Genomic DNA, 72,089 nt, shown 5'->3' with positions numbered 1-72,089 from the left:
AGAGCGTCACAAGATTTTTCAAAGTGATCAAGGGCCATAACTTTGGCAGTAATTATTGGAAATCGTTGAAAATCAATAGGATTCTTCATCTCATGACCTCAAACACTGCCTATAAATTTAAAGTCTGGCAGTAATTATCCGAAATTGCTGAAAATCAATAGACTTCTTTGTCTCATGACCTTAAACACTGACACTGTGTATAAATTTAATGTCAATCAGCAGATATTAACTTTAGTATCTAGAGCGTCCCCAAGCAATTGTGGACGCCGGACCGATGGATGGGGGCGACGAAAATATACGACCACATTTCAATGTGGGCGTATAAAAACTACCCAAGATTCTTTAACATTTAGCTTACAATTTACACCTAATGTTTAAAGGAATTTAGTTTTCCTGATTTTCTATAAATATACACTATCCTGCACCACTGACAAGGGGGAACCAGACTGGAAAGTTCTGAGGATCTTTCTCTGCCAACACCAGGATTGAACCAGGACCTTGTGAAACATTAATTCTTTGAATGGCATTTAGTAATTGGAACAAAAACCATAGTAATTGTTATTCCATAAAAGTGTCTTTTTCATGAAACATTCATTCATTAAAATACATCCTACCTCGAGTGTTCAGATTTTAATTGTTGATAATTTGTTTTGTGTTGTTCGCTCCTCATTCTTTCATCTGAAAGCATTTTTTGTAATTCAGTTTCTTGAGTAAGTCGAGGTAGTTGACTAGATAGGGAGGTTCCCATTCCCCCTCCCCCTGATGCAGCCATGAAACTAGTACCAGCCATTCTTATTTCATTAACCTGTGAAACAAAAATTTTTTTTTTTTTTTTATTTCTATTCTATTCAGAATACTGCATAATTTGCTACATTTCAAAGGATTCTAACAATTATTAAGAAATAAGACAGCAAAACTATTATTATACTAATACTTTGTCATACAGTTAACTAGGAATTATTCCTGTTTACACCTATAAAACCATTTGACTATATGAACCATATTCTCCACTTATTTTATGGGTACGGTAGTTCATCATATTATGATGACAAAACCTGCTTGAAGAAAGTCCTTAGAATGATCACACTACTGACTGTGGCTGGATGGAGCAAGAAGGAAGACATTTCAGCACAACAGTAAACTAGTCACTGTAGACTGTAGAGGAACCATTTCTGAAGATAGTTGAGTAAGGTGTATTTCATATTTCAAATTTATACACACTGGGGGGAGGGGGGGGGATAGACAGTCCAGAAATATGTGTGATTATTCATTTTCTATACCTTTTCCCCATTAAACATAGATTATCATTATGCAAGAGCTAAATCTGCCTATTGCAGGTCTTTCTTTAGGCCTGAAATGTTATATACACTATCAGTTAGACATTTATTAACATGAAAAGACCTTAATCAACTCTTAATCAATTTAAATCCAATCTGCTGCTCAACAGTTACAGTGAACACTCGATGAAAAAGTTCATCTGTCAGTGTCAGACTGGAGCAATTTGACTGAAATTTTCAGCATATTCCCTTTACATTATCTAGTTTTTAACTATTATAGTGAGAAGTGCCAGCTCTTTATCTAATATTCCATAATGCCCCTTTAATCATACCAAGCGCCAAAATCATAACAGGTTCAAACTCATTTTTCTTGCTTAGCTAGAAGATGAATAAGAATCTTAGAAAAGGTCCAGACAGCTGAAAATTCAAATTTATTTCATCTAGTGCAAGTGTTTCGTTTGCCAAATGAAAGACAAGCTATCCTTTTAATTACCTGGTACATAGAGATGTTGATTATCACAATTTACTGGGTAAAATTCAATCTATATTTTCATTTATCTACCATTTTTATCAGCAAAATTCCTTTCAAACTTGACAACAGAACGCTAAGCATGCGCAATTAAACTTCCTGTAATAATTTATTAATGTGAGTTATCTCCCCGATACTTAGGTATCAATCGGTGTTCCTCGACAAAGTCCGGTAATGTCCGGCATCACACGGATCCGCAGTGAATATTCGCAAGGCCGCGACAATATTAGAAGACTTTCGTAATCCTCTGTGAAACAGATTGGTCCGGCGTATTGAAATTTATTCTCGGGCGCCAGCAATCCGAAGGATTCCCCGCATTCAGATTTTAAAAAAAATAATGACAAGTAACTTTAAGGATGACCCGAATTGGGCAGATGTCAGTTTTCCAAATGAAATTAATAATTCTAACCGTTTTCCCAAATATAAGAAAAGTCAACAACATTGTGGAGATTAATTATGTAGGTTATCGGCTTATGATTATCTATTTTTACGTGTTACATATCTGTTTAGTTTCATATTGATTATTTATGTAACATTTAATAATTAATGTGTTGAAATTGAAAATGCGATTCATTGTCGCCTGTCAGTGTACAAACATGTACCTAGAAAATTAAAACAAAAAATGATGAAAAATGCATCAACAACTATAAGAATTTTGGCGTTCCCACATGCGGGTAGTCATAGTTTTATTTAATTTTGTTAAATTTCATAATACGGGAGGAAAAGGGCAGTGAAACGAAATATATTTAAAAACTGTACCGTATGCTATATCATTAATGTTGTCTTTTTTATTTGCGCAGAAAAATAATTATTAATTAACCTGTTTTTTCCCGAGCGACAGGAAAATTTGCACCTCCTACCGGGTAGCACGATTACCCAAATCTACCTAGTTTGTTAGTCCTCTTCATTCTTTGTGGAACACTGCTACAATCTTCCTCCATCTCACGTGGACTGTTCTTTTAACCTCATTCCCGGTTTTGCCAATCTAGTTCTTTGAGTCTTGTTCTTTTCCAGTTATGTACTGGACGCCCTTGTCTTCTGTGTCCTTGTGGATTCCAGGCCAATGCCTCTCTCGTGTTACTGTTTGTAGATATTCTCCAAGTGTGACCAATCCAATGCCATATGCTCGTCTCTTAAGATGTTGTGCTGATGTTTCCTGATTTGTGCGTTCCATTAGATGATTGTTGACCACCAAACTTTGCAGATTTGTCTCAAGCATTTGTTGGTAAATACCTGAATTTTTTGTTGCAGTCCTGCTGTTAGTCTCCAAGTTTCACATCCGTAGATGAGTACTGCATGATTTCACATTGGTGTTAAATAATCTAATCTTGGTGTTTTCACTTAGTGCATTAGATTTTCACTCTGGCTTTAGAATTGCGAAGGCTTGACGGGCTTTGCTTATTCTGGCTTTCATGTCTTCGTCTGGACCACCAGTCTTACTCATTATGCTTCCTAAGTATGTAAACTATTACACTTCTTTCAGCTCTTTCCCTCCAATTGATACTGATCCACTTTTTTCTAGTTTTTACTTTCATGATTTTTTGGGGTTTTTTGTGGTTGATTTTTAGCCCTATGTTTTTTCCTATTTCAACTAATCTGTTGGTTTTCTCTCTGATGTCTTTTATCTGGTGAGACAACATTGCAAGGTCGTCCGCAAAATCTAGGTCTTCCAGCCTCTTTATCATATTCCATTGAATTCCTCTTGGTAACCCAGTCGATCACTATTAGAAATAGTGTAAGCATCCTTGTTTCACCCCGGTTTTTACTTGGAAGGGGTCGGTGCGAGTTTTTTCATGTATCACTTGTACTAAGAAATCTTCGTACAGAGCTTTTATGATGTTCACAATTTTAGATGGTACTCCATAGTGCCTCAGTAGTTACCACATTCCATCTCTGTTGATACTGTTAAAGGCTTTTTCAAAGTCTATAAAATTTATGTATAATGATGATTGCGATTCGACTGATTGTTCCACTATTATTCTGAGGGTAGCAATTTGGTCAGTGCAGCTTCTATTGGATCTGAAGCCTGCTTGTTCATCACAGAGAACTTTATCTACTGCATCTTTCATCCTGTTCAATATTACTCTACATAAGATCTTACTCGCAACAGGAAGACGGATTATGCCTCTCCAATTTTCTCAACAACCTAGGTCTCCCTTTTTTGGCAGTTTGACAAGTAGCCCTTTTTTTCATTCTGATGGTATTCTTTCAGCTTCCAAGATGTTATTCAGTAGTTTGAATAGATATTCACAAATATCTTCGCCGCCCTGTTTCAAAGCCCCAGGTGACATTCCATCGATTCCAGCTGACTTCCCATTCCTATGTGACTTTAAGGCTTTCTTGATCTCATGTTTCATTATATTGTCTGTCTTTAAAGCGGAAATTGCAAATTTTCTAAGAAAGTCAAAACGTAATTATTTCTATGTCTTTTGCTCAATAGGTTGTCAACTCACAATTATATGATCATAGGTGTCATTCTCACACTTACAACTCATTTACACAGGAAATAATAACACAATTACCTCCCAATTACCTCCCTTGTTTTCTATTCTCCACCATAGAGTAGCTTTTTCAAACGTTTAAAAATGAAGAGGAAAATGATATGTTTGCCAATTTCTCAGCTGGCAATAGTGAAATATAGGATTAATAGGATTATTCTTTAACAAGGTAGGACTGTTTATGGATACCATCTATTTTCAGGCTTTATTTTAATAAATTTTAAAAATATAACTTAAAAATTTGCAATTTCCATTTGCAATGGTCTGGCTCTAGTCTGTTTAGGACACTAATGAAGTGTTCATTCCACCTTTCCATCTGTTCATTTATCTTTGAAAAGACTTTTCCATCTTTGCTTTTGATTGGTTTAGACTTGCATGTTTTACGTCTAGTCAAGGTCTTTGTGATGCCATAGAGGGTCTTAATATCACCCATGCATGTAGCCCTTTCTGCTTCTGTAGCTAGTTGGTTCACATAATCTCTTTTGTCATTTCTGCAAGATTTTTTCACCTCTTTATCAATTTGGTGTTTAGTGTGTGTCTCCTTCTTTTGTGTTCTTGTTTTTGCATTGTTAACTTTTTCTTTCATATTCCTTTTTTCTTCAGCTTTCTGACATGTATTTTCAGACATCCAGCCTTTCTTCTTGTTGGTCTTTTTTCCTAGAAGTTCTTCACACCGCTTTTGAGAGCGCGTTCCGTACATCATCACTCCGTAACGTGCATGCACTAAAGCTAACGGGCGCTACCCACATAACGTGAATTTGTGGATCACATAATTATGAATACTGCCCAATAAACAAAAACAGAAAAAGCAAACAGTAAGCGATCAAAGTGCCAAGACCATTTTCTATATATAAAAAAAACAAACAATAATTTATTTACCTCTATTTTGTTCTTTGATTCCATAACTAATAGCTTATTAGAAAACCGGCTATAATCAGTGTTCCTATATAACAATATTTAGAGATAAAGATCCCCAAATAACCAGTTTTCACAGGTATAAAAATTATTGTAGGAACTTCACAGAATGGACTGCTCAGTCTAGAAAGTGTCAATACTGACCGCTACACTGTCAATATTTCTTCTGATAACAGATTAGTTCCAGAGATATAGTCGATATCTGCAGTGACAACGAGGGATTACAAATTAATTGATATGTGATAATAACCCTTGCCTGATGTCGCAGTTTATCCAATAACATATTGAACTGGTCTATATAATTATGGTATACGATGTTCCGTTATCGTCATCTACAGAATCATGTGACAAAAATTAGTGGCTAATGCACAGCCATGGCAACACCACAAGCGGCTCGTGCGACCAGTCCAAAAAATAGATTAATCGATGCAAAATAGGCAGATAGGACTTTTTTCCCCTGATTTCTATCTCTTTTTTTTTCAAATAAAAAAAGCTTTAATAATAATATGGTCTTTAACAATAGACACAAATACTTTTTTTTTATAGAATTAAAAAAAATACATGTAGTCTCATGTCTATAACTAATGGTTTCATATAGCACCAATGTAATTTCACCCGATCCGCCTATTATTAGCCTGCTAGTAGTAGAAAGTTGTTAGTCATTTTTAGATGCTCGTAGCAGCGCTAAGGGTGCCTCTGCGCCTCTGGGGGTAAATTGTTAGCCGCTACAGTAACAACTAACAAGGGCAGCCTTTGTTATCTACTATTAGCAACCAACAAAGGCTGTAATAGTTAGTAGACCTATCCGCTATTAGCTTATTTATAAATCATTATTTTCTCGATCTCCGATAAATGGGAATAAAAGATAGAATTTGTATAGACTGCCTTCTTATGACGACCCGAACAATCTTCCAAGTTAGAACAAATCTTTCAAAAAACTTTGGCCTAAAATATATAGCCTACCGCCCGTCGATCCTCGCCACTGTATGTTACCGGGGGATCGAACCCGTAGCGTTGAACCTGGGTGTAGATTGGTCTATAGCGTAAAAGACTATGGAGTGCAGTAATTAATAAATTGTTTTAATAGCATTCGGTAATTGAACTGGAATATACAGGTCACACTAAAAGATTATATGCAACACAAATACCGTACTGCTTATTATTAGGCTGGAGGGGGGTCTGGAGTTTGCTCCCGGTGTGAATCCGTCGTGATTTTTAGGCAAAGTTTACCCTTGTCAGTAGGAAAGGGCGGAGTGCCTCAAGGAAAAGCTATATAGTCGTTCAGATGGGACAGAAAGGAGGTCACGCGTACACGTAGAGGAATCCTTCAGTTTTGAATCGAAATAAGAGTACGCCGTACCCAGTACCGCCGAAGACCGGGCCCCCCCCCCCCCCCCCTCACCCCAATAGCATACTGCATGCTGCATTGGGTCTGTATGATGTTATTGTTAAATCCCATTTCATTTCTCCATGAACGGGAATCTTCGTTCCCTGCATTGGCCAAGAAATTCATCGGGTTTATTCGACATGGTTTCCCCTTAATTGTCAGTGGTGCAAGACGGAAGTCCTGACAAGAACAGTTGTCTAGTCGTTCGGATGCGACGAAAAAAAGAGGTCCCGTGTATACATTGGCATGCACGTTAAAGATCCCTTGGCAGTTGGAATTCGATATAAGAGTAGGCCTAGGCCATATTTCCACTGCCCGGGCAATATTTTCCTTCATAGCACACTGTATGGCGTATGCCCGTCTTCATTAGCCCAGTCGGGGCCGAACAGTAGGACATTAAACCCCAATCATTTCATTTCATGAACGAAAATCGTCTTTAAGAATCGCATTGTGAGTTACTAGGGTTACGCTGTCTCTCGAACTACTTTCCTGCGCTCTTTTGGACAAGGTCCAAGGTCAACAAGGTGGGAAAGAGCGCCATATTATTAATACTTAAAACTTAGAAAATCCAAAATACGAGGTACTGGTATCTTACTTTATTTTATAAAAGATCAGACTTAAACAGGGGATAAAACCCATCCAAAGACTGGGCTTTAATAGTTAGAGAGACAGAGAGAGACTCGGACTCGGGAGTGAGAGATGCCAGATGGCAGATGGGGATTAAGTCTCACTAAGATTAGCTAAACTAACTTAGTCTCTAAGTCTAATTCAATATCATCCACCAAAGTCTTACTCGTTGAAAACACGAATTATTTGTCAATTCAAATCAACATTGATGTTGTGATCTTACCGGGAAAAGGTAAGCTTCTGATAACCAATATTTAAAATAAAATAAATATTTTACCATTGCATTGGTACACGAATCGTGTACGGTGCCATAGTACGTTTGATTGTCATTTGTAACAAAGGACCGAAGCTAGACATATTCCACAACTGAATACTCATATCAAACGGTGACGCCATGAGAGCATGCGCAATAGACTGAAATAACCAGATACTAGAAATAGCGATTCGGTTGAGACTCATGCCATATTTTGCTGGAGATAACTGATTTGAAATTAGAGTCAAAACGGAAACAATTGAATGTAAATCAGTTTATTTATATACAATCAGATTACATTATTATTTGTTGCGACCCATTTGGGTCAATTTCTAGGTCCCAAACATTAGCGATTTACTTGATTTAGCTCCTTTAAAGTCCACTCGTCTCGACCACTTGACACAAACCATTAAACTAGGCCTAAATCATTTCGGGACTAATAGGCCTATTGTTAAATTCACTTGACAGTCGACCCATGCACGCCGTGTTAGGCTCAATGACAGATTTTGTGAGATAGTGCTAAACAATATTCCTACTGCCATCAAGATCAAGCACTATTAGTATTTGGCCGTACTAGGTTTGAAGCCTACTTGTACTTGTAGCCTAAACTACTAAACTAGGCCTATGTTAACTATGTAGACCTACTGGTACTAATGCCATTTCTGATGATATGGATTTTGATGATATGAATTTTGAAGATATTAATATGATGATGAAACAAAATGAAATGAAATGCTGAAATGGGGTTTAACATCCTACTTTTCTGCTCTTTCTGGGCTAATGAAGAAGGCATACACTATCGTCTATCAATATGTTATGATGAGGCGAATTTTGGACAGAGTGACACTAATGTAGCCTACGTAAGCTTACTCTTTTTTGGAATTCTGTCTGTAGGGTTCTTTTAGTTCTATGTGCAGGACGCATTTTTCTTTCCATCCAAGCAACTAGGCACTGTTCCATGCAAAATTCAACCAGAAACATTATAGCCTGTTTTTGTGGTTTAACAAATTCCAATGGCAAAGCATATACTGATCTATAAAAGCATTTATAATGCGACACTAGGCTGGGCCTTTCTATTCATGCTAATTAGCGAACTGAACAGCAAGTCATATGTATGTGTGCAGCATATGCAGGGGGGGCGTACTTATTCTTTTTAGAACACCTGATAGCACTTTTTGTTCACATTACCTGGTACCGTACGGTAATATATAATTAATGTTTTTCTTTCGTATTGTCAAAGAATAATCTGAATCGACCTATAGAATTAAAAGTGTACTCATAATAAAGTTTCAGTCGATAACTAAACAGTCCTTTGCTTGCTTCGGGTGTTAAGAAACATTATTAAAACTTCATTTCATTTTACAGAGGATGTAGGCCTAGCTCAGAGTTCAGAATAGATCACACTTCCTCTCAACAATAACTGATAAATGAGTATATCAATCCAAATGGTTATGCCTATTGTAGCTATTGAACATTGTACTGTATCCCTGACCTCCCCTGCAAGCGCTGTATCATAAAGTCTGTCATTGAGTCGAGTCAGTCGACAGGCGTGGTTTCGAATCCCCGGTTGTATGTGACAAGGAGTAGGGTTGCCTGTCCAACCTCGTGGGTTTTCTCCGGGTCCTCCGTTTTCCTCCCACTGCTAAAGACCCCTAAGCGCATGCGAATTATTGAAATAAAATTAAACCATTTGTTAGTCCCGAAATGACCTAGTTTGTGTCGAATGGACGTTAAACCCCATTTCTCTCTCCCCTGACCTCCCGAATATGATGTAAATAAACCAATGCCAGTGGATGGTGTATCAGAATTCATGAATGGACAGATAGACTACTTTTTTTTATACGCCAAAACTGAAATGTGGGCATATTATTGTCCGGCCGTCTGTACATCCACAAGTCTATTAAAGTTAATATCCGATTGATAAACAGTTTTTAAGGTCATGAGACAAAGAAGCCTATAAATTTTCAGTGAAAGTTATGGTCCTTATTATCGTATTGACATTGAATTTATAGTGTTTAAGGTCATGATACATGATATAGGACTTTAAACCCCATTTCATTTCATTGCAGGTCATGAGACGAAGAAGTCTTAATTTTCAACGATTTCTGATAATTACTGCCAGAGTTACGGTCCTTGATCACATAATCAAAAATGAAATGAATTGGGGTTTAACGTTCTATTGTTTTTCTCCTATACTGGGCTAATGTACAAGGGCATAGGCCATACAGTGTGCTTTGAGGGAAATTTTGCCCGGGCAGCGGCACTATGGCCTACTCTTATATCGAATTCCAACTGCCAAGGAATCTTTTACGTGCAAGCCAATGTATAAACAGGACCTTGGTTTTTCGTCTCATCTGAATGACTAGACAGTTGTCCTTGTCAGCCTCCCCCTTCGTCCTGCACCACTGACAAGATGAAACCACGTCAGAATAAAGCCCATAATCAACCTTGTGATTATGAACAGATTGAAACGGAATTGCCATTTAATAATCTAATTTAAAAATGGATGTACAAGACTTTGTGTATATCGTAACAAACAGTAGCAATGAAAATAGAGACTACACTGAATGCAGTAATTTTACTGAAATTTTCAAATTATTCCTTGTTCAAAATCTTTAATTGTTTTTTTTCTTCAATAAGCTTACGGATTACAGTTTTTTTTGTGTTTACAACATTACTATAATCCTTTCATCCTACATCAGGACTACAGATATTTCTTGTGTTTTTTAAAATCGTGTAGTTCTTTACTAATAGTACATGTTTAATGTATGCTTGACAGGTCAGATTTTATTTGTTCCCATCTGCTGTAAGATGGCACCAGTAATGGTTACTCAACCCAAAATTTAGTTACATGTCTGTTTTGTCTGGTCCATAACACTATCATTGGGCATGATGGATTCTTCATATCGTAATACTCCTGTAATGTATTTATTTTAGATTTGTCAAAAGATGAGGTAAAAAAATTATCAATGGAGGAAAGCAATGCTTCAGGTTCGCACCTTCATCAGTCTCAATATTGAAAATTTTGTATGTTGCAAAGAATTAATCACTTAAACATACGTTATTCAAGAGCTCAATCTGCCTATTGCAGGTTTTTCTTTAGACCTGAAATGTTATATTATATAAACTATTAATTAGACATTTATTTACATGACAAGCATAAAATCAACTCTTGATACCATCGGATATCTCTGATATTAACTAGATTAGAACGGTTCAGCCATATTTTGATTTAATTTAGAAATGAAGGAGCGAGACTTAGCTTCGAACAACCAGTACGGTGGTTGCAATTATTGTACATGTCTTGTCAAACCTTCAAAGGCTAATATCTTTGCTTGCAATAGAGTAATTTGAACAAAATTTTCAATATATTCATTTTGCATTATCTATTTTCAAACTATTATAATAAGAACGGCCTGCTCTTTATCTATATCTTGCATAATGACAATAATGTATCTTTAATCTTTTCAATACACGTGGCCCCAGTAATTGGGTCATCACACAGGTCACAGCCTAGGTAACAATTTTCTGTAGGATCCAGTAACTGGGCCTATTCCAAGCCATGAATTAACTAGAATGCTTACAACCACATTCAATTAAACAAAGTAGGACCAAAAGTGAATAGGCCTAGCTGTAGTAGAATGATGATCACAAAGCTAGTCACCACAGTGACCAGTAAGGAATAGATTAAATGGGTATCAGTATCGCTGAGCAATTCACTGAGCAAAATAATACTTTTGAAATTATGTGTCTTAAAGATACATTATGGGAGATTTTAATAGAGAGTTGGCCATTCTTGCTGTAAAAGTCCAAAAATAGATGATGAAAGAGGACTATATTGAAAATTTCAGTCAAATTACTTTATTCTGAACAAAGTTATCACCATTGTAATTTTTGACTAGAATTAGGCGTCAACTCTTTCTTCGCCGTCTCCGAGAATGGCCGATCGTTTGATTGACAGGCGTTAACTCCACCTACATAATCTTGATTATCAAGTAACATTTTCAATGACTGTGGTACCGTTAGCCTATTCGGTTTGAGATGGGGTTGCACAATTCAATTTGTATCACATTTATTTTTACTACAAATTAAAAATAAGACTTTTAATATATATATAAGAAGCGAAAGTTTGAAAAGAATGGACCAAAACAATGAGGATAATTATAGCTGTATATATCGAACTTTCAATCACATTGACTGACATGCGGCATCGCTCAACAGCGGCCTAGCTTCGTACACTCTATCATTTAGCCTTGATCTTAAATTTCCGGGAGTATGACGTCAACTTAACGGTTAATCTCCGCTTACGACGCCATTTAAAAATTTAATCAATCAATGAAATCCTGTTTAAATCCAAGCCATCCGTGGGTCTACAGAGTTGATTTTGTCCTTGTTGTGTAAATAAAGATCTAATTTATAATTTCTATGACATCTGAAGTCTAAATAAAGACTTGTAATAATCAGATTTAGCTCGTGCATAATGTATGTTAAAATATTTTTTAAGTTCTTTGAAATCCTATCGTCCTGTTTAGTTGAAATCCTGTCGTCCTGCTTTGAAATGCTAAATGATCACTTAATACCCTCAGTTCTCATATATTTGGTACCTTATCTTTTATCTTAATACACACCTTGGTTATTATTATCTTACTTACTTTTTCTTCAAAAATACTATTTGTTTTTTACAGGAGTCAAGGCTGGAAGGCAACTGAAGAAAATCAGTATTAACTAAAGATCACTAAACTTACCTAACAACACAACAAATACCAGAAGGGAAATCTTCAGCTAAAAACAGATACATTTGAATACAGTGTAACATCTAATTCTCTACACCCGTTAATAAATTATTACTATGATACACTCTGAGAAGAAGTCGAGCTACTTCAATTGGACAAATTAACTGATTACTAGAAATCTGAAGGAGCTGCTAATGCCTCAACATTGTCTCACAGTTTACAAACAGAACAGGTTTGTTTGATGCCAAAAGTGATATTATGCAAAAATATAAAACATGTTCGGAAAATTGTTCTTGCGGATGATTTCACAGAAAGCACTTTGTTTGACTATTATGAAGATGATGATGACGGAGATAATGATAAAGATATAGAATGTGTACATGTGTTGACTAATAGTTCATTTACCGAGTGTATTGATAAATAGTCTGTTTATAAACATATGGAGTGTATTGTTTATCAACATATTGAGTGTACTGTTTATCAACATATTGAGTGTAGGCTATTGATAAAGAATTGGGTGAAAAAACATATTTAGTATACTGAAAAATAATTTTTTATCAACTTATCGATTGTATTGATAACTTTTGTTGATCACCATATTGACTGCATTAGATAAAGTGTTATAAACTTGTTGAGTGCATTGATACATATAGAGAATCTCTTATCAGTCTTTTTTAATATCAAAAAATAGCAACACAAGTTGATAAAGTAACAAAAAACAAGGCTCTGCCGAGTTTTTTTTTACTTTATCAACGAGTGTTGATATTTTTTGATATAAAAAAAGACGAGTAGGTGATTTTATTTATCACCCAATCCCTTCTTTTAAAATTATGTGTCTTAAAGATACATTATGGGAGATTTTAATAGAGAGTTGGCCATTCTTGCTGTAAAAGTCCAAAAATAGATGATGAAAGAGGACTATATTGAAAATTTCAGTCAAATTACTTTATTCTGAACAAAGTTATCACCATTGTAATTTTTGACTAGAAATAGGCGTCAACTCTCTCTTCGCCATCTCAGAGAATGGCCGATCGTTTGATTGACAGGCGTTAACTCCACCGACACAAGTTAATAAGGTAACAAAAAACAAGGCTCTGCCGAGTTTTTTTTACTTTATCAACGAGTGTTGATATTTTTTTATATAAAAAAAGACGAGTAGGTGATTTAATGTATCACCCAATCCCTTCTTACATCCACAAATAGATAAATATAATTCTTTGCTGTAGATTTCACTTTTACTGAACATTACGGCGTAGTGATACATCATTTTTGACAGCAATTCAACCATTGCAAAGTCTTTTATATTGACCCAGTGTTTCCATCAAGGTCAATTGAATAACAATAGTTCATTTTTAATAAAAAAAAAAGTTACGTTTAATAAGAAATGAACTGTTCTTTGAAAATAAAAAAAGTAGTTCCTTTTCAACTGACCAATCAAATTCATGTAAAGCGATATCTCTTGTATAATGTATTTGGATGATAAAATTTATTAAGTGTTAAGAAATGTTTGTTTATCAGCTTATAGACTGTATTGATATAGTATTACAAACTTTTATCAATATTACTGTAAATAATTTTATGTTTATTTTCTTAACTATAGTGGGAATAATATGTTCATTTTATCAACTATAGTGTTTCAAGTGTATTGTTAAATTTTGTTGATCACAATATTGACTGTATTGATAAAGTGTTATAAACATATTGAGTGCATTGATAGTTTATTCAGTGTTATGAAGTGTTTATCAGCTTATTGACTGTATGTATAATTTTTTCATTTATTCAACTATAGTGTACATGGCGTATTGCTCATTAGTTAAAATAACTTATTGTTCATATGAACTATAGTGTGAATAATTTATTTCTCATTTTATTGATTATACTGTGAATAATGATTTGCTCATTTTATCAACTATAGTGAAAATAATTTATTTTGCTCATTTTAACAACTGTAGTGAAATTAATATATTGTTTATTTTATCAACTATAGTGTGATTGATTTATTGGCGATTTTATTTTGTTAACTATATTGTAGATAGTTTATTGTCATTTTATCAATTATGGTGTGAATAATTTGTTCATTTTATCAGCTATAATTTATTGATTGATTAATAAAAGGATGTCGATATTATATTTCTTGTTGTAATTCTTCATAAATTGAGAAAACCTGCTATTTTGAAGGAAAATAGATATGAAAAATTCACATAAATTAAAATAATTGTAGCAGACAATTAATATTCAATGGCAATTTGATAAATGTCAGCATGATTTCAAAATCAGAGAGGCACTTTAATTAAATCATTCTAGAAAACGACTTACTAAATGGATCAAAGCATGACACATGACACATTGGTCAGAATAACACTGGCCACCTCAACGGCATATTCTTGTCCTGCCATCCGCAGTTGATAGCAATACCGACTCTTATCTGTGAAAAAAAAACGTTCTCCACTGTCTGTCTCACGAGTTCTGGTGTTGTTGGGTAAACTGTAGACGTTCACGTCGATGGCGTGGGATGGGGATCGGTCCACGGTAAGGTCTACGGCAATGGATGTTCTCTCTGTTAAGACGTCGGCGCACTGTATCGGTACTAATGGGTCTTCCGTGTGTTCCCACTGTCTGACGTGCTGTCTCAGATGCCTGTGTGAAGGGATTCTACAATTGCTGTCGCAGAACATGGCAGTCTTTAGGCCTTGTGGTAACCCGTGGTCTACCAGTTCGGGGGGCGATCATCCGTGGTGTTGGTGGCTCGAAAGCGTTGCTGAAGCCTGTAGATGGTCCGAACATTGACCTGGAAGTGATTGGCAACGGCTTGGGCAGTGTGGCGAGCGTCGAGTCTTCCAAGCGCCTGGTCCCTCTGAGCTGTCGTGAGTCGTGGCATGCTGCTGACGTTGTAGTGTGAATGATTCAACCAGGTATGGGGTGCATTTTATAGGACTGGTCCCGGTGAACAGCACGTGCAGCATGAGATACTTGAAAATCATGGAGAACACATTACCATCTCAGAAGTCAGGTTGCGTTTTTGAGAATATTTCCTGGGTTCAATTCCGTGTTTGAGAAGGAGCCTTATTGCTCAGGTAAGGTTGGAGATGTGGTCACAAATAATAAAAACATTTGACATATTTTATGCAATGCGTCTATTCAGATTAACATACCAACCCGACGTTTCGTTTGCTGCTTAGTATATGTCATGTACAGATTGATCGATATGGAAAATTTACACAAATTAAAATAATTGTAACAGACATTAATATTTAATGGAAAAGCCATTGTTAAACCATTATTAAAGAAATCCAACATGGATCTAGATAGTCTGTCGAATTACCGTCCAGTCAGTAATCTATCTTACATTTCAAAATTGCTAGAAAAGTGTGTTCTAAATCAATTAAATGATCATATTTATTCCAATAACCTTCAAAATCCATTACAATCTGCTTACAAACAATACCACGGCACAGAAACTGCTTTACTCAAAATCACCAACGATATCTACCGAGCTTTAGATCAACAGAAATGTGTTATCTTGGTACTCTTAGATCTTATATACATATAGATCGCTCAGCCGCATTTGATATGCTCGATACCGAAGATTTCCATGATGCATTATGGTGTGAAATTAGCTTGCGTGGTTCTGTCTTTAACTGGGCTAAGTCATATCTAACCAATCGCACCCAAGCTGTCAGAATTAGAGATTCAACATCCGATGATAATATAATGCCTTGTGAGGTACCGCAAGGTTCTGTACTCGGACCTGTACTTTTTATCATCTTCACAAAGTCTACCATTAAGATTGCTGAAGGCTATGGGCTAAATATTCATGTGTTTGCAGACGACTCCCAACTTTATATTGAATTTGAGACAGACTCTCAACATTCCACGATACAAAATATAGAACTTTGTCCCACGGAAATTCTTGGTTGATGACAGAACATTTTTTGAAATTAAATCCAAATAAAACAGAAAATCTAGTCGTTGGAACTAACTAACAACTCTGAAAAATTGATCAAACGCTAATTAATTTTGATAAAGAAGTGATCACAGGATCCTATAACTCTCGAAATATTGGTGCTGTATTAGACTCGAACCAATCGTTGAACGATCACATACAAAGTATTTGCCCCACCACCTTCTATCATATACATCGAATTTGAAAGATCCAACGCTATCCCAATTATGAAAATAAAGGAGAACTCATTCACGCATACATCTCAACTAAACTAGGTTACCAAAATGGTTTACTATACGGCTTACCAGACTATCAGATTAACAAACTACGTCATGTTCAAAATTCAGCAGCTCGGTGCCTCACTAAAACTAGAAATAGCAACACATCTCCACGGTATTGCAATCTCTACATTGGTTCCCAATTCAGCAAAGAATTAAGTTCAATTTACTCCTCTTTATCTGCAAAGCGTTAAACGGCCAAGCTCCATCTCATATAAAAAGTCTTGTAGAACCCTATACCACCAGCAGAAATCTTCGTTCTCAGAAAAATCTCCAGCTATTAACTTACAACTTGGAAAACGTACCCTTTCTTATACTAGCCCTTTTCTTTGGAATGACTACCACAGTCAATGAAACAATTATCGTCTGTGGGCCATTTTAAATCTCAACTCAAAACATTCTTGTTTCAAAACCCTGATCTGTAAATAATCAGTGAATATAACCAACAGCGCCTTAGAAACTGTTTTTGTTCTGTATTAACGCGCTTTACAAATAAACGATATCATTATTATTATTATCAGGATTACTATGGCCGACATTAATACAGTAATATGTCAAGTAAAGATGGATCGGTATGGAAAATTCACACAAATTAAAGTAATTGTGGCAGGCAAGTAATATTCAATCGCCACACGTCCTATGTGTAGTACATATATTTGCGCCCATGATTTGGGTTTTTTGGGGAATAACAGATCGATCGGTATGGAAAACTTACACCAAACAAGATAACTGTAGCAGCCAGTTAATATATTATGGCAATTATATTATCCCCACACACCTTACGCGTTTAACATGGCAATTTTGTAATCGGCACACACCCTAAATGCGTATTACATGCATTTGTGCACGGTATTTTAGGGTTACGACGGCCGACTCTCGAATTGTGTAAGTATAGATATACCATTTTGTGAAATTCACACACATTCACGCCAAAGAACATGATAAATCCGTCATATATAATTATGCATTTATACGTTTGTGGGTGAGGAGACGTAATCCTCCCAACGAGCCACGGTGTAAGACGCTGGTTCATTAATCAGGGTATCCGATCTAGGTGCTGGCCGAGGAAGTTTCTTGGGATTTCCAATCGCGGTTTCCACTTTTCAGTGATGCAGACAGTGTCTAGCCGTACACGTTGGTAATCAAGTAAAAGAACCCTTGATTGACAGTTGAGTAGTTGAATAAGAGTAGGCCGTGTGATTTGATATTCGGATAAAATTTCCCACATAGCACAATGCATGTCGTATGCTCGTCTTCAGTATCACCTGCAGTTGGTGCAGAAAAGTAGGACGTAAAACCGCATTTCATTTTGTAATCCTCCCAACGCATATTCCGTAACCTTTTTGTGCGATCGATGTTACCGGTAGTTATGTGTATCTCAGTCAGTCAATATGGAGAACCCGACGAAAACCCACTAGGCTACTGGTTGGGTAGAGATGGTTCCACTACTGATGTCTTCCGCCTTACTCCAGCCACAGTAGTAGCTCGTCCTGCGGAGTTCCTTTGCGTAAGTTTTTTAGTCAAATGACTACAAAAAGGTTACTGACCTACAGCTCCCTTAATTTATACATAAACTGGCCCAAAACTGCACTGCACATAGCTTAACATATAATAAACCAATTCCCATTGAAATAAAGGTGAAACCTTACCGCATAATTATATGATATGAAACCAAACTGCTACGAGTAATTTTTCGCTTCCCGAACTTATTTCATCTGGCCGGTGTCATGGCGGCTTTCACATTATAAGAAACACCGCTTTGAAAATGTAGATCGCATTACCACAAAGTAACTACTTTAGTGGTCCAGTCTTCACTATTGTGATAGAATTACTTATTTCAATACAAACTGTAATGATATGTGTTGACAATTGTGCGTTAGGAGTCTTAGACTGTATCAATTGTAGCGTTAAACTGTGTGTTTAACTATACATTTAATTGTAGCTAATTGCCTCATGCTGATTGCAAACTTGTCTCAAGTTTATCAAAAGATAGGTTGACTGGCAACTAAACATGCGCCCACAGCACCTTTGTCTTCGGAGAAGTCCGTATGGGTCATATTTGTTGTTTTGCTGGTGGAAACATCAAAATGACACAAAAGCTGATCAAAAGAAACAACCTATTAATAAGTAATAAAGTAATTAGCCTGTAGAGAGTCCACAATATGTTTCAATGTCAGTGTGGGCTATAACTCTGCCAGTAATTATTGGTAGTCACTGAAAATCAATGTTTTTTTTACGTCTGATGGCCATAACACTTACATCTTGTATAAGAGAGAGAGAGAGAGAGAAATGGGGTTAAACGTCCACTCGACACAAACTAGGTCATTTCGGGACTAACATGGTTTAATTTTATTTCAATAATTCACTTGCGCATAGGGGTCTTTAGCAGTGGGGGGAAATCGGAGGACCTGAAGAAAACCAACAAGGTTGGACAGGCGACCCTACTCCTTGTCACGTACGACCGGGGATTCGAAACCACGCCAGTTGACTCAATGACAGGCTTTCTGATACAGCGGGCACATGCTAACCATTCGGCCATCCAACCCCCCTCTTGTATAAGTCAATTGGATTATAACTTTAGCCTTTAGAGCGTCTTTATGACCTCAAGAGGGTCCACAAGCTAAAAACGTGATTTTTTGTACAATCAGGGGACATAATTCAGGAAGCTATGGTTCGATATATGTGAATATCTACTGGAACAGAGATCCTTTGGATATAAACATATTATTTAAGTTTCATCAATATCGGATAAAAACTGTGACCTCTTTAAAACATTACATACTTTTCCACTATTATCGCACAAGGAGCGGCCATTTTCACGAAATTCGAATTCAACCATCATTAGGGTGTAACCATGATATATTTGAATAGTTTCGAAAGAAACCAAGATGTTTGGGTTGTAAACATACGTTTTAAGTTTCATCAAAATCGGATAAGACTTGTGACCTCTGGAGTGTCCACAAGCTAAAAACGTGATTTTTTGTACAATCAGGGGCCATAATCCATAAAGTTACAGTCCGATACATGTCAATATCGAAAGAAACAGACATCTTTGGACAATAAACCTATATTAAAATTGTGACCTGTAGCGTGTCCACCCAAAAACAAATCGTGGACGGACAGACAGACAGGGACGACAACAATATACGTCCACATCAAAATGTGGGCGTAAAAAACTGATCTAATTATTTCACAAAGTTTAATGAATAATGATTACATTACATATGCATGAATTAAAACCAAATCACAGTCTAGATATTTCAAAATTAATAAACAATTATCACAATTTTCCATAATGTATACAATATTTCAAAATATAAAACAAAATGTTACATGTATATATATTCAAAATTTGTAATGAAATAATAAGATCCAATGAAAAAAGTTCTTTATTGTTACATTATCATCAACTCAACTGTCTGTGAAGAAACGATGTAATAACATAACATAACATAACATATTACATTTGATATAGTGCACATTACTGCCATGCATTCAATGGCGCTTCACAAAGTCTTACACAAACGTTAAAGAAATGCTTTACGAAAAAAATATGTTTTGAGTTTCTTTTTAAAATCCGTTACAGTTTGACATTGTTTCACACTTTCTGGAAGGGTATTCCAGAGCCGCGGTCCTAGCACACTGAACGATCTGTCTGCAAATGTTTTACTTTTTGTCTTTGGTATAAATAACATGTTTTTTGATGACGATCTCGTATTGCATGATGAAGTTTGGGACTGCAATAATTCAGAAAGGTAGACAGGGGCAAGGTTGTGGAGACACTTATACACCAGTACCAGTAGCTTGAATTGGCATCGGACTTCAACTGGCAATATATGAAGTTCTTTCAGAGCACCAGTCGAGCTATGGCCGTAATTAACACCAAGAATTAGCTTTGCAGTAAAATTTTGAATTCGTTGGAGAGGTTGAAGAGTAGTTGCTGGCAAACCACAGAGCAGACTATTTCTGTAATCCATATGGGAGAAAACTAAAGAACTGGCAATTTGAAGAGATGATTCTCGTGAAAGAAACGGTCTCAATTTCCGCAAGTTGAACATTGCCGAAGCAGCACAACAAGTCTTCTGGGCAAAATGACTCTTTAAGTTTAAGTTTTCGTCCAAATGCATCCCCAGGAATTTAACACGGGATGAAGACCCAACTACAGAATCCCCAACTCTTAATTCGTGGATGGTAGACTTGTGGAGCTGACGGCTACCACCGAAGATAATAACCTCAGTTTTTTCGTCATTCATCTTTAGTCGATTATGCAGCATCCAGATTTTAACGTCGTCTAAGGACTCTGATATGCGGGAAGCAATGTGAGATTCTGCATCAAGATCTCCGGCTTTAAAACTGTCATACAAGCTGTGGTCATCGGCGTAGCCAACTAATGTTTGATTGTGTCTGATGCAGGATGCTAGTGTACTGGTATAGCAGATAGAGTAGATCGGACCATTGATGCTACCTTGTGGAACTGAAAAATTGACATGTTTTACATCAGAGAAATCATTCTTAACTTTTACACGAAAACTCCTGTTTTGTAGATATGACGCCATCCACTCTTTTGCAATTTCTGCAACACCAAAATGATTCGACATTATCGTAAGCAAAAGCTTGTGGTGCAAGGTAATCAAAGGTTTCTATTTCTAGAATTCAATTTTTAATAAGCTCAATCTTGAAATGCATTTACTAAGCTCCATCTAGAATGCATTTTACCAATCTAGATCTTGAAATTTCTCCTGTACCATTTTTCTTCTGGTATTCTTCTCTAGATTTCATTATTCCCTACAATGATATATTTGATCAGATAATTTATGTTACATACAGTACACAACCCATCACATTATGTGATCAGCATGAATTATAATACCAATATAGATCACCTGAAAATCAACCAGGATGGTCTTCTCCAGGGCTCCAATATTAATATAAATGCCATTAAATCTAAAAAGACAACACAGGTGAAGTGAATACAGAGGACATGACCGTTCATGCAGCCGGAAATACTCCTGTTACAAGGTACTGCTTAAACTTTGCAGTACTTATCCATTTTTACAATCTAGTAATACATTTCAGTTTATTGGATTAATATATTAGGAGTTTCATCGCTCTCACATAATTAGAACTAAAGTTATCGTGTCCCAAAGCATCAACCAATCAAATTGCTTATCTCTGCTTACCCTAAGTAGAAGATTCTCATCTTCTAAACACCTACGCCAAGTGTGAACATTCTAACTCAATTAAAATGATAGGTATTGTGTTCCAAAGTCTCGACCAATCAAATTGCTTATCGCTCTGCTTACCCCGAACATGCTCATTATCGAACTTAGTCAAGGTATTGATGTAATGAAACTATACACCAAGTTTCATCACTCTCACTTAATTAGAACTAAAGTTATCGTGTCCCAAAGCATCAACCAATCAAATTGCTTATCTCTGCTTACCCTAGGCAGAAAGTGCTCATCTTCGAACTCCATCAAGGCATTGACCTAATAAACATCTACAAGAAGTTTGAACATTATAGCTCAATTAGAAGGAGAGTTATTGTGTTCTAAAATCTCTGCCAATCAAATAGCTTATCGCTCTGCTTACCCTGAGCAGAAAATGCTCATTATCGAACATAGTCAAGGTATTGATGTAATGAAATTATACATCAAGCTTCATCACTCAATCAGTTTGCTTATCTCTGCTTAACCTAAGCAGAAAATGCTCATCTTTGCACTCATCTTTATTAGGTATTGACCTAATAAACACCTACACCGTCACCAAGTTTGAACATTCTACCTCAATTAGAAAGAGAGTTATTGTGTCCCAAAAAGTGTGACGGACAGACAAACTGACGGACAGACAGACAGACAAACGAACCCATTTTAATAGTTCCCTGCTTTCTTCGAAAGGCGGGGGACAATAAATTTTTTTAGAGAGTTCACAATACAATATTCACAAAATAATACACAGTGAACGTTAACAAAGTGATGGTTGGGTGACTCTTCGAACTAGCCAAACCCTTACAGAAATTCTGACCTGTAGGGTGTTTATGAAGTATATTGTACAGTAACAACCATTAAACATACATTATGCATGAGCTAAATCTGCCTATTGCAAGTCTTTCTTTAGGCCTGAAATGTTTTCTAAATTATTAATTAGACATTAATTAAAAATACATTATGTAAGATTTAGATAAAGAGCTAGCCATTATTGCTATAACAGTTTGAAAATAGATGATGTAAAATGAATAATTTGAAATTTCCTGTAAATTACTCTATTGCGAATGAAGATATGATCCTTTGAAGTTTGACAAGATGTGTGCATTAATTGCAACCACTTTACTTAAGCTAAACCTTGATACTCCAATTCTAAATTAAATCGAAATACGGCTGAACCGTTCTAATCTATTTAATATCGGAGACATCCCATGGCATCAAGAGTTGATTATGGTCTGGATCAGTTTCTTAATATCTTATTAATAATTTAGATAACTTTTCAGGCTAAAGAAAGACCTGCAATAGGCAGATTTAGCTCTTGCATAATGTAAGTTTAACTAATCATCTCTTGATGTCATCTGATTTCTCTGATATTAGCTAGATTAGAACGGTTCAGCCATATTTTGATTTAATCTTAAAAAGGAGGAGCGAGACTTAGCTTTGAACAACCAGTACGGTCGATGCAATTATTGCACACGTCTTTTTAAAACTTCAAATTCTAATATCTTCGCTGGCAATAAAGCAATTTGAATGAAATTTTCAATATTATTCATTTTACATTATCTATTTTCGAACTATTATAGCAAGAATGGCTAGCTCTCTATCTAAATCTTACATAATGTATCTGTAAGTTGAAATGAAGGCACATAATTAGAAAGTATAAAGAAATTACTTGAAACATATTCCCCCCTTAAGTTCTTTTTGGGATCATTTCACTTCTGCTGAAGTCTTTAGTTTGATTTTTTCAACTTAAACATCCAACATCAATACATTCTTGTGTCTTTTCTCTGCTTAAGGAGCTTTATTTTTCTCCAAATCAACTTCTAAAAAATATAAATAAAACATAATGTGAAAAATTATTTAGCTACTGCCATGTACATGTACACTAACATAGTTAAAAATACCGCATTGGTTAACCTTCACTTCACTACACAAAAGGCCAATTCAGAATTAGATTGGAGGCCTTGTGCATGTTTAGGCCTATAGTTTACAGAAACTATTCTGAGATGCATCAATGTCCTTGTACGTTGTAAATCGCCACAAACTGGATTTGTCTGTTCTATTTCTGGTCAGTTTAACCCCCCAGTTTATTTTTAGCTTGAGAAAATTGTAAAGTAAGTGGGTTTAAAATGTTTATTTCCTTCTGGTAGCCTATTCAGAAGCTTATATTCAAACTAGTTCAAAATTGCAGGGTATTTAAGACCGAATGCTGTTGCACATGTCGTCATTTTGCCAGGAACAGGCTATAGTTTACGGTACTGTGCATGCCCAAAGCAAGCTGGAGCCAGAGATTTTAAGACGGCTACAGGTGGGGTTGTTAAACTGGTTTATTTGGTCCCACCTTTGTGTTCAGACGATATTCAATCCAGTTCAATGTCAACGTCTGAACGCACTATAATATAAAAGGAGAGTCTTTGTGTGCTGGTAAATTCGTACAGATAATCTAACCTTTACTAATAACTTGGTGCAGTAATAATAAGCTTAGCTTTTTCTATGGAAAGAATCTGGGTGGCGATTAATTTGTTTACAAATTAAATTTGCAAAATTAACATAATATTTAACATTACCTCACTTTCCCTTACTAATGACATACACATGTGCTTAGGAATAGTTATTGGGTCCATGGACTGTTTTTCTTTTTTATATGTAAGGTAAACTTATGTACCAGCCACCCTCCTCCCTTCGTTCACTCATTGTTACCAGTCCATGTTTCCCCTTGTCAGTGAAGCAGGATGGAGGGCCTGACAAGGACAGCTGTCTAGTCATTCGGATGGTACAAAAACCTGAAGTCCCATGTACACATTGACGTGCACGTTAAAGATCACTTGACAGTTGGAATTCAATATAAGAGTAGGCCGTAGCGCCACTGTCCAGGCAAAATCTCCCCTCATAGCACACTGTATGGCATATGCCTGTCTTCATTAGCCCAGTTTGGAGTAGAACAGTAGGACGTTAAACTCCATTTCATTTCATTTCATTTCATTTCTAAAAAGGAACAAAAGTAAACTATATGAAATGGATAGATAGACTGATAGCATGGACAAAATTACATGACAATTTATACTAAAGAAATGAAATGGGGTGTTTATTGTCATACTTTCTGCAACTAATCCCACTAGTGTAGAATGTAGAAAACAACAATTGAAGGTTGTTTGGGAAATTAAATTCCAAATGGGATTATTCGAGCTATGGAAGACGGAGATGAAATGAAATTGGGTTTAATGTCCTACTGTTCTTTTCCGCCTGGGTTAATGAAGACCTACTCTTACAAGTTATATATCCAATTCCAACTGCCACGGCATCTTTTACGTGCACGCCAATGTGAACATGTGACCTTATTTTTTGTCCCATCCAAATGACTAGACAGCTGTCCTGGTCAGGTCCCCTGTCCTGCACCACTGACATGGGGTAACCACACCAGAGAATAATGAAACCGATATCTGACATGCAGTGTACTAGTACATGTATAAAGAAATTTTGGTTTGCCAGCCTACTCTTATTTCAATTTCAAACTGTAAAAGGTTCTTTTAGTTACCGGTACGTGCATGCCGTGTACAGGGGAACTTGTTTATCGTACCATCTGAATGACTAATTCCTGTCAGAACTGTATCTCGCAGACAAAATTCTTTGACCATTCCTGTCAGTCCAAATGGAAAGCTTCAATAAGAAATTACTGAATTGTTTCAATCGCATTTAGTAATTGAACTGGAATGTACAGGTCACAATTCTCTGGAATACAATTACTGCTTATTACTGAGCGATGTTTCGACTGGGCTTCCCTACTCGAAACATCGCTCAGTAATAAGCAGCACTGGTAATTGCAATCCATAGAACTGTACATAAATAATAATAATCAAATTTTTTGCTTTTTTTAAATAGAATTTTGTGATTCAAAACACTTGAAAATGGTGATAGATTATTATCAATATATAGCCTATTATCAAATGTTGTGGAAAATGATTCCTTTTGGCAAACAAAGAAATACAGTGAAAATAGAAGGAAAAGACTCCAAAATAGCCTTAGACAGAGACTGTGGTAATGGCTAAAAGAGTTGTATTTTCATATTGTGGCTTAATAATAATAAGGACGGACAGGAATTGACAGAAGACTTTGTCCGTGAGTGACCGTTAGGAAACAAAACAACTGAATGACTACTAGAGCAGGTCACACTGTTAATTCCTTCCAGCTCAGTAAGACTAAAGTGTCTAAAAGTAGACTAAAACTAAAGCCGCAATAATTTAATATGTCATACTTTGCCTATCTTTTTGCTTTCGTCCTGTTTTCATATTCAATCTATTTTGGGCTTCCCTACTCGAAACATCGCTCAGTAATAAGCAGCACTGGTAATTGCAATCCATAGAACTGTACATAAATAATAATAATCAAATTTTTTGCTTTTTTTAAATAGAATTTTGTGATTCAAAACACTTGAAAATGGTGATAGATTATTATCAATATATAGCCTATTATCAAATGTTGTGGAAAATGATTCCTTTTGGCAAACAAAGAAATACAGTGAAAATAGAAGGAAAAGACTCCAAAATAGCCTTAGACAGAGACTGTGGTAATGGCTAAAAGAGTTGTATTTTCATATTGTGGCTTAATAATAATAAGGACGGACAGGAATTGACAGAAGACTTTGTCCGTGAGTGACCGTTAGGAAACAAAACAACTGAATGACTACTAGAGCAGGTCACACTGTTAATTCCTTCCAGCTCAGTAAGACTAAAGTGTCTAAAAGTAGACTAAAACTAAAGCCGCAATAATTTAATATGTCATACTTTGCCTATCTTTTTGCTTTCGTCCTGTTTTCATATTCAATCTATTTTGTAAAAATCGAAAAATGATATCTAATTTTGCATCATTGTCTCCTTTTTCAGTAAGGGAATTTCTTCAACACAGGCCCTTATAATAAGTAATAACTAATATTATAGACCCTATATAACAGTAACAATAAATAACAACGCATTGTTACATTAAATCAGAAAATTTGCCTGGCCTTTTAAGTTCTAAGTTTTAGTTCTAACCACATTTGGCTGTGAGAGGAAGTAGATCTAGTAGGCTATGTATAGCAAAATTTAATTATTAATAAACTATATGAAATACTTACCGTTTGGGTCTTTAAACAAATACTGTAGGCCTAAAAATAATGATGCCATGGCCGTGGCGACATGCTTCGGGTTTTTTTTTTTGTTTTGTTTTTTTCAGTCAACCCGATTGATTCAGTTTCAAAACTTTCGGCCTCATTCCTTGAGACGATAAATTTATCTAACGATAAAAACAAATTAATCTCAGAATGTCTGATATTGTATTGACGAGACATTCGACCCATTACACGTTCTCTTCCGTAAATAAGATAATCCTAAACAGTTTTGTTTTTTTTAAATTATATTATTAAATTGGTAACAGAATAATCAGATTCTGAAAGCGAATTATTCGGGTAAACGTGTCGCATAACCAGATCACCGCTCGAAATGGAACCATATCGCAAAATAGTTCCAGTTTTTGACTGGATTAAAGATAATAATTAATTGTGTGACATAATAAATTGACTTAGCTGCATTCGATATAAAATTTTGACAAGAAGAAAGTCCCTGTTACAGCCACGGTTATACCTCCATTAAAAGTCAAATCGGTATCTAGGCCACGACGAATCCCTAGTAACTCACTATTTTCAAAAATGACCGAAATATAAATTTACATTTGTTACAGAATCAGAATATTCCAAATCTTTCTAGAACTTTTGATTTGATGAATTTACATAGCTAACAAATGTTTTCATACTTTAGCATTGAAAAGAGATATTACGAATAACAATTTAACGTTCGATACATTTAAAACGAAAGGACAAATTACGTGGGTTTTTTTATTTTTATTAAATTAGTAGGCCTACAAATCGTTACTGCTATAGTCAGAAATACGATTGGAATTATATAATAGATAAGATCAGATTTTAATGTACCAAAACATCCATTAAGACGGGAAGAATACTCCTATAGTAAAGGGAGCACATTATAAAATGGTGGATCAAAAAGCGACTCAGAACTGTTCGAGAGAAGTTTATGCAATGTACAGTGTATATGTTATAATTGTCGAAATTAGAATATAGGGACCTCTGAAAAGAAAGTTCATTAAATAATAATATATATGCATACAGCGCACAGTTCCCTCCTATAAATAAGATAGGGCCTTGATTATCTACACAAAATCTCATCTTTAATCCCTATTTTAGTATTATTCATAAATATTTTGGCCGCAGTAAAATATGAGTAATTTAGTTGTTTATTAAAGAAGTCCACATTTCGTCAATAACCAGAAAATGGGAATAAAGTTAGTTTTCCAAGTCTCGATTTATTTATTAAGAAAATAAAAACTATACGGCCCTTGTTAGTTGCTACTATAGTAGATAACAAAGGCTGCCCTTGTTAGTTGTTACTGTAGCGGCTAACAATTTACCCCCAGAGGCGCAGAGGCACCCTTAGCGCTGCTACGAGCATCTAAAAATGACTAACAACTTTCTACTACTAGCAGGCTAATAATAGGCGGATCGGGTGGTAATTTCTAGAAATATTGTCAATCCTCGAACGTTTCTTGGATGACTGACTGTGCAATAGGAATTCGCCATCTTAATAAGATTGAAACAGTTCGTATTTTACCTCGTATAATACTGACCATTTATATTTGTTACCAATTTTATTGTAAATTTCACTCGATACTATAAATATTATTATAATGCTTTTTGGGGACGCGTTTGAAAATATTTCTCAGACTTTTTAATAGAACTAATTTATAGATCCATTCTTTATTTTGTTAGATTTTTTCGGCATTGTTATATAAAAAAGTGCCTACTCTTTTTATGGAGTTACCTGTCCAATGAAATGTGATTTTAACCAATGCATTTAGTTAGTATTTTCCTCTCTTGATAACGTTGCTTTACAGTTGATGTATTGTCCGCTGTTAAATTATGTTATTAGTTTTATGATAACTATCTGGCGCTGAGTAATTAACTAGTAATCGTCTTTCCTATAAAATACTGGTAATGGAACATTGATTTCTGTTAATGATTATTAATCCCCAAACATTATTTCAGGATCAGCAAAGGTCAGGGCTGAACAGGTATACGAGCTATCTGCGAAAAGATGCATAAGCTAAATATATTCATATTTTTTAATTAGATAAGATAAAATAAGATTTTATTGCATCGAAACATCCATTTAGGACAGCATACAATATAAACGTGTACATAAAAATTATACCAATATGACAATAATTACACAAGACACACAATATTGCATCGGAACCTCCCTTGAGGACAACATACAATATATTAAATACAGGTGAATCGGAACCTCCCTTGAGGACAAAATACAATATACAAAATATTAAATACAGGTGCAAAAAATTGGACGGATACAAAAATATGGATGGACATAAATTCAGAGCACTCATACATAAACAGTATAAAACCTGCGTTTGTTTCAATTTGAGTTCTTCGGTGTTTGCCACCCATGAATTAATTCGTTTATCAAAATCCCAAAGAAGAAAAATCAAATGCGTGCGTCATTCCGGCGTCTTTTTGTTGTTTTTTTTTTCAATTAACGAGGCAGCTGCAAGATACAATCTGATTATATGTTCTCAAAATAGAATTTTATTAAGAATGATACAGGTTATATATTATAGTACAGTATGGTGATTAGTATCTATCAGTAGTACTGTAGAAAGCAGCGGAAATTAATTAGGAACAGGTTTATCTTTTCAACAAACTGTATAAATAATGCTACGAAACACCTTCTGGATACGGTCAATAAGATCATCAGCCATCATTAATCATGGTAACCGGAGAATAATATAATGCCTTTTTTCCAACTCGTGAGAAATTCAATCTGTACTCATCACTATTAAAGGTCTAGAGAACCCAATACTACCGCTGGGATATTAATTATTTTGATATATTCCCAGTCGCAAAGCTTTCTTATAAAATCTAACGATTTTGCCCTTATATTATGCAATGCATTATAAATGTATAAGGTCTAAGTAAAGAGCTGGTCGTCCTTGCTTTTAAAAATCAAAAATAGATCATGAAACTTTAATATATAGAATATTTCAGTCAGATTATTTATTCTATAAGCGAATTATGACAGTTTGAAGTTTTGACAAGAAATAGTCGATTAGCAAGTACCAAGTACCATTGCCAATAATAAAATCTCGATTGTCAGTCCTTTTGCTAAGTGGCATCCATATTAAAGTTAAACTGGTATATATATTATATTATGGCAAAATTACGTATTTATTTTGAAACAGTCTACTTATTACCTAGATATTATACAGATTTGTATCCCTTATTTTGGGAATGTTTCATAATGTTTTGTAATCCTACACAATCTTCCATCTTAAATCAACAAGTTTATCTTAGCCATAATTTTTCAAAATAATAAAAAAAAAAATTGTGCATCAGTTCTTCCTTATAATTATACACATCATGCGTGAAATGTGATTAACGTTTCATTTGAATTTTTTAGGCAAAACTCTAAACGTATTTACGGTTACTTGGCTCAGAATAATAGCTTTGACAGGCAGGTTTATCTTTTTTTTAAAGAATATCGAAACACGACTTTAGGGCACCTTTATAATATAATCCTAGAAAGGACGGTGTGTCTTGGGCGGATCACGTTGCCTCTAATTCATTTCGCTGTTCCCGTCCTAATTTATTCAAAAGTTTATATGAAGTATACTCTGTCGTATTTAATTTGATTTTGTTGGACATTGTGTTATGTTATAAAATTTAGTGTTGATATTGCTTTGATTGTTTTAAATCGGCTTTTTCACTCGAGCCACAATTATATACCATGTTACTTTTTAGTAGAATTAGGAATTGAAATGAAATGGGGTTTAATGTCAAACTTTTTTGCACCAACCGGGAATTGAAGACGGCAGTAGCCTATCTATAAGGGGCATTTTGAAAGAAGTACGTCACTAGACATCTTTCCTTGCTATATTATTATTCATGTTGATAATATATTGACTTGACCACACCTATCATATACCTTGGATGCTTTTAATTAAATTAGATCAAGCCATTCCAAAATTCTGAACCGTATAAAACAAACGGCATTTCTATTTTGATACTAAATAAATGCGTGGTGTACATTCATCACATGACTATGGCATAAGAATTGCAAGCTATGTAAAATATTTATAGAAAACTGATTAATAAAATATTCTGGTTTATCCAGTCGTTTGTTGCATGTCCATTCAGTACTTGAATATCCAGTAACACTGGCTGACTCACCTTTGAACTACTTTTACCCGTCTTGTTCTGTGCTCGACTTTCATTGGTTAACTGTACCCGTGTCGCAGGTAATGTAATAGTGTCAGGTGCGCCATATTGTTTACAAAATAATCTTGTGTTGTTATCGAGTTATCAGGATTTTTGTTGTTTTAATAGATCTGAATATTGTTTTATTTGAAAGTGAGCTTACCGGAGTTATCTCAGACTTGACAGGGATAAGAACAGCTATTTGACCCCCATGTTTATAGTTTGATTCACTTGTGTGGATATGTTGAAAAGCAATTTTATTTCGTAAACTCAGTAGGCCTAATCTAAATGTGAAATTTACAACAAAATGTCCAAAAAAGATCGTCGACGTGTTCTTGCTGCTATTTGGGGATGCCCTACAAGGTTTCATCTGGACTTTTTCGATGAAGATGACCATGTTGTGGTGTCTTGTGGTAATAAAAGTGTTGTAGGATGGTGGTTGGATCTGTTTAAAACTGCCTATCCTAATATTAACTGTCTGGAGAAAAATGACATCATCAAGCTAAAACCCAGAGTTCATGTTACCTTAAAATTAAATAAAGTTACTGGATTACTAAAAATAACAGGTAATAACATTTAAGAGGTATACCCTACCACCAATAAACCAAATCTACTTGATTTTATATAATATCATGTCTCACATTACCTGACTATTTAAAATTCAAACACTGCACTGACCTACATGTACATACATAGAGTTAATTTAAGCATTTCTTTTACTTTGGTTCGTTTTAAACGCCTTAATTGATAGGATGGATTGGTGTTGAACATCATGACAATACAATACTTTGGTCATTTGAAAACTGACTAACAGTTATTTTATTCTATAGTCATACCTATTCTTCATCGAATTTCAACTGTTTCTGTTGTTTTTTTATTTGAACTACAGTGCAGACACAGTGGACCTTGGTTTTATGTCCCATCCGAATGATTAAGCAACCTTTTTCTTGTCAGCCACACATTCTACCCCAGCAAGTGGTAACTGGGTATTCTAGTCAAGATTCACTGTATCTCTCACTGATCATGGGCGTGGATTTAGGGGGGGGGGGGGAATGAATAGGTCTCTTGCACCCCCCCCCCCCCCTCCATGATTTTGATCGTCAGGACAGATTTTCAGGTTTATATCCACATGAATGCACCGTTCTAAAATTCATAGAGTAACAGTCCTGATCGTAGAATGAACGTCTATGGCCAATTCAGTTAACTTCATGAACAATTAATATTTGTGCAGCTTTAATGTAGGTAGTCAATTTTTCCATATCGTCATCATATTACCCCTGGGCCCTAGTTACCGCTTTCATCAAAATAACACTGGTACAGTAACCTGTTCGTAATTATTATTTGGGTTTGGTAATGAAATGTTCCAGGTTCCAGGGTTCGTCCATCCCCCCCCCCAAAAGTTAGGACAAATCCACGCCCTTGTCACAGATTCCTTTATAAAATTTTGCATACAATCTTATTGAAGTGTAAATTATGTTTTTGTAGGTAAAAATCACTGGCAGTGGTTGGTGGAATGTTTAGCTGATTTATTTGAAGATGGAAATGCAGACGCTGAAACTATTGTCTCCATGTCAGAAAATTCTGTTACACGTTATCTACAGTTAGATAAAGATGATGAAGAGGTAAATATCTTTTTGACAGAAAAAGTTCTTGACGCTAAACCAGTGTTTAACTTCTGAATGGGGCATAGTGATTTTTCATAGAAATAATTTAAAAGCTGGTTAGAAAAAACATATCTATGGCATCAAGATCTAGATTCCCACTGCAGTTAGTAACAAGTGAATAAAACTTGCAAAGAAGTTCTAATTAAAACTTCTATTGAAAGAATATATCCTGTAGACCAAATGGTCTAATCAGGGTGGGTTGCACTTTGGATTGAAAATCTTAAGTGGACCATGGGATAATTAAGTTTGAGGAACACTGCTTTAAACCGTTTTAGTGGAATATAAAATGACTAGGTCGATCTACCTGGAAGCCAGAGTTAAAAGCGTTTAGATTTTAGGAGAATTTTAGCCATGGTTTCTGGGCTACTGTCACACTTGCTATTATAAGTAAGAAGAGTGAACGTGCTTGAATGTATCAATAATTAATATGCATAATTGAAAGAGGGCAGTATTTATTGTAAGGAAAGCATGTCTAGTTATTCAGATTTCAGATCTAATGACATTGACATGTGCATAAAAAGGCCCCTTGATGAAATCATAAGTACTTGAAGTGTAAATGCCATTTCTTGGGGAAATTTCTCTTTTCCTGCATCTTGCATTGCACAAAGGACTATAGAAAATAAACATGACCATGTCAGAAACCTAGGTAACAGGTTTAAAGATGTCTAACTTCATTGCTTTACTTCAAAAGTCTTCAGATCTGAATTGAAAATAAACATGACCATGTTAGTAACCTAGGTATAAAAAATTCAAAAGTACAACTAAAATCAATGTCTTAGCTGTGTGAACTCCTCAAATATAAATAAATTTTTGTGAATTGTATTTTGTAGATTCAAGATTTATTAGATCAGATACCTGAGGGTGGAGGTATTATGACTCATGATTATATAATGAGATTATGGAAAACTTTATTAGATGATTGGTTTGGTGTTGGAGCATGTGTTTATATTGTTACTCCAAAGATAGACTCTGAACGCTTATTCCAGTGCATGCTCCTTATGGTCAGGAACAAAGGGACTGGTTTTAAATGCACATTAATTACTCCTGCGAAATCCTCTGATGGTGAAAAGTATGAAAAAACCCTTGAAAAGACAAAACGAAGAATGAAAGAAGTTAAAACAGTACATCAGAAAAGACTATTAAGTGACGTCAAGATACAGTGGGTTATGGATAATTTGGAGGTACGCCATGAAGTATTCTCAACTAATTTTGTGGCTGCGTATAAAGACAATGAAGCCGAGGTTTTAACAACTACGGCTCACTTTCACAAAAGCCATTTTCATTTCAACCAGAAAGATAATGTCTGTTACAACCGTTTGCCTACTAATGACTTGAAGAGGAATTATCTCTTTCCTCTTGGGATAGGAAGTAATGTCTTTTAATTTGTTCTCATATATTATTCAATTGTGATCCGTGCCAAGGAAAATTGTGTAACTGGATTGTGATAAAATGTTTCCTCTCTTTGTATGTACATGTATTAATGCCAACCAGCAATTTAGTTTCGATACCAACTACGCATTAAAAATTTGTGAATATTGGTGATATGAACATGATTAGCTATAACACTACTAATTCAAATCAAGTCATACCAACCGTGAATTTAATTTTATTACCACTTTGTATTTTATCCTATGATTTAAAAACATGTTATTTTAATATATCCTATTTTAAACATATATTATGCAAGAGCTAAGTCTGCCTATTGCAGGTCTTTCTTGAAGCCTGAAATGTTATCTAAATTATTAATCAACATATCCAGTCCATAATCAACTCTCGATGCCATTGTTAGCCCGCGATATTTAGTGGATTTGAATACATTTTGTGATGGATAATTTAACGTAAAAATGGATAATAAAGACTTTGTTTAATATCGTGCCAACTTTAGTAAATAACGATCGAGGCTAGCCTAAAATTGAATTGCTAACAGAGGAAGCAATTTGAGTGAAATTTTCAGCATATTCTGCTTTCATTATCTATTTTATTTTAACTATTGTAGCGAGAACTGTCAGCTCTTTATTTAATCTTACCTAATTACCCTTTAATATATGCAATTATTAATTTAGATTTAATATAAGTCAAAATCATTGTGCATAGTTTGTTAATTATTTTATCTACTTCATTATTAATGTAAAACAACAAAGATTCACATGTAAAGTTAAAGCCATGCCACAGTATTTATTATGTACCGTTTAGTTTTTAAAATGTGTTGAATTGTATGTAATCAATGTGTTGAATTGTATGTAATCAAAACTGCTCAATCGCTATACTATGAAGTTTAAATAAACAAAATTGTAAATTTAACAGTCATCTTGTTTGAATTTCCAAAGGAAAAATCCTTTTTTTATATAAATTTGTATTCACAATTAATTTCAACATCTTGGTTTAGTTTTCTAGCATCTTTCCAAAGTGTGAATACAAAATCAGAAGAGTTAACATGGTGAGGTATATAAATCACAATACTCTTCTCCCACACAAAAAATTAATTTGTTGAAATTAGTGCATCCTGTCATTTTGAAATCTGTTCTACAATGAATGGCTTCATGATTTATCTTATTTATCATTATGAAGGATGTTGTGTTTGAGAATAATATAGCTTATTTATGATGTAAACCAGCGGTTAACAGGCATGATACGCCCACATTTTGCAAAATATGGATATAGAACAACCTAAAAACAAAAGCAATTTTTCGTACAAACAAGTGGCTATACATGTAATCCAGAAAGTTATGGTCTGAAATGCGCAAATATCAAAAGGGACCGAGATCTTTGGGATATAAACATATATTTTAAGTTTCATCAAAACGGATAAAAATTGTGACCTCTAGAGGGTCCACAACCTTCGTTATCACATACTTTGACACAATTTGTGTACAAAGAGCGACCATTTTGTCGGGCAGTTTCATTTCGATTTTCCCGAAATTGAATTCAACCTCCATTATGGTGGAATGGTGATATATTTAAATGGTTTTTAAAATCGGATAAAAAAAATTGTGACCTCTAAGAGATTCCACAAGCTAAAAAACTTGATTTTTTAGTATAATCAGGGACCATAATCCAGGAAGTTAAGGTCTGATATGCGCAAATAGCGAAAGGAACCGAGATCTTTGGGATATAAACTTATAAACATATATTTTTAAGTTTCATCAAAATCTAATAACAATTGGTCCGAAATTTGAACTCAACCGTAATTAGGATGTAACGGTGATAAATTTAAACGTTTTTTACAATTGGATAAAAATTGTGACCTGTAGAGGGTCCAGAAGCTAAATACGTGATTTTTCGTTCAACCAGGGGCCATAATCCAGGAAGTTACCACGATCTTTGGATTATAAACATACCTTTTAAGTTTCATCAAATTCGGATAAAAATTGTGACTTCTAGAGTGACCACAATCTTGGTATTACATACTTTTACACTATTTGCGTACAAGGAGTGGCCATTCTGTCTGGCAGTTCCGATCAGATTTTACAAAATTCAAACTCCACCTTCATTGATGTGTAATGGTGATATATTTAAACAGTTTTTAAAATTGAATACAAACGGTGTTTTCTAGCGGGTACTCAAGCTAAAAATGCGATTTTTCAAACAATCAGGGGCCATAATCCAAGAAGTTACATTCTGATATGCGTGATTATCGAACGGAACCAAGATCTTTGTGATAAACATGCATTTCAAGTTTCATCAAAATCGGATGAAAATTGTGTAGAGCGTCCACAAGCTAAAAACGTGATTTTTCATACAATCAGAGGCCATAACCCATGAAGTTATTGTCCGATACATGCCAATATCGAAAGGGAACCAAAATCTTTGGGAGATAGACCTATATTTCATGTTTCGTCAAAATCGGATAAAAATTGTGACCTGTAGAGTGTCCACAAATACAGTGTGGACTGATGGACGGCATATGTCCACATGCAAATGTAGGCATATAACAAAATGAAATGGGGTTTAATGTCCTACTTTTCGCACCTTTATGCTGTAAACTAAGTTACAGAACATAAATGTGCATTGAAATTAATGTGGTAGACCTATATTTCATGTTTCGTCAAAATCGGATAAAAATTGTGACCTGTAGAGTGTCCACAAATACAGTGTGGACTGATGGACGGCATATGTCCACATGCAAATGTAGGCATATAACAAAATGAAATGGGGTTTAATGTCCTACTTTTCGCACCTTTATGCTGTAAACTAAGTTACAGAACATAAATGTGCATTGAAATTAATGTGATAGACCTATATTTCATGTTTCGTCAAAATCGGATAAAAATTGTGACCTGTAGAGTGTCCACAAATACAGTGTGGACTGATGGACGGCATTTGTCCACATGCAAATGTAGGCATATAACAAAATGAAATGGGGTTTAATGTCCTACTTTTCGCACCTTTATGCTGTAAACTAAGTTACAGAACATAAATGTGCATTGAAATTAATGTGGTAGATGATATTTATATGCATTAGTTTCAGTTTTCAGCTGTACATGTATATTGAAACACTTACACCCATCAACAATATTCTGACAAATAACATATACAACTAGTTTTTATTCTCTTACAGAGATATTTTATTCTTAAACAGCTCATGATCTTTAAAGAAAAGCTTGAATTTATTCACTAAGATTCCAGTTGTAGTAATTTAACAAACTTTAGTCAAAGATTAAATCATGACCATTATCAGTCAATAAAGGTGAACCACTACATTACAGGTTTTCAAGGAAAAGAAATAAGGTCATCTCTAATGTCTACACAACTTGTATCTTCAATCTAATAAACATCTTTTGTATTGTAGTTTACGTAAATCACAGGAGCTTACAAATTCAACTACATGTATTCATTGCTTTTACCAAATCAAATAACTAGGTTGAAAACACTCCAGTAACAAGGATACTGTTTTCATTTTTTATGTAGCTTGTTTAGAGGACTGTATGTTTTCGTGTACTCTGGGTGATATGAGTGATATGGCAGATTTATCAGAATGATGAAGCCTTTGACTATGTATAGCAACTACAGTACTGATAAAAATTTGTCGCCAAAAAATAGTTATTGTCTGCTTTCACAAAAGGTACCTGCTGTTTTTAAATGCACTGTGCCAGAAAGGGAAATAACTCTGTAATGTAGCTTCTTCTCCATAGTTGACAGTTAGGTGAAATAATAAAACTGGCCAATTTTTAGTTTAAATTATTCTATTAGAATGTTTTAGAATGAATTTCCTGCATATTAAGGACACAAATAAGATATGTAACTAATGATTCTAGAAAGTATATTATGTAACAACAACAGCAATAAATTAAGGCAAAAAATTCACACAATGATATTTTCCCCTTTTATCAGTTGAAAGGAAAAGAACATCTGTTATAAACTAGCAGCTTGTTTTTAGACCATAGACAAGAATTTTTGAGACAAAAATTAATTAACATAGTAGAATCTGACTGACAGCCTGAAGTCTACTTTAACAATGACACCTATTAGTATTAAAGGAGGTTTATTTAAGATCTTAAAAGTAATGACACAAACCCATCAAATTTAAATGCGAGTGCACAAAAAAAATCATAAGAGTATGACAAAATTAACATAAAAATAATTAATTGAAAATTTCATCATAATCTGTTGAAATTTTTAATGTGATGATAGCAAGTAACTTGAGTGTTTACTTTTGCTATTTTCCTTACAATGACTTTACTAAACTGAACTTAGAAATAAGATATACTGTGCATTTCTATCCTGACAAAAGCTAAAAAATCAGACAAATAAGGACTTGCTTGACAGACTGTTATTAAAATCCATCTGCAGTTAATAAAGTTATTGTGCATCAAACTTTCAACCAATCAGAAGTTACCTAATCAAATATGTATGAAATAAGATTAGTTGTCTTAAAATGAAGCCACTCCATGTTTCATTCAAATTGGATTATTTTTAGATAAATTAATATATGTCAAAACCTCATGGACGGAATGACACAAAGATGGACTTGTTTTAAAATATTGTAAATCTGTTGCATCTTTTCAAATGATATTCTTGTCTATGGTTAAAATATCCCCCTTGGTCTGAATAATTATTAAACTTTTGACTGTGTGTGTATATATATATATATATAACAAAACATGTACATGTTCCTTTTTAAAATATTTTTTTCTCAGAAATAAGCCTTGCTTGTGTTCGACACTTTACTTATATTATTAATAATTTGTATGTTACATTACAGTACCAGATGTATATATATATATATATATACCCAAGAAAAAAAAGTTTAATATTCAAACTTTGAAATAGCGTTATCATAACTATATATGTACAGTTGGACCTCTGTATATGCCATAAAGATATCAAAGATATAGCATATAATGGCCTCATTTGAATGAATATTCTTGAAGTTTATTTACTTTATTAGTCTGGTCTAACTAAATTTAGACCCATTACACAAATCTTTATATGTACACTGAAGAAAATTCACATATTTACAAAGCAAAATATTTATAAAGATATTTACAAAGATTAAATAATTGACAATACATGTACATAAACAATAGTTTATATATAAGAAGTTTTATATTTACATGTTTACAATTAGAACTTTTCTTCATTCGAATCTCATTCATACCACAATCATACTAAAACATAAAAGATCATTGCACCAAGTTTACACTATATAAAACAAATGATTATTCTTTAAATTCATCCAGATCTCTAGATTGGTAAACTCTACCTGAAGGCATTAACAAATAACACAATAATATGGCTATAGAATATTATCTAAGCTACAAAACCCACATGGAGTTACACAAGCCCCAGTTGGCTTAACTGTTGATTTTGTTCCATAAATTAACTGAATTCTTAAGAAAGCCACTCACTTTAGAAATGGGCAGCAACAGAGGTATGGTCCTCCCTATATAAGCAAGAATTTTATGATTGGATGCCAATAGAACACTTGACAGAGATCAACCTTGTAGTTGTTTCATACGGAATCTAAGCGTGTGCTGTCAGCTGTAACTGAAGACAACTAGCTCAAAGCATAGAAAGCATGAGTTGTTTGTGAAATGAACATTAGATCCCCAGCAGTATTTTCAATACAATGCTTTGAGAATTTTTATCAATATTCAGAATACTGAAAACCAGGGTTAGAACAAATTTTCATTTTAGTACATTTTCAAAATGACTTAACATGGGTTTGGATTCATACATGTAAATTCGACTCATAAAACACAAAATGGTTTTGATAAGAGCTGGCTGTTCTTTCTATAATAGTTCATCAAGTGTTTGCCATGCAAGACATGCCCACATTTTGCAAGAAGTGGGCAAGCTAAAAGTACAATTTTCGTACAATAAAGGGCCATAACCCACATTGTTAAAATCTGACATTAGTCAATATCAAAAGGAATCGAGATGTTTCGGATATAAACATATATTTTACGTTTCATCAAAATCGGAAAAAAATTTGACCTCTAGATCAGAGGGCCCACAACCTTGGTATTACATGCTTTTACACTATTTGCGAAAAGGGGATATCACGATATCTGAACTCAACATCAATTACGGTCTAACTGTGATATTTTGAACATTTTTTAAAATCAAATTAAAATTGTGACCTCTAGAGGGTCCATAAGCTAAAAACACAATTTTTTGTACAATCAGGAGCCATAATCCAGGAAGTTACATTCCGATATGCATGAATATCAAAAGGAAGTATGATTTTTGGGATATAACCATCTCTTAAGCGTCATCAAAACCAGATAACAAGAGCATCGCTAACGCTGCAATATACGTCCACATTCCAGTTTTGATTGATATGGTACTTTTTAAAATGAAGAGAATGAAATATGAAATGGCTGTAATATGATCAGAGGCCAAGAAGGCTAGGCGTCGGGTTTGTTTTGCCAAATTTACAGACAAAATACTAACAATAAAGTGGGCGTGACACTGCCCTACGAGGTCGGGGCAAGCATCAAAATAAATAGTTGCTGTCTTTATGGTTTAAGGAATAAATATGCAAAATTCCAAGATGATCCATTCAGAATTGCAGCCTGTAGACCACAAATACAAAAACTGGGCGTGGCTCTGCCCATGGGGGTTGGATATGGAAACAATATAAATAGGTACCATCCTGTTATTGAAATGACAACATCAATAGTTGCCGTCCTTAATGTATAAGGAATAAGTATACCAAGTTCCAAGATAATCCATTCAGAATTGTGGCCTTTGGGCGTTAAAGCCAAAAATTGGGCGTTGCTCTGCCCCTGGGCGTCGGGGCATTCACCAAAATCAATAGTTGATGCCCTTAGGCTATAAGGAATACATATGCCAAATACCAAGTTGATCCATTCAGAATTCCGGCCTGTAAACGATAAACATAAAAATTGGGCGTGGCTCTGCCCCTGGGGGTTGTGACATGCAAGTGTCGTCCTTAGGCTATAAGGAAACATATCCCAAGTTCAAAGACAATCCATTAAGAATCGTGGCCTGTAGGCAACTCACAGAGACACAAAGAACAAAATGGGTGTGGCTCTGCCCCTGGGGGTTGGGCAATCACCAAAAAAATAGAGGTCATCCTTAGGGTATAACGTATAGGTATAAAAAAGTTTTTCGAGATCATCGATTAAGCATTGAAGGATGTAAGTGACATACAGACACACAAAAAGAAAATGGGTGTGGCTCTGTCCCTGGGGGCTGGGCATTCACCACAAACAATAGGGATGTTCCTTAGGATAGAAGGAGTAAGTATGCAAAGTTTCAATGTGATACGTTAAGAAATGCGGTCTGTAGACGACAAACAAACAAATACTAGAAATGGGCGTGGCTCTGCCCCTGGGGGTCGGGCATGCACCAAAAACAATAGGGATCTTCCTTGGGGTATAAGGAATAAGTATACCAAGTTTGAAGAAAATCCAGTAAGAATTGCGCCCTGTAGGCGACACAAAGACACACGAAAAGAAAATGGGCGTGGCTCTGCCCCTGGGGGTTGGGCATGCACCCCAAACGATAGGGATGTTCCTTAGGGTACAAAGAATGTGTATGCAAAGTTTCAAGATTATTAGTTAAGAAATGTGGCCTGTAGACGACAAACAAACAAATACTAGAAATGGGCGTGGCTCTGCCCCGGGGGGTCGGGCATGCACCAAAAACAATAGGGATCTTCCTTGGGGTATAAGGAATAAGTATACCAAGTTTGAAGAAAATCCATGAAGAATTGCGCCCTGTAGGCGAACCACAGACACACACACACACATACATACATACACACACACACACACACACACAGACAGGGGCGACGGCATAATACGTTCACATTATGAATGTGGACGTATAAAAAGTGTGGCAGTTTGGTCTGATTTTCACAAAATTCAAACTAAATTGGCATTATGATGTAACACTGACATATTAGAACATTTTTTAAATTGGATAAAAATTCCGACCCCTTGATGATCTACAAGCAGAAAATGCAATTTTACGTACAATCAGGGGCCATAATAATCCAGAAAGTTAAGGTCAGATGTGCACGAATATTGAAAGGAAGCTTCATTAAATCAGATTAAAATTGTAACCCCTGGAGTGTCCACAAACAAAATGCGAATGGACATACAGGCACACGGATGGACAGGGGCAACGATAACATGAAAATGTGGGCGTATATAAATAAAGAAAATTAAAAATGAACGTATAGAAAATTTCATTCAAATTACTATTCTGTGCAAAGTTATGACTGAAGATTTAGCGTAGATCATTTATTATTGTAGTAACGAAACTTGACAACCAAGACTCTGTCTTAATTATCCATTTAATCCTTAAATTTTCAAATCATGCAGGTGTTCAAATCCATTTAAATCTCAGCCATCTGATGGTCCAGAGAGTTGATAATAGGCTTGGCATGTGAATAAATGTTTAAATAATAATACACAGAAGATTTGAAGCCAGAAAAAAAAACCCTGCAATAGGCAGATTTAGCTCTTACATACATGTAATGCATCTTTAATAGAAGTACAGAACTATATAATTTATATTTGGCACTTTATTAAATTTAATCAGGATATGCATTAAGAAGCATCAAAGCGTGTTTTGATGGAAACTGTGGTTCTAGTTGAAAACATAACACACATGTAATGAAATCTGTGAATAAGCAATACATTTTAATGCTGTATAAATTATATGTGGAAATGATGACATTAATTAACCCTCATGTGATGTTCAAAGAATTTGAAAAACAATATATTTTAAGACTAGGATTCTTTTTTTTTCCGTAGAACTGAAAATTGCCTACGAAATATTAAATGAACCTGCAACTGTTAAATTCTTTTGGACTCTAGATTTAGCTCATCTTCTCTTAAAGAGAAATAATGAAAAGCTAAATTAGAAACACTACCATAATCTAGTTTCTATGATTCAGATAAGTCTTCAGAAGTATGCAAAAAATATAAACAAGCAAATGCCCTTATAGAACAACAAACAGATTTGAAATTACAAATCTTCAACAAATCCAATTGCATTAAAAATTACAATATTCCATATTGCTGACACAACAATCGCACATCAAATGATGACTTGAACACACATATATATATATATAGGTATATATAATGTGACCACACACTTACACACTTAGCACTTGTTAAATAGATTACATTAAAAATGAAGCCTTGTTGGATGAATGTAGTAGTGCACACACATAATTAAACTTTTACAGCACAAAGACTGAGCTTTTGAGAGAGGCATGATCCATAACTGACTAAAACGATTCACCCATCAAAAAAATGAAATCAAAAGAAAAATACTCATTTTTAATATCAGACACATACAATTATCACTTTAAATATATTTAAATGACCAGTGTTCAGACTTCAAAGATCAATGGTTCAAACCAGAGTTTGCAGAGAGAACATCTGCTACATATGCTTTGACTATATATCAGCACTATCTTTTCTTCCCTCCTAACATCACAGCAGATCCAGGAATGAGGCTAACAGTAAAATGAGAAAGACACAGTAGATTACCATGGCAACATGGCCACAAACCCTATCAGAATGTCAATGAGTTAATATAATGATACACGTAGTTGATTCATTCTGCGACTACACAGATAACATGGCCACCAAACATTCAATCACATATTTGACTTGTGATTTGAATGTCTTCATCAACTGTTTTAACATCCAGGGATTGATTTCACTGTCTACATGAATAACTTGACGTAGATAGATCGAGACATCAGTAAATAGTGATTTAACATTCATTATGTGTTGATGCAAAACAAAATCCTGTAAGATTCATTTTTCCCCTGTATTGATACAAACTTTTTCGGGTCTTCTACTTTCATTTTTTTTCCTGATGTTGAGTAGTTGAAATGTTGGTTTATATTGTAACACTGGTGTTATCAATCCCTATTGTAAGACAGTCTACAGTTGGATTGTTGGATGTCAAACCATCAATAATCACCTCCTTGTATAAAGTTAAACTGTGCAAAAGGAGTGTTTATAGGAGTCTTAGGAGAAGGACACATGTAGCGAAAATCGAGATCAAAGGAATCTGTTCTGTGAATCGCAGGTTCTGATTTGCTGCGTTTTATCTTTGGTATTGAATTGTACAATGACTCGAGACTGGCCAGCAGCTGAAAATTCAAAAACATTATAAAATACAATAACAAGAATCGGCAGGTTAACAAGAATTTTTTGTCCATTCAAACTACAATAGTGTGAAAAATGAATTTCTAAAAAGTCCAAAAATTGTTTAATTCTGTTCAGTATTGACAAAGATATGATGATTTGAAACTTTTGCAACCTTCGGTATCCTCCATCAATGATATGAATAAGACAACACTTTACCCTCCAGAAGGTGGAATGGACAAAATACAACTAGTGATGGTCCGATATGGCACCTATCGGTTTTACCGATATCAGAAATTGACAGCGATATATTTGCCAATACAGATACAATTAACCGATAGTGGTGGATATAAAACTATTACACATTGTAATGTCTCCAATGGCATGATAATCTATGTAGATATTTGTCATTGTTAATCGGGAAACACATGGTACTATTCTACCTCCAGAATCAAACACGGACACAATGTTTTTCAAGTAATAATTGGGTCATGCTATCCTACACAATCAAAAGCACACGCCATCTGTTATGCACTTACTTATTTGCTGTATCATTAATAAAGTAAGTCGAGATTATCATAATTTAAGTGTTGATTACGATATAATTCCTAAAGTGATCAGCACCTGTATGTCTATAATGTTAGAATGGTTCAGGCGGTAATGAATGAAACATCAAAGTGATAGCTTCCTGACCTGTCTGTCAACAGTGGCAATCATGGGAACTTATTTGTTGGTAATATTATTACTTAATAAAGTATGATTTAACACATGACACAATTATATGGAATACAAGTTACTTGAAGAGTTTATTTCAGCGACGTTTTGACGAGGGTTCTCCCATCTTTATCTTTGCTTGATAAAGACGGGAGAACCCTCGTCGGAAAAGTTGCGGAAATAAACACTTTAAGTAACTTGTATTCCATATAATTGTGTCATGTGTTATTCTCATCCAGTTACTAAATGTCACTTAAAAAATTTAAAGTATGATTTATATTATGAGTAATTATCTAGAAGCCTGAATGTCTAGACAGTAATTACGCGACTTCTAGGGTTATTCCCCCCCCCCCACTTTCATCCTTCATTCCAATCACGCGTAAACCATGTGATATTTACCGCACCTTTTCCAAAAGTTCTACTCAATATGATAGTATGCAGGCAATACCAGCAGTGAACTAGATAAAACGAAGGGAAAAAATGTCGCAAAGTAGTAAGATTTGGAAATATTTCACGATAAGTGTTACAAAATGACATGTTACGCCCCCTTGCCATCTTGACATGTGAAAGTAATTTGAATATCAAATCCACCTGCCGACCCCTGTAGATCTTGGTCGCATTATGTAACTTATGTAACTTTAACTTGTCGATGGCATGTCTTATCTTACTTCTTTGTCTGATAAACTATACTGAACTTTAACTGATATGAAACATGATACATTATAGCAGATGCCTAATGAGATTCCTTTGTGTGTGGAAAGGTTTATAAACCCAGATTAAGAAACAAATAGAAAGAGAGGTCCAGGCAGGACATGAGGGCAGGCGGAGGCTAGGCGACGTCTGGTAGTTAACTCCAGGCCAGGCAGGTTTGGAGTTAAGACCGGACAACGGCCAACTAATGTAATTTAGTCCTGGGTGTCTTTAACATTACGATGTTTGTACATAATATGTTAGAAGCAGAATAAAAGTATTAATAGAAGCTGAAACTAGTCTTGTCATCCGAACCTGATAAAAGAACCAATACTGTCACATAAGTGACAGAGATCAAAATCAAAGTAAGGCCAAATGTAAGACTTGCGATGCTTCATACCAGCACGTTATGCCTTGATGAGCCATTACTGGCATCTTCTTTAGTTTTTTTATCATGATAGACAAATAGGCTAACTATTGTGAAGACCATTGTATATTTCATAGTTAATAAATTTGTTATTACTCAGAAACAATTTAAATAAAAAATTCAATAGCCTAATTAGGTATTGTTCTAGTTTGGGACCTTGTAATATCAACACGCATTGAAAACTAATGAAAACAGATATTGGCAACTCCGGTACCGGCAAAAAGGCTGTGTATAGGCTGATACCGATTTCTCCCGATATGCCACTTATCGGCCAATTACCAATTATCGGACCATCACTAAATACAGCCGATTAAAGTGCAACTTTAGGTAAGGTATGGATGTTGGATACAGCCCTAAAAGGCCTACCAACTGTCCTTATATTTCCCATTTCTATGAGTAAACAAACTTTAAAGTAATAAATAAGAAAAATTACCTGTTGAAATAAAGGTCGATTATCTCGATCATACTGACAACTATCTAACATGTGACGTTTAAATGCTTTAGGAGTATCTGTACGAGCTCGACTTACATCTGGTCTTAAATAACCTTTACCCACCATAAACAATATCTAACAGAAATACAACAAATACATCATTTATTGGTAAATAGAATCTTAAAATGGATTATATATAATTTAAATCAGGATTACAAAACAAATATTTAAGACATAATCTGAAAATAATGTTGAAGCGGAATGGAGTAGAATGTCTTGTCCAAACAATGCATCAATCATTTTGGCACTGACAAGGTTTTTTCAGTGGTCATGTGTAACACTATGGAGGAGAATCTTGCTCAGATTGAGGTGTTAACACCTATCCTTCAACAAATTCTGTGCACGAAACAGTTTTATGTAATATCCACTTTCATCGGATAAATTTCAAAATATCTATGGTTCTAGTAAGGGCAAGTTAAAGCACACACAGGTGCACCAACTGATCGACTAAGCAGAGCTTTACTTGTTGCAAAAGAGATTATTGTTTTACTAATATAAGAGCGAAAATGGCAAACTACCTGCTACATCATGGTAACATCAAGGTAGAATAATAATAATTTAATAAACCTACCTGATCTTTATTACTAATATTACAATACGGTAATTCCCCTGTCATCAATTCATACTGTACAATACCAAATGCATACACATCAGATTGAAATGTATAGGGATTCTGTTCTTTCATTTGAATAACTTCCGGTGCCTGAAATAAACACCATTGAACAATTACATAATAAACATTACCATGGATAGATGAACAGATGACATACTATATGACTCTTTGCACAGCAATGGCACATATTACTCCCACCAGGAAGATTAAAAGAAATGTAATAATAGGCCATTTATCTATTTTGATTCATACCAAAGGGACCATTTTATGAATTTAAATTTCATATATTGGGATAGCTTAGCAGGTCTGCTTCTTCATATGAGTGTTTACGTAACAGTACCCAAGAGATAGTATAACAAGCCAACAGTGAGGCTGATGTCCCCCGCCGAAATCCCAAAATAAATAGGTGACACATCAAGCAATCAAACTATACACTAAGTTTCATCACTCTCTATCAGATAGAATCAAGATTATCTTGTCCCAAAGCATTGACCAATGAAATTGATTAGCTCTGCTTAGCTTCAGCTCGAAATGTTAATCATTGAACTCAGTCAAGACATTCACCTAATGAACATCTACATCAAGTCTAAACATTCTATCTCAATTAAAAGCAGAGTTGTTATGTTCCAAAGTCTTGACCAATCAAATTGCTTATCGCTCATTAGCCTAAGCAGAAAATTCTCACCATCAAAATTAGTCAAGGTAATGATATAATGAATCTATATTCGGAGTTCCATCGCTCTCACTTCATTATAACCAAAGTTATCGTGCCTCAAAGCATCAACCAATCAGATTGCTTATTTCTGCTTACCTCAAGCAGACAATGTTTATCATAGAACTCCATCAAGGCATTCACCTAATGAACGTCTACACCAAGTTTAAACATTCTACCTCAATTAGAAGGAGAGTTATTGTGTTCCAAAGTCTCGACCAATCAAATTGTTTATCGCTCTGCTTACCCTCAGCAGAAAATATTCATAATCCAGTCAATGTATTGATGTAATAAAGCTATACACCAAGTGTCCTCACCCTCACTTAATTAGAACTAAAGTTAGTGTGTCTCAAGTATATCAACCAATCAAATTGCTTATCTCTGCTTACCCTAAGTCGAAAATTCTCATCTTCGAACTCCATCAAGGCATTCATCTAATAGACACCTATACCAAGTGTGAACATTCTAGCTCAATTAGAATGAGAGTTATTGTGTTCCAAAGTCTTGACCAATCAAATTGCTTATCGCTCTGCTTACCCTGAGCAGAAAATGCTCATTATTGACATTACCAAACTTAGTCAAGGTATTGATGTAATGAAACTATACACCAAGTTTCATCACTCTGACTTAATTAGAACTAAAGTTATCCTTCCAAAAGCATCAACCAATCAAATTGCTTATCTCTGCTTACCCTAAGCAGAAAATGCTCATCTTCGAACTCCATCAAGGCATTCACCTAATAAACCCCTACACCAAGTTTGAAGATTCTAGGTCAATTAGAAGGAGAGTTATTGTGTTCCAAGGTCTCGACCAATCAAATTGCTTATGGCTCTGCTTACCCTGAGCAGAAAATGCTCATTATCGAACTTAGTCAAGGTATTGATGTGATTAAACTATACAAGTTTCATCACTCTCACTTAATTAGAACTAAAGTTATCGTGTCCCAAAGCATCAACCAAATGAAATTGCTTATCTCTGCTTACCCTAAGCAGAAAATGCTCATCTTCGAACTCCATCAAGGCATTGACCTAATAAACACCTACACCAAGTTTGAACATTGTAGCTCAATTAGAAAGAGAGTTATTGTGTCCCAAAAAGTGTGACGGACGGACGGACGGACCGACGGACGGACCGACAGACACACGGACGAACCCATTTTAATAGTCCCCTGCTTTCTTCGAAAGGCGGGGGACAATAAATAATGACCATTTGAGGTTTAGAAATGTGTGTTTGACCCTTTGAAGGTAATAGTATGTTATTTCCACCTTATAATAACTTTGAATGGACTGTTTATTCCCATTACTTTTAAAATTATACATGAATTATCAATTGGCATAAATCAGATGGAAAATAACAACTGTTATATCTCTACAAAATTTATTTTCTTGATTTAATTATTTACAATAATTTTCATTCAATCTATGAATCATGTCAAAAAGGGTTGTCTCATATTTGATCTTTTGTAGGTAATGGAGGCATTTACAAGATAATTTCATGCAGATTAGATTATAATTTTCGTTCTTTGAGGAGTCTGAAGGTGCTACAAACTGAAACATGAGCATTAACTATGGAAGTAATATACAAAAATTGTTTAATATCGACAGCCTTTTTTGTTTTACTAATTTAAGTAATGCATATAAATTTCACATAGATCAGTTGATGACTTGTCATTCACATTGTTCAACAAGTAAAACTTGGCCCATAACTTGAGAAATTGGAAATTTCTAAAATTGAATAGGCTTCTTCACTTCTCTAATTTGAATGATGCATATAAATTTCATACAGATCGGATGATACCTTTAATCATTTGAGCATAACAAGGTTCAACAAAGTTAAATAAGGGTGATAACTCTAGAAGAAAATTGCTGAAATTCAATAGGCTTCTTCGTTTCAATAATTCAAACGATGTATACAAATGTCATACAGATCTGATGATAAATTTTGTTGTTGGAGCGTTCACAAAGTATAAAAAGATTGAAACAAGGGGTCATAACTCCAGAAAAAATTAAGGAAATTGCCAAAATTCACTTATTTTAATGATGCATATAAATTTCATACAGATCAGATGATAACTTTCGTTATTCGAGCGATCACAAGGTTCAATAAAGGGCCATAACTCTAAGACGTAATTAGCTGAAATTCAATAGGCTTCTTCGTTTCACTAATTTAAACAATTCCTATAAATTTCATACAGATCAGAGTTCTACGAGCGAAACAAGGGCCAAAACTCTACACATAATTAATGGAAATTACTGAAATTTAATAGGCTTCTTCGTGTCACTAATTTAATTAACGCATATAAATTTCATACAGATTAGACTATAACTTTCGTCATTAGAGCATTCACAGGGTGCAACAAAGTGAAACAAGGGCCATAACTTTAGATGTAAATAATGGAAATTGCTGGAATTCAAAAGGCTTCTTCGGTTCACTAATCTAAATAATGCATATAAATATCATACAACTTTTGTTGTTAGATCGGTCACAGGGTTTGACAAAGTGAAACAAGGGCCATAACTCTAGACATAATTAACGGAAAGTGCTGAAATTCAATAGGCTTCTTCGTTTCACTAAGTGTAAGTTGACATCATATTAAATAAGAAAAATTCCAATGTTTCTTTTGAGGTCTTAAAATTCAAAGTCTAGCTTCATAACAGCAATCACAGATTTTTGTAATTCTAGTACTTTTAAAGGGATTAAAACCTTTTAAAGGACTTACAATGACCCACTTTTAAGGCTTTTAAAAGACATGCTAAATATGTTCTAGCAGCCATTGGGTATTAATTACATGGAAGGTTTTTTGTATTGCATAAATTGCTTCTAAAACTTACCATCCATAATATGGAACCAGTTGGTTGTTGAAACTGATGAGATCCACTCCATCTTGTTTTCACGGTGGCCAGGCCGAAATCACCAATCTTTACAGTCATGTTATCTGATAAAACCTCTGTTAAAAATATATCTTAAACTTGGTTAAGGAAAATAGTTATAATCATTCTGTACAAAATACTATCAAAAATAGCAACATACATTGTATCATGCATGATAACTGAAGGAGGAACATGTCTGACTGACTGTAATTGTTATGACTATTTTTCATCAACAATCATTTTTGCTACTGTCAAAAATTGTCATTAACTTTATACCGTACTCAACTGATTTCAGAATTCCTATCTAAATTTTGAAAGTCCGATCTGTCTTGTTCAGAGGCAAGTGTTTTATGAGATAGAAAAAAGAATCAACCAAATTTCTTGGTCCTTTTATTCCTGGATGTTTGGAATATTTTGAAAAGGATACTGTTTGACTTTAAATCTCTGTGTATAATGTTTTTTGCATGAAGATAACTGAAAAATAAAAGGAATATATGTGTAACTTAACAAATTGAATTTTGACATGTCAGATTTTAAACTGATGTCCCTCGCCCCAATCCCCCCCCCAAAAAAAATATATGACACTCATTAATTACTTGTATACAGCTGTTGATCGCCATTTCCGCCAATTGCGATAAAAATATAATTTTGGCAATAAAATATTCAATCTGGCGAAATTTTTCGCGATTCCTGTATGGCGATTCTTTTTTAACCGCAGTGTATACTGGTTAAAGTCTATTGCGCTTAACTGAGTCAGTTATCGATCAGTTAGGTACCAATAATAGAGATATCTTTTGTCTCTTGATCAATCTCAGATTAGTGTTAATAAGTATTTACAGTAAGAGTAATAAACTAATTAAAAAACAAAAGATTTAATTATTTCTTTTCAAATACGAATCGGTGGCTTTTTTGATGGTTTCTATATATTCAAAATGGCGGACACTGTGAACAATACTTGTTCGATTTGTTTTAGATTGTTGGATTATGACTTCTGTTTGATCTTTTTCTTACTCCTTTGCCTGTATCGTTACTAATGACACCAGGTTTGTTGTTACAGTTTATAAATGCGTATATTCTTTTAATTGTCGAAAGTCAGTTATTATCAGATCATATGGCATGGGTCGTAAGTGAAAAATTGAACAGCCTACGTCAACGTCCGATAGAATAATGTCAATTTTTTAGTATGCCACCACCAAAATGCTCCAAGTCTTCAGATGATACTGCCATGATCAGCTCTTGCCCATCTGATAATATTACATCCTTGAATGTTGAAGCGATAACAACTTTCACAATAGGTCTGCATGTACCTCAAAAGTCCGTGGCAGAGAAAAATTTAGAAAAACATAAAATCTTAAGTGCATTTTGAAAAGGAAGATCTTTTACTTTAAGGGATGAATGGAAATTTTCAAATCCTTGTGATATCAGTAAGCGCTTGTTCACAATTCATGTAGCAACTGCAGACTGTGAAAGAGGGATTAGTTGACAAAATATTTAAAAAATAAACAAATACAGAAATTCATTAAAAATAAATACACTGTGTAATTTAATTTTACTAAGTATTGGAAAAGTGGTTACCCTAGATGTTGAAAAAGCATTCAAACAATGGGCGGAAAAATATATGGCTAATAAATTCAAATGAAAAATTGGCAGGAAAAAAAATGGAATCCAGAATGAGCACTGCTTGTATATTTATATTTTTCATAAAGCATCAACTTGTTTATCATCCTGATTAACAGGAGCAGTATTATTGAAGTTAGTCCAGGTGTTGATGCTACAAAACTTAAGACCAAGTTTCATTTTTATCAAAACCCATCCCCAAGATCGATTTTAGGCTAAGTGTCTGGCTGATCAAGTTAACTAAATCACACACGTCAATAAAACATTGTTTAACAAGCCTATGCATACATACATACCTTGTAATACTTAGGAAACCAAATTTATAGGTAAGGAGATTCATAATTGTTAATAGTCTGAATTGAATAGTCAACTAACTCTTGATTTCTATAACCTGGAATATGATCTAACATTTTAACATTTAAATGCTACTCACTCCATGCCCTGTGCTGATTGTTTGGCTATCATTATGATCTGGTCCATTCGAAACTTGGTATCCTTTACGTGTAAATGCTGATATAAACTAAGACCATCGCACCACTGAGTCACGATCTCCAGGTGAGGTTTAGATACACAGCCCATAAATAACAAAATATTTACATGTCTAGTTTTTCTGGAAGAGACAAATAAATTGTGATTAAAATATATTTTAAATTTATGACATGCCTATAGATAGGTTGCTAGGCATCAAAACATGTCCATAAGATAAGTCATGCAAGCAGTCCACAAAGATTGTCACACCTTCACGTAAAATAAAATAAACAAAATTATGGTGCGTCTATGACATAATCGATGGCAAAAACTTTCTACGTAATTATAAGAAATTGTTGGTAATCAATAGGCCTCATAGAAATGGAGACAATAGTTTTACTAAGTACAAACCTGAGAACTGCCACTTCATTTTTAAATGCCTGCATCTGTGCGGGTGTAGGATCTATGACATTCAATATTTTTACAGCAACAGGTCCATGCCAATGTCCCTTAAATACTGTTCCAAACGACCCTGACCCTATCCTTTCTCCCAAATCTATTTCTTCGTTCGAGATCTCCCAATCATCATTTGAATCTCTACGAGCACGCTGGAAAAATCACAAAAATAATCTAATTTCTGATTACTTTGGAAAAGAAATGGATTTATATGTAGAAACTAGGATTGAAAACGTCCAACGGTTCCTCGTGGTCCACACCAAGATTATAACAGAGAACATATCATTCCTGTATGCAGAAATAAAAAATTATTGAGTTTTTTGATATATAAATAATTATGTGATCTGAATCTTACTCTTTTTCCTGGTTCTGTTTCTACTGACTTAGCTCGGGGTCGGACATGTTTTGCTGTACTGGTTGGTGAATTCTGTGCAGACTTTGTTGGACTACCTCCCGGACTTGCAAAATTGAGGGGTAACTTCAATGTATTAGAGCCAGAAGCTAAAAATAAACAAAAATATAATTTATTTCATAAAATCTACTATATTTACTTACAGTATTAACATCTGCCTATATATATATATATTTACAAAGAGAAGTACTTGAACTTGCATTATTGAAATTATAAATCTAGAGAAAGTCATGCTATTTTCCTATCTTAAATATTCATTTGGATGTATTTAGTTATAGCTTTATGTATGTAATTTTATTTTTTGAAGTTCTTATCTCTCTCTCCATATTTCTATAACTATTTTAACATCAGTTTTTCATTAAAATTAACACAAAAGCTAGCAAACTACCATGCCTATTAAAAGTCAAAACCAAAAACACATTTTATAGCCATAATTCAGTATCAATCGGGTTATCTAACTGTTCTTTAGACCAAGTTTAACCAGAACTAGAAACTAAATCCAGACAAAGTTGCATATCAATAGTCTTATGATAATGGCGATGAATTTAAATAATCTTCAGAATGTTTTAAGATTCATTATACACACATGTCGTACACAAAATAAAAAATAGTTTAACCCATGTTTACAGTGATATATCACTCTCTTGATCATAATAAATTCACATTTTCTTTTCATTTATAGAACAGAAATTTCAAAGAAGTAAATTTCTTTATACAGCATACATAAAATTAGTTTTTTTGCAATCTATGGTAAACACATATTATGTTCAATTCATACTTGTTAGCTTCACATCAAAAAGTTCTAATTAACAATGGACAATAAATCCCACAGTACCCACATGCAATTTAAACTCAATGTGTATGAAATAAGCATTCACTGCATTATGTTATCATTATTGGTAAAAAGGGAAATCACATGAGCCAAGGGCAAATAACTCTATCACCCACAGTACCTTTAGGTGATTGAGGTTTAGAGGCACTACTATCACTAGCATGTCTCTTATCTTTATAAAGATAGCGATAATGAGGTGGTAGATCTGAAATAAGTGGCAATTCATAAATATTCATTTAAAAAATAATGTCTTTTGTGATGTAAGAATTCTTAATATTTAATCACTAATGAAAGACTTTTGAAAAAACATTTAAATATTTCCATTTAAGTTCAGACTTAATGTTAATTCAAAAATATTACTGTTTTGTGAAATTAGAATTCATAGTAATCAATCATTAGTCGTAGGCCTTTTGATACCATATAAATATTTTTTCTTGTAAGTTAAATATTATTGTTCAAAAAGACATTGTTAATGTGTGTGTGTTTTGTTATTACTATTAGTTATCAAATAATTGTCTAATAATAATCTATATAAAGTGATGTTAATATTCAAATATAGATTTTTAGTTGAATTTGTTTTTCTTATTCAACACATACCAACATTTTCAGAGCCTGTAACAAAAACCAATACTTAATAAAAAAATATCAACTTACTGTCCTTGCCTTGCAGATGTCGGAATCTTCTTGTGAACTCCTATAAAAATATAAAATGGATTGCTATAAAAACATACGTCCAATATTTATCTTTGGTTGTTGAGACATACTTCTGTCAGGACCTATAACAAAGATCTATAAAGAAAGGTCTATAAGTTTGTAGTAAAGACAAGTAAAGTGAAATTTTGACTGTAAAAAAACAAAACGAAATAGGATCCATGTTTTAATCAGATTGGTTTTCGGCAGAATAAGTCTTATAGAAAACATGCACTTGACATTAAAGATGTTTAGAGTTTGACATTGTTTGTTAGTAAGGATGTAACCGTTCAAAAATTATTGAACCGGTTAACTGGTCGTTGAATCATTCACAGCAATTCATTATTCAGGGCATCGTTAATGATATACATCATGAGTAAATCTCCAACTAAGTAACAAATGAATATCAATATCAAAGTTTTTTGTTCAATACATCTTTGACTCATTCTTACAATCTAATTTTTAGTTTGTCTAGGCTTTATTTCATAATTGGCATTTAAGAAAGGCAAATAGGTAAGTAATTTTAAAACTTATTCTCGATTTTAATCCTAGGAAAATTCCATGAAAACCTGAAGAATATAAACCTGTTGTGACATTTGACCATTTTCCACCATATTATGACAAACATTGGGAGCTGATGTGGATCTCTCTCGCTGACCTAGTTGTGGTGCCGGAGTACGACTGCGGTGTCTGTTTCTAGGAGACGTAGTTGAAGCTGCTTTACCAGCAGGCGAATTTTCTGTTAATATCCTGTGGATAAAACAGTTGATATTAGAATAGAATTAAATTATATTCAGAAAGTATTCATCTCATTCAAAAACCAACAAACCAATGTATTTTGTTTTTTCTTTCAAGTCTTATTTTGTTTAATGAAATCAAATGGTGTTTAACTTGGACTTGTTTTTTTGCATGTCCAAGCTAATAAAGACGGGGACCAATACAACCTGTTATGAGTGTAATTTTGTCAGCAGATATTTAACATAATGTCAATGGTTTTTAAACGAATGGACAATTTAGTTTTTTGGGATATCAGTGACAAGGAGCAGCCAAACTGGAAAATCCTAAGAATTTTCTCGACCAACACTAGGATCAAACCTACTTAGTGAGTGAGTCAGCACCATACTCATCGACCCATTGTGACTCTCCTAATGTTGCTACATAACTTACACACTACAATTTTTTCAAAAGAATTATGGAAGAAACTTGAAAGCTTAATCTCAGTAAACCGAACACATTTTTACAATAGAACTGATCATCATGAATATTGAGAAGAATTACGTGACAGCTGACTTACTGTTTCATTTGTTCTCTAGAATTATATCTTTGTTGTCGAAAAAACACTTCCAGATCTCCTTGACAGTTACGTGGTATTTTCTCTTCACACCGCTGATGGAATTTGAGGCCACAAGTCTGGCATCGAATTCCTTGAAACAATAAACTTCGGCACATATCACAGAAAGTTAATGCGAAAAATGTCTTTCGACCCTGCAACACAATGTTAACAAAATTATACAACATAATTCTATGTTTAGTCTACTCAGAATAACAGTTCCAAGCCCGTCTGAACATTTGCTGGGACAAAAATGCCCAACAAACTGGTTCAGCAATTTTCATTGCAACGATCAGTTAACAATGTAACTTGGGCAAGTATATAGACATGGTTAATTATGCACTTTTATGTAGCATGGGGTGTAGCATCTACACCAAGTCTGAACAGTCTAGCTCAAAGCATTGACACATCAAATTGTGTTATCAGCTGCTAAGTGTGAATAGAAAAAGCCCATCCTTGAACTCGGTCAAGACATTCACATACATAATGAAATGGGGTTTAACATCCTTCTGATACATAATGAACACATACACAAGTTTGAATAACTCAATTAAAAGTAAAGTTATTATTATTATTATGCTCCAAAAAGTGTGACAATTAACATGCCAAAAACTACTGTTCCTCAAACCGCGATATTATACTTATTTAAGGACTGTATGCTAGTTCAGGCAGTCCAAGTAGTAGTGCTTTCAGATGGTTTTGAAAATGAGCTACAAAAAAACACTTTTTGTTCATGGTACTAGGACAGTGAATGTATACACGTACACCTTCCAGGTACTTTGTTTATTCACTAAATCATATCATACCCTGCTCCTTAAAGATGGGTTCCCAGAAAAGTATTTATCGGGTGGTTATTTCCAATAAAAGTATGGCAATTTTGGTATATATGGAAAGTAGAGATATCCAATCTTACTAGAAAAATACTGGATTCCCCGAAAAACACTCATGGGGCGTATACAGGACAAAAATGTAAGGGTTCCCCTAATCGACAGCACAACGATTAGGAATTTCTGCATGTGTGATGTCAAAGGTCATACACGAACATTGAGCACTTGATGTACAAGTTGATAAACTTTATGAAGAGTTAGACGTATAACACTTTCTGAGATAAAAATGACCGAAAAGACGCGGGTAGTGGATAATCCGAGAATTTAATTAGGATTCGATATTTGTAATAAATAGTAAGCAATTAAAGACAACATCGTCTTATGTATGCAATGGATTCTCTTCTGACTTCCGAGAGAGGTAAGTCACGTGACCTTAACATGACCTGGTTTGATTGAATTTTTATAGCAGGGCATTCCTTGGCAATTACAATGTTTGAGAAGGATTTGAAGCATAATTATGACAAATTAATTAGTTTGAATATGTTTTTAGTCCATATATACCATTAAATCACCCAGTTTGTACACGGGGAATGTATCTTTAAGAATACAACATTTTGTCCAGCATTCACATATGTATGAAATTTAGGTGTATTTATATTTAACTTACACAATTATGTGCTAAAACTACAGCTCTAGACATAGATCTATTGAGTCCTTCTTCTCCCTCGATCAATTCAACAGATACCTCTTGGCCAGCTAGTTCAGCCATATCTGTATTCCATGTTAATGGTATTCTAGAAAAAAAATAGTCAATATTTCATAAAAACTTCTTCAGAATTTAACTTTAAAGGGATTAATTCATTTTTTTATAATTTGTGTTGCTGGATTAAAATGTCAAGGGGCACAAGAGCATCATGGATGAAATAACACCATCTCAAAAAATCTGATCTTCGGAGTACTTAATTGAATAACATGATATTGGCAATAAACAGGAGGACCCGGAGAAAACACATGAGGTTGGACATGCGACCATACTCTGTGTCAAGTACAACCGGGAAATCGGAACCATGTCAGTTGGCTCAATGACACACCGCGCACTCGCTAATCATTCGGACATGCACCCCCCACACCCCAATAAAGGAAAACCGACCAAATTTTGATAGTCTTACAATGTAAAAGTCCTTCAACTCTTCAACAGGGTTTACAAATTATTACCGGTGTGAAACATATCTAAGTACTATTCTTACCTGGTACCCTGTCGGAATACTTGACAATCTTTATATATTAATCCCCTACGTTTCATTGATTTAGCCAATCCATCTCTTAATGTTATACCGGGAGTTACTACAACCTAAAATAAAACAAAAAATAAATACACAAATATTTTCACATAAGCCCTATAAAATCTTAGCTTACTGGGTCAAATATATTGTGCTGAAACTTAAATCCAAATATCTGTTCTCGGTTACAATATCACAGATATTTGGATATTTTAGTGCTATCTGTAGCTTTTATCGTAACTATCTCAGTATCTGTGTTATTTGGAAAGGGGGGGGGGGGGGATGTTGGATGGCTGAATGGTTAGTACGTGCACGCTGTATCATAAAATCTGTCATTGAATCAACTGGCATGGTTTCGTTTTCCCGGTTGTACGTGACAAGGAGTAGGGTCGCCGTCCAACCTCGTGGGTTTTCTCTGGGTCCTCCGGTTTCCTCCCACAGCTAAAGACCCCTACGCGCAAGCGAATTATGGAAATAAAATTGGACCATATGTTAGTCCCGAAATGACCTAGTTTGTGTCGAGTGGACGTTAAACCCCATTTCTCTCTCTCTCTATTTGGAAACGACTACCATGACTGCTTTATAGTATGACGTTTAATAATATGCAGGCCACGAAATTTCACGTGAACGATACCAATCGACCGATTTCCTGGTTACGCAAATTGAAATATCGGTTACGTTAACAAATTTCGTTAACAGATTTATTCACATTTGATCCATTTTTATACAGGATAACTTGTGACACAGGTCTAAATTATTTGTGTTATAGCACAAACTCCATTCATTCATTCTTGTTATTTCATTTCTCCATTTTACCGGTACTTTGACAGATCACGTATTTTGACACCACGTAGGCTATTGACCAGTTGCAAGCAGGTTGATTTAAAAATGCCCCTCACCCCTAATTCTTTAAATGATTAGTTATGCCGAGAAATAATTGAAATCATACCTTTGGATTTTCAAACACAAAATGAGAAATGAGTTTGACTATTTAACAAAGAATTTACTACACGTTTTCCTTTCAGTTTTCACTATAGCCATGCTGTATTACCAATGACCCGTATGTATGTCGTCAACTTTGACCCCCTCCCCGGCATCGCTTGAGCGATAATGTAAATGATTTTACTGCCCTGTCTATTTTAATATTATTTCATGACATCAAACTATTCTGTTTCCTTTTGAGACTTTGTGTATAGAGTGCCAAAGTTTATAAATACTGTTTGTCAATCAGTCGCTACCTATGATTGAGGCTATCTCATGCTACGTGCTTGGATGAATGATTGCAAGTGACAAGTGTAATATGAAGTACCATGTAGTCTTCAGCGACCGCAATCATTTTTCTGGTTATGCCAAAATTTGAAATTTCGTGGCCTGAATATGTTCATATTCCAGCAAATCGGTCTAAAATAAAACATGAAGTTTTGCATCTTTCTACATAATAGGCAACAACTGTTTTATTACTTTCATATAATCGTAAGCAGCAAAGTGCTTAGACTAATATCAAATTAGAGCTGAAATCATTTGCACAAAGGTTCAACATATAACAATTTTACTAATTGAGAGACAGATATACTTACTGTTGTCACCATAGAGCTAGGTAAATGAGCTCGTATTGTACCACCAGGAGAACGGGAAGTGAGTTGAGGACTCTTCTGTCCTGTTGGTAAATTCTGTAGATTATTAGAACTTGTATTAGGAGTAAGTGGGGGGCCGGGAGAACGACATGGTTCTTCTGTCATAGGGAGTGGACTAGGAGGGGGAGAGGCTCGACCAATACTCATTTGTTCCAACAGCTTCTGTTCTCGTAACTGATATTCATGAATCTTATTTGCCAATTCTTCATATTCCTGAAAAAGAAATTACAAAAAATAAAAGCATATTTAAAGACGATACATGTAATTTTGGGCCAAAAATATTCAAATTAATGTATTCATCAAAAGTTTGTTTCAGTCAATTAAGATAGATTGCCAGGCAACAAAACATACGCCCACAACAGCTAAGTCATCTGACAGTCAATAAAGGTTGTCACATATTTTTTTCTTTTGTCAGTGTGTAAGGAGAACGTTTACAACACATAAAAATCTTATTACGAGTAATAACCCATTAAGTAATTATCACAAATCATTAGAATTTGTTTTGATTGTTTGTCTCATGACCTTGAACAATTTATATTAACTTTAGTCTGTAGAGCATTTTTCAAAGTGATCAAGGGCCATTACTTTGGCAGTTATTATCTAAAATTGTTGAAAATGACTAGGATCCTTCGTCTCATGACATTAAACACTGTGTATAAATTTAAAGTCAATCAGATATTAACTTTAGCCTCTAGAGCTTCTACAAGATTTTTCAAAGAGGTCAAGGGCCATAACTCTTGCAGTAATTATCTGAAATATTTGAAAATCAATAGGCTTCATCGTCTCATGATCTTAAACACTGTATAAATTTAATGTCAATCGGATATTAAGTTTATCCTCTAGAGCGTCCTCTAGCTTTTTCAAAGTGATCAAGAGCCATAACTCTGGCAGTAATTAGCGGGAATTGTTGAAAATCAATAGACTTCTACGTCTCATGACCTTAAACAATGTGTATGAATTTCAAATCCATAAGATTTTTCAAAGTGATTGAGGGCCATAAATTTGGCAGTAATTATTGGAAATTGGTGAAAATCAAAAGTTTTCTTCATCTCACGACCTTAAAACACTGTTTATAAATTTAAAGTGAATCTGATATTAACTTTAGTATAGTAACAATATACAACCACATTTCAATGTGGGCGAATAAAAATGGGGTTTAACATCCTACTTTTCTACACCAACTAGACTAATAAAGATGGGCATACATTATGAGTGAAATTTTGTCCAAACAACGGCACTACAGCCTATTCAGATTGTTATTTCGAATTCAGACTATCAAGGTTTCTTTTACATGCATGCAAATTTTTACATGGGACTTTGGTTCTTCTTCCCATCTGAATAACTAGATATGTTGTCCCTAGCCAGGCCCTCCATCCTACACCACTGTCAAGGTGGAACCACGTCCCTATGAACTTTCTCAGCCAACACCTGGATCGAACTCACGGCCTCCAGGTTAAAAAGCCAATGCAAGAAAAACACCCTGTGCACCGAGATTATATTTTCATCGTCCTTGACTTGATTAAAGGAAAAATCCATTTGCAGCTTGTATTTGTATTTACCATAAATATTGAAGCCAAAGTAAAGATTCCTGGATTATCCTGTTCTAACTTCTTTTTCCGCAATTTAATTTAATTGCATAATAAAGTATGTATGATTGTGCATGATCTTAAAACTCTATATTCTGGCATGCTGGGACTCAAACACTTTGAATCTTTGAATGACTTAACGACTAGTATCAAAATCGAAAAATAAGTTACAATGTCAGTAAGTATGCAGATAAGAAGGTGTGTAGAAACCCCTGTTAAAATATATATCTGCTGACAATAGTACACATCTAATCATATTATGGCGATACTGGTTATATAAACTTAAAGTGCACAAAAATGAAGCTTTAGGAAAACTATCACCTGAAATCAAGACAAATGTTTTTTCAACGTCTGTTACTTTTTATTTCTACATTGGTAAAGAATGTCTACTTGTTTACAAATATAGAATGTAATTGGTCAGTTTGCCAACTGTACAAATATATATATGCTAACACACACACTATTTGTTTATTCTGATGTGATAAGTATGTAGCATAACAAAGGCATAGTGATAGAGTCATATAATGAGAAAAGAAAAGATAAAAGAAATTGTTCTTAGTAGAATTCATTCCTGGAATTGTGTACATACTTTTGTGAAAGCAGATATATACCATACATTCAATTCTCAAGTATTATCTAGTTCCTTCCTTAGCTTGATAATCACAGAAACATTTTCACATGATCGGGTCTAAATTTAATATCTAAAGATTTAAGAAACATAAATACTTTTGCAAATGAATCTTAATAAAATCCAAAAATTGTCAATTAGAATAAAGAGAGATTAACTTTAAAGTTTAAACGTCCACTCAACACGAACTTGGTCATTTCAGGACTTATGTATGGTTCAATTTTATTTTTTAAGAAGAGCAATAACTGGAGCCTTTGTATGTGGTTGTATGTTTAAAACAACATATTAAATTATTACAGCGAACATGTGGCTAATTCTTGTGTCACTGTCTCGATGTAACATCAACAAGTTATACTGGTTTATGGTCCACTCAATACAAACTAGGTTATTTCGACATTATGTGGTTCAATTTTATTTCATTTATTCACTTGCGCGTAGGGGCCTTCACCTGTGCGAGGAAACTGGAGCACACCGCGAAAACCCACGAAGTTGGACAGGTGATCCTACTCCTTGTCAATTACAAGTGGGGAATCGAAACCAGACATCGTGACTCATTGAAAGAAACTATGATCTAACATGCAAGCGTTAAAACAATTTGCTCAAAGATTTCAAGTCAAAAGTGAGTCAGACCAAGATTCTCTCTGGTTGAGCAAGGGGACATGATTATCAAGAATACATCTACTCCATCTAGTATAGGCTTAGTAAACATGACAGACAATATAAGGGAAGGTGCGATGTATTATAGTGTATGCACACTATTTAAAAACCACAAATGACAGATGTTTAAACACAGAAAATCAAGTCACAGTTATGGTAGCTAGTCACAAGTGAATGTATATTTGTTTGAGAATAAAAATAATGTTTTTAAAATCATAATTACCATTAGATAGATAGGTGGTGGATGCTGATGTTTACCAAATTCTGCATTCATTTCCTCCAATTTTAATCTTGTAACTTTAATAACTGTGCGTATATTTTCAATCTGCAAACAACAATAACCATTGTTAAACATACATTATGCAAGAGTTAAACTAAAAAGGCCTATTGCAGGACTTTCTTTAGGCCTGCAATGTTATCTAAATTATTAATTAGACATTAATTAACTTTTCCAGGCCACAATCAACTCTCGATGTCTGCGATATTTACGGGATTACCATCCGATCTGCTGCTCAAATTTCATTCATGATTAAATCAGGAAAAGGATAATCAAGACTATGTTTTTTATCGTACCGACTTTAGTAATGATGATCGAGACTAGGCCGGAAATTCAATCGCTAAATTCTCGGTTCAAAGTGGATCAATTTGACTGAAATTTACATTATCTAGTTTTTAACTACATGTATTATAGCGAGAACTGTCAGCTCTGTATCTAATCTCCCATAATGTATCTTTAAGTTAAAATGCTTAACATGTACACATATCCTTGCAGTATACTGTAGCTCGAAAAAAGTTTGTAATTCCCATACACATAACAGTAAGCACAGAATTAAAATAAATAAAATTAATTTATTTCCTTATTACTGTACTTCAACCAAAAAAGTTTTGAGTACTCCTGATTCTGAATATTCCAAACTACGACATCAATCAGCGGTCCTGTCACATGATTAGCTAACAAATAACATTGGATAATCCGAATGACCAGCCTTCAATTAGTGGGTGTTAACCGACAAGCAGTCACCAATCAATTATCTGTGAACATAAAACATGTGTCGGTCTTTGTTGATTACCTTGATAATTTTATAATCTCTTGGTATATCATTTGAGTTTCTCACGTCAAATACAACGACATATATATAAGTTGCCGAGATGAAGAACCACTATCATTATAATAATACTGTATTCATAATGTGTGATCGTCAAGCAGCAAATTATAGCAGATTTTTAAAAGTTCCACGACCTACACAGAAGGAATTAGCCGTTAAGTATTCAAGTGGCCGTACTACAGTATTCTACATTTTAAAGTGAAAAGATGAATTCAGAGTGGTTTAAAGGTGTGGACAAACACAATCTGTCAGTCAATTGGTCTGCCAATCGTAAGGCTTGAATGACATGTGCTATTTAGTCAACTTTAGATAATTATAATATTCAAAGTAAATTGTTATGTACATGTTATGTTATTGTGTCTTGTTATGCAATTGTTTAATATAATGTAATAAAATTTTGAATGTACAGAAAGCGTTATCATATTTTAAGTTCTGTGTATTCGACGGTGCATTATAATAACACTTCCGGTATTCGAAGATACAATAATAATTTCGGTATTCCGACTTGCTGTCTAATCCTGTACGATGGCGGAATTGACATATTATTACATATTAATTGCATATGGGTAATCAGCTTTTTATCAAGAAAACTGTTTCTAGATTATCACTTTCTAATTAGCTCTTTCCACCATTTCTTGTTCAATCATCTATTTCAAAAACAATAAAAGCATAAAGCAATTGCAGACACACTAGTCTAGCGATAATAATAAGGCACTAAAATTAAAGAACAAAACTTATTTTAGTTAATGCTACATACACATAAAAATAAAGTTTCACAGATGATATTACAAAGCATTTTACGCAACTTGGCTTCAAAACAATGTTTCATCCACCTTCACTTTTAGAATGGGTATAGAAGGTAAAATTTTGAATGGCATTCTACTACTGTAAATAAGACCTAAATGTACCTTTCCCACATTTATCCATAAAGGGACAAAAGTTACTAGGTTACTCAATCATGCCTCTCTGGGTTATATCATTACAACTAAAGCCACTAAATAAAATTAAACTTTTTGAATAGTGGTACATAATATGTAGTAGTAGTAGTACACAGTTTAAATAAACTTACAAATTCAAAGAAAGATTTTAAGCTCATATATATATATGTTACTGATTGTCTAGCAAATATCTCTATAGATTTAATTTTGGGCTAATAATGTCCACCAATTTTGATCTTGTGTGATATTATTCTTGTAATCAAACCGAATGCTGAAATTTAAATAAAAACTGAATGCCGAAATTCAAATGCATACCGGTAGTGACTTTAAGCCACACATTACACGTTCATCTTTTGCATGACCAGCACATACTCAAAATTAAGAAAATAAGAACTACTGTCAGACATAAACCAAACTAAATTTAAAAAATCAGAAATTTGACTGATCTGTAAAACATTTTGTAAACTTATTTGATAAATTTGAAGTAGGCCTACATATATGCATGAATACAACTCCTTTTTATTTTCAAATGCTATCACATCAGTCTCATATCAATTTGCAAACATTTGATTCAAAAGCCCTATCCACTTAAGCAATAATGCCACAGCAACTTGTTAAGAAATAGGAAAACTGTCTTTTATTGATAAAATTAATATTATGGTAGAAATGCTATCTCGGTTGCAAAAAAGGAATAAGCTAATTGTAGAAATGCTTTACTTAACACTTTGGTATGTGACATATTTTCTTTAAAATTGGTGTTCAAAACACATCACCTTTAAGGCTTTGGTAAATCAAACTGCTTGTACATTCGTACATACAATATAAGGTTGCATTTTGTAAGGATTTTGAAACAAGTGGGTTTGTACTATACATGTAAACAGCCCAAAAATAGAAATATGTTTGATTGCAATATACTGGCATGGTAGAGTAAAAATCAAAAATAAAATAAATAAATTATAAGCTTAGTGGTAAGCTCAGATGGACAGCGCTACACACTAAATTAGACTAAACAAAACTGACAAGACAAACCTGCGGAGAAGACAAACTACATAGACATTTGTCCTTGAAAGCGATAAGAGAATACTTGTCGAAACGTTGTGCTATATGTCTATAAACCAGTGATTGTTTTCCATATAAATTGTGTTGTGTTTTTTAATGTGCTCAATCGCTAAATTCCACTCAAGGATGACATTGATATTGCAAGAAATAAACAACAAACATCAAATTATCATTTTAATTTGATTGTACTGGATGTTCTTCTACACGTATATTATTGTTAAGAAAAAGGTTTATTATTATTATTGTTGTTAAGAAAACAGTTTACATTTAAAATCATTATTATAAAAAGGGACCTCAAGATCGGGATAAAATACAGTGGTATACAAGTTGAAGTAGAATGACACTATCAGGGCCAAAGAGGCTGGAGGGAGGAAATCACACAAATCTATGTTAAAGAAAGTATTATCATAAACAATAACAATGATTAATGGTTTCTTTGAGGTACTGAGTCATTTGCGTGTAAACAAAGGTGGCAGTGACCCCAAAAATGGTATCAGGATCAGGGAGTCTGTAAAACCCATTAAATCATCTATCACATATCATGCTATATAATTAATATATCAACATTCCTTAAACAATACATAATACACCAAGTGTGTCCAGCATGACATCGTTTGCATCATTATCAACCAGACGATTTTTTTTAGGGAAGATTCGGTGCAAATTACACGGTCTGTCTGACTTTTTTTTTTCTTTTTTTTTTTACAGAAGAATGAGTGACACTGACAGTATTTACAGGTACACTTTTGGTGATTGTGCATTCCGCTTTCGCATATCATTTGCTGTATGCAAATAAAGTAAAACCCTAAAAACCTCACCTCATCTTGAAGGCTTGTTGAGACAAACGGGTCTTCTTCACGATGGCCTATACTAAAATTTGCAATATCCCCGTTCATTGTGGGTCTATCGACTACCGCCATATTACCTACTTTGCGCAAGACGGTCACGTGACCATTGAATTATCACTTTTTCTCGCGTTATTTTAGTGAAGCAATCGCAACATCTTCGTATTTTTTAGAAATTGTTGTTGAGGATATTTATCTCGCTGTTGTGATTGAGGATGCGCAAAACCTGTCCACTATCCCGAATAATTTTCATCCAAGTTAGATTGGGTCGAAATATAAGAGAGAGAGAGAGAGAGGGGGGGGGGGGGGTAACACCGACTCGACACAACCTAGATCATTTTGGGACTAAGATATGGTTTAAGATAGTATAGATAGTACTTAATTGGTACTTGTTAATCGAGACTTAACCTAATCGATTCACCAGTTCAAATCCATTTAAATCTCAACCATCATGCCTACATCCAATGTGAATTAGGCATGAAATTTTTTTACAACCGTATATGAAGCCACAATAAACGAAATTCAACTGTTAAAATATTTAGGCCTAATTAATTCTCTTGGAAAAGAATTATCGGTCATTTTGATTATTTTTTTAAGCTGAAACGAAACATCAAATAATCACCGCTTGGATCAATTATAAGGACTTAAAGGAGTAAATTATAATGACTTGAGATTTTAAGATTTTTTCCCGTCACTCCCATAAATCTGGTCTGCCCTCTGTTTGCCCCCGCCCCCCAGGCCTGTAGCCAGCTTGCTAGCTTCGGAGGGTCAGTGAAGTTTTTAAGGGGGGGGGGGGGCACAGCCAGTAGGCATTTTAGAGCGATGGTCGGCAATTTTTTTTTCGGGGGGGGGGGGGACATTTTTTCGGCATTGCCTCCCCCCCCCCCTTTTTCCCCCCTCTGACTACGGGCCTGGCCCCCCTCCCCCAATAATTTAGAAAAAAAAAAGTATTTTTGATCTTTCGGTAATCAGTAAGTTCTACGGTGATTAAATCCCACATTCCCATTCAGTCATACACTTGTAGAGCCCGATAGTGATTTCTTAGTGAACCCATCCTGCTGCAAACCTATACAAACAATAACACGTATTTAAACCACGAGTGGTTTGTACGATCCTCAAAGTTTTTGGGTATGCCTTCAACGTGGCAAGAATTCATCCACTTTGATCCACCACTCCGTTCGTTTGACACACCCCTCTCTGTTCGGATCCCTCTCTCGACAATTGGTGCCTGAATACTGTAAGACTGCATCTCCGGCTGTTTATTTTTCAAAATTTTCTGGGGGAGGTCCCCCATACCCTGCCTAAGGGCTCGCTACTTTGGCGCTCATGATGGGGCTTCGTCGAGGTTGGCAAGTCTCTTCGTTTGACAAGTTACACTAAGATTGGATAAACTATGTGGTATGGCGACAGGCGGTATCTGGTCAGATCTGTTTATCTCGACGATCAGTGCCTGAAATACTGCCAAACTGCATTTCCCCATACCCTGCCTAAGGGCTCGCTACTTTGGCGCTCATGATGGGGCTTCGTCGAGGTTGGCAAGTCTCTTCGTTTGACAAGTTACACTAAGATTGGATAAACTATGTGGTATGGCGACAGGCGGTATCTGGTCAGATCTGTTTATCTCGACGATCAGTGCCTGAAATACTGCCAAATTGCATTTCCGACAGTCTGTTTTTCAAAAATTTCTGGGGCAGACATCCAATACCCCTAGTTGAAACTCGCGCCTTTGCCCTCTGAACCTTGGACTTTGCCCCTCCAACCACCGAAAATAAGAATTTCCAATAATAATGATTGCTTGGTTTTGAAAGAGCAAAGATGGTGTGCATATTGGTATTTTGGCGGGTAATCGTAATCTCAAATCCGATGGACAAAACTCATTTTCCCGTCGACCTTGTTTGGGAGTCATGTTAGATTTTTTTCTCAATTGTTTCTTATTGAATTCACTAATTCCATTTCTGGCAACTGGACCGTTGTGAGTCTTTAATGCCGCAGAAAGAATTCAGTTACGACCTAATAAGAAATTATATATAAGTTCGCGAAGTATATACCCCCACCCCAAAAATTATTTGAGTTTGTGTGTTGTTTTCATGATCCTATATTATTATTGGCCTATATGAGGCCTACAATGCCCCGATTCTGAGCGAAATACTAATAACTTGAATATCCCAGAAGGTATTAAGTTTAGACTATAAGTCCGCTACAAAAATTAAAGATAAGTCCCCAAAGTATCCAAAACAAATAACCAAACAACTGAATCTAGGTCAGTCAAGCACGTAGGCTACTTTTTTTTTTAGTTTACATGAGCATTATATTTTATTAGAGAGGAATAAGAATTTTGTTTAGGGTAACCGTAAATACGGGTGTGTTTTTTTTTTTTTTTTTTTTTTTAATTTGGCAGGTTTACCACGTGCTTCAGTTGCATTCCGAAATATATCAATACTTTTAAAACTCAAAGTGCAACACTCCACTAGTCCTAGAAATGGTTCTACTACTGATGTCTCCCGTCTTGCTCCATCCACAGTAGTGGACCGTCCTAAGGCCTTCCTTTGAGCAAGTTTAGTAGTGATTTGACTACAAAAAGTTACTGGCCTATTAACTCCCTTAATTTCCAATTACACTGACCCCAAACTGTAGGCTACTGGGCCCTTATTCACGAAAACTTAAACTAAGATACAATCGAAATTTTAAGATATACTGCAATTCGATTGGCTGACCAATATGCAAATTGGATATTTGTAAATTGATTTTACTGGTCAGCCAATCGAATTGCAGTATTTCTTAAAATTTCGATTGTATCTTAGTTTAAGTTTTCGTGAATAAGGGCCCTGTACATAACTTAACATATAAACCAATTCCTATTGAGATAAAGATGAAACCTTAGGCTACCGTATAATTATATGATTTGATTAAACTCAACTGCTATGCGAAATTTCTGTGCAATTTAAAATGGACACGTGGTGTCACTGCCACTCGAAAATGCAGAAAAACTGTTCGGTAACATAAGATTATGATTTCAGTGTTCCACTCTTCACTATTTATAACATAATTACTTATTTCCATGCAAATTGTGATAATATGTGTTGAAAATAAAATTTTGCAATTGAACCTAATTTTACTTGCTCAAAGATTCGAATAGTGTATCGGATCAATTGCAGCCGTGGATAAGAATTATCACGGCTACAAATTGCAGCTACACTAGTCCCACTCTCTTATTTCAATACATATAACCAATGTTTTTACGCTTACTATTATAATACACAAGGTTTCCAAACTTTTATATATGAAAAGTTAAAGATAACTAGTCTTAGGTATTAAATACACAAAAATATAAAAGTTCCTTTTCAAAAACTTTTATATTTTTGTGTGTATATATATATATATATATATATATATATACACACACACACCCACACCCACAGGGTATTCCCCGGTACCTCAAACTGCTTTATAATACACATGTAGGCTTAATACCCCCTGCGTAGCTCAGATATAGTCATTCGAGTGGAAGAAAAGACCGGGGTCCCGTGTACACACAAAGACTAATCAAACCTTTCCAATTTTATTAAATGAAAACAGAATTACTTCTTAAAATGTCGGTCAACTGGCTTAGTGTCTGTTCTCAAGCGGAGCTAATTGTAACAGCATGAGTTTAGTGTGTTTCAATGTGGTCCAACCAACAAATCAATCATTTTAGTCCACGGAGCGCCTGTGTTCACGGGGTATGGGAAAAATTTGAAATTTTTACCACCGCAGATGCGTTTTTCTGCTATTCTAGCCCGTGAGTCAAGCAACCAAAATCCCACTCTATGCCGACCCGAATTCCAATCATCTAATCAGACTGTTGGAGCCGCATTCGCAAGTAATAATCAATGCCCGAAAACTGTCTCACGAAGCAGGGTGACTCCAGACAAAATGTTTTAATCCATAGTCAATTCAGTACAAATTCGGTGTTTTATTAAATTTCAGGCACAATTTAGCCAACTAGATGATTTTTCCAAGCTGAGTGGCTCGATCCAGACAAAATATTTTAATCTATAGTCATTCAGTACGGATTCGATTTATTCAATAAACAGAATTTTAGTGTTTATTAGACTTTAATTTGCGAACTAGATTATAAAATTATTAACAACCTCGTACGTGCCATCATATCTCTCTGACCTATTAGAACTGTCCTCTACCCCTATCAACAAAGATAAACGAAAGGAAACCAGATGCAGAACCGAAATTTTCTTTGAGTCCTTCATCCCTTCCAGTATACGAGAATGGAACAAATTTAACGTTGGAATTAGAAACTCTCGATCCCTTGCTATCTTTGGAAATTCACTAAATAAATTAGATAACATCGTGCCATCACATTACTATACAGGGATACGAAAATTACAAATAATCCACTGTAAACTAAGATTATGCTGCTCGAACCTACAAGGCCATAAATTCCTCAGACACGTCGTCGATGATAGCCCTGCTTGCCTATGTGGTCACAAATTCGAAGATACCGAACACTATTTACTCGTATGTCACTTATATTCAGATGCAAGAAAACGGACAATCCATAACCTTCAACGTAATCATAAAACAATCAGTTGTCTGTTGTATGGGTCAACAAAACTTAGTCCAGAGATAAACACACTTATTTTCGAAGAAGTCCAACAATTTATTTTCTTATCAAAAAGATTTAAATCTCCATAAACAACTCTTAAGTCATTCCAAACCCTGCACTCTGTATAATCATCTAAGTCCATGATGTATCATATATGTTCTATATTTATGTAATTATGTATGTATGTATGTAAATATTTATAATGTGTACATGTATCTAAATCAGAGAGAGGGGTTACACATAGGCATATTTTTAAAAAAAAAAAAAAAAAATTTTCCCACAATTACTTGTCTACCCGAAACGTCAGGCTGCCCAAAAGTAATAAAGAATGTACTAGAATTATCATTAAAATTTAAAAGTGGAAAACGTCAATGTGAACCGAAAAACATGTCC

General features: G+C 34.6%; 3 protein-coding genes and 1 long non-coding RNA gene across 5 annotated transcripts in view; 2 read left to right on the top strand and 2 right to left on the bottom strand.

The window, feature by feature from the left end:
* Positions 1-1,886, bottom strand: part of LOC126827468 (centrosomal protein of 83 kDa) — an 8,461-nt gene extending 6,575 nt beyond the window's left edge. Inside the window, exons 1-2 of the mRNA XM_050556822.1 lie at positions 1,771-1,886; positions 615-805 (exon numbers count right to left, since the gene is read on the bottom strand). Of these exons, the coding sequence (XP_050412779.1) occupies positions 615-805; positions 1,771-1,779 (200 nt within the window). The 5' untranslated portion in view covers positions 1,780-1,886. The remainder of the gene's footprint in view (positions 1-614; positions 806-1,770) is intronic.
* A 5,311-nt stretch (positions 1,887-7,197) lies between these two features.
* Positions 7,198-14,347, top strand: LOC126827297 (uncharacterized). Its single transcript, XR_007682648.2, has 2 exons — positions 7,198-7,465; positions 12,172-14,347. It is a non-coding gene; the product is annotated as an uncharacterized LOC126827297 (long non-coding RNA).
* A 16,646-nt stretch (positions 14,348-30,993) lies between these two features.
* Positions 30,994-34,112, top strand: LOC126827738 (uncharacterized). The gene is made up of 3 exons (XM_050557239.2): positions 30,994-31,526; positions 32,446-32,582; positions 33,455-34,112. The coding sequence occupies exons 1-3, from the start codon at positions 31,268-31,270 to the stop codon at positions 34,004-34,006; spliced, it is 948 nt and encodes a 315-aa protein (XP_050413196.1). The 5' UTR covers positions 30,994-31,267; the 3' UTR covers positions 34,007-34,112.
* A 6,247-nt stretch (positions 34,113-40,359) lies between these two features.
* LOC126827066 (serine/threonine-protein kinase A-Raf) lies at positions 40,360-67,186 on the bottom strand. 2 transcript variants are annotated; one of them, XM_050556244.2, is made up of 17 exons: positions 67,070-67,186; positions 63,372-63,473; positions 60,221-60,490; positions 58,611-58,714; positions 58,031-58,157; positions 56,501-56,691; positions 55,791-55,956; positions 55,171-55,210; positions 54,638-54,721; positions 53,628-53,773; positions 53,228-53,424; positions 52,782-52,958; positions 51,159-51,205; positions 50,693-50,823; positions 47,108-47,239; positions 46,477-46,611; positions 40,360-44,217 (listed from the first exon to the last, which is right to left on the bottom strand). In XM_050556244.2, exons 1-17 carry the CDS (start codon positions 67,169-67,171, stop codon positions 44,035-44,037), a joined length of 2,334 nt encoding a protein of 777 aa, XP_050412201.1. In that variant the 5' UTR covers positions 67,172-67,186; the 3' UTR covers positions 40,360-44,034. The 2 variants fall into 2 exon arrangements, with proteins under 2 accessions (XP_050412201.1, XP_050412202.1); XM_050556245.2 differs by lacking the exon at positions 54,638-54,721.
* Positions 67,187-72,089: the final 4,903 nt, after the last annotated feature.

This window comes from Patella vulgata, chromosome 7 (genome assembly GCF_932274485.2).
Source record: "Patella vulgata chromosome 7, xgPatVulg1.2, whole genome shotgun sequence".
Lineage (NCBI taxonomy): Eukaryota > Metazoa > Mollusca > Gastropoda > Patellidae > Patella > Patella vulgata.
Note: the sequence above shows the minus strand (reverse complement) of the source record. Positions and strands in the feature narration are given on the sequence as shown.

Bases quoted from the DNA above. Each gene is read 5' to 3' on its own strand.
- LOC126827066 (XM_050556244.2), bottom strand. From the start codon at position 67,171: ATGGCGGTAGTCGATAGACCCACAATGAACGGGGATATTGCAAATTTT. The intron at 60,491-63,371 runs GTAATTATGATT...TTTCTTTTTCAG, and splicing joins CACCACCTATCTATCTAATG to GAATATGAAGAATTGGCAAA. The intron at 53,425-53,627 runs GTAAGATTCAGA...TGATTTTTCCAG, and splicing joins AAACAGAACCAGGAAAAAGA to CGTGCTCGTAGAGATTCAAA.
- LOC126827738 (XM_050557239.2), top strand. From the start codon at position 31,268: ATGTCCAAAAAAGATCGTCGACGTGTTCTTGCTGCTATTTGGGGATGC. The intron at 31,527-32,445 runs GTAATAACATTT...ATGTTTTTGTAG, and splicing joins TGGATTACTAAAAATAACAG to GTAAAAATCACTGGCAGTGG. The intron at 32,583-33,454 runs GTAAATATCTTT...TGTATTTTGTAG, and splicing joins TAGATAAAGATGATGAAGAG to ATTCAAGATTTATTAGATCA.